At 40.9% G+C, this 72,089-nt stretch overlaps 1 protein-coding gene across 4 annotated transcripts; it reads right to left on the reverse strand.

Moving 5' to 3' along the window:
- Positions 1 to 13,515: 13,515 nt before the first annotated feature.
- Positions 13,516 to 49,720, reverse strand: Pik3cg (phosphatidylinositol-4,5-bisphosphate 3-kinase catalytic subunit gamma). 4 transcript variants are annotated; one of them, XM_048339814.1, is made up of 12 exons: positions 49,669 to 49,720; positions 49,249 to 49,300; positions 45,467 to 47,473; positions 42,337 to 42,402; positions 42,005 to 42,230; positions 40,241 to 40,344; positions 35,581 to 35,727; positions 33,027 to 33,117; positions 31,750 to 31,880; positions 30,442 to 30,553; positions 28,429 to 28,586; positions 13,516 to 14,079 (listed from the first exon to the last, which is right to left on the reverse strand). In XM_048339814.1, exons 3-12 carry the CDS (start codon positions 47,459 to 47,461, stop codon positions 13,801 to 13,803), a joined length of 3,309 nt encoding a protein of 1,102 aa, XP_048195771.1. In that variant the 5' UTR covers positions 47,462 to 47,473; positions 49,249 to 49,300; positions 49,669 to 49,720; the 3' UTR covers positions 13,516 to 13,800. The 4 variants fall into 4 exon arrangements, with proteins under 4 accessions (XP_048195771.1, XP_048195769.1, XP_048195772.1 ...); XM_048339812.1 differs by having other exon boundaries at positions 49,591 to 49,675; XM_048339815.1 differs by lacking the exons at positions 49,249 to 49,300; positions 49,669 to 49,720 and adding an exon at positions 49,591 to 49,668.
- Between the last annotated feature and the right edge of the window lie 22,369 nt (positions 49,721 to 72,089).

Consider the following 72,089-nt stretch of genomic DNA (forward strand, 5'->3'; position numbering starts at 1 on the left):
TGCTCCTTGTTCCTGCTTTGCAAGGACACAGAGAAGGCTGCATCCACACACTGAGAAATGGCTCTTCACCAGACACTGAGTGTGCTGGTACCTTGGATTCCCAACATTTAGAATTATGAGCACTACATTTCTGTGGTTTATATACTATCCTGTTTATGGTATAAGATTAAGACTTTTATGATCTTGGTGATTCACAATATATCACTTTAATTTAAGAAAGTAAGATTCTCAACCTAGGCCCTTGGCACTTTGAGAATTAAGGAATTAAAATAATCTCCTGAATTCTGCAAATCTGATAACTCTTTATCTTTTCATCTCCTCCTTCTCTTTATTTTATCTACTTCCTTCCTTCTTTCTTTCACCTTTTGTCCTTTCCTTCCCCCCTCTCTTCCTTCTTCCTCCCATTGTTTTTCTCCTCCTTCCTTTACCTCCTCTTTCTCCTACCTCTCTCTCTCCTTTCCCTTCTCTTTCTCTCTTTTATCCTTCTTCCCTCCCTTCCTCCTATCTTCCTTCCCTCCCTTCCCACTCCCTCCTTCCTTCCTTCCTTTTTTGGTAATCTTACCCAAGTTTGCAATTGTAAAAGTCCTAGCTGATTATCTATCTATTTATTTATCTACCTATTTATTTATCTATCATCTATCTATGGTCCCTTTCCAAGTACCTTTTATTCTAATCTGTAATGAAGTCTGAACATGGCTGCACTGACAATTCTGATTCAGGTAATTGTAATGATTAGTGAGCTATCTCTTCTGGTTCCCTGAGGAATCCCCACCCACCATTCTGCAATACACAGGACTTTTTCCACTTCTCTTTAGAACTTTCAAGTGCTTCAAAAGATGTCAAAAAGAACTTGAGCACATTTTCCCCCTTCATCAAACCAGCTGGTGAGGAAAGTCTTATATTAAAGAGCCTTAAGCAATGTGTAGGCCCGATCATTGCTTGTGCAGCTATGGTCCAAGAGCCTTGACTTTGGCCCTGTAATGCATGGGCTAAGGTGGGCAGGGAAGGATCCCCAGGCTGCGGCACCTGCTTCCTGAGAAGATGCATGTGCAAGCCTTTTAGAAAGGGTTTCCAGGGAAACCATATAACTATTCTATTCTTTTCTCTAAAATTTATTAAGCACTAAACGTGCCTGCTAGTGCCTGGGGTTCTCATTTGAAATCAGAAGCTGCTGAAGGAAAGTGTTTGCCTGAAACACACCCACATACCCTGAAATCATTTTCATGCTTCCCTCACTAAATGTCAGCTGCATACTCAGCTTGAAATTAAATGGCCTGGGTTCATTTGTGGGGTGAAAGACAGGGAGGATTTAGTCTGGGACTAAATCCAATGGGACTAAGAAAGTTGCTTTTCTTCCTTGCTATCATGGTGGCTACTAATGAATGACACTCATATTCAGATAGAGCAGATGTGTCATCCTAATTTGGTCATATGTATGTTCATCTGTGTGAATATGAGAGACTATCTTCATGTGTTTGTGAATAGACAAGGAACTCTTGAGCAAGAAAATCATAGAAAACTTATCCAAAATATTTCTACACATCTTCACTGATAGTAAAAGACTTTGGTCTGGTACTTTGCCCCTGTTTTACTGTGATTGGGGGTAGACTCTGGAAACCATGTTTATATGAGGTGATAACCTATTCCAGGTCATAACTGATTGACCTTGAGGTTGATTCCTAACCAAGTTGAGACAATGCAATTAGAATTGGAATGCAAAAGTGATTATGGAAATTTAAACAAGCTCATCAAATCATAGGGAAGGTGACAGGCAGCCATGTTTAACCTCCTGCTGTTCAGTCCAAAGAAGGAATGTTCATACACAGGGAGAGAGAGGCTGAAGAACTCAGAGAGAACCAAGGGGGAAGAGAGAGTTTGGGAGTCAGAGTTTGGAAAAACTTTTGATGGATTCTAGGTCCTGTATCTCCACTAGGGAGGCCTGGGTGTATTTTCTGAACCAAGGTTTTGTTAGATAGATTTATGTCCTCAACATAAAGCCCACTTTCTTCTTCAATGAGAGTGGTTTCCTTTTACTCCCAGCGAAAAGGTCCCTTTGTAACACTCAGTTTTTCTACAATCAGCTTTTCTCCCATTTCTTTCTGAATGGTTCTGGTTTGTGGATTGTTGGTGTTTACATGTTTGGTTTAAGCCAGTGTTGAGGTGACTACTGGCACCACAAAGATGTCTTCCTATGCCAGGTTCAGGTTCTTCACACTGGGTGTGGCTGGGTGACCCACATGGGAATGCTGCTCCCTCATCACAGAGTGCTTTCTAATGGAAGCATTGGTGGCATTTTTATAGAACTGATGTAGCACTCTCCTAAATGGGATTGGTGCTCTTTTATAAGAGAAACCGTCAAGAAGATTCAAAGTTTTCCCTAGGAAGGAGACTTTCAGGCTTATGAAGATGTGGGTAGACATAGAAGGAATCTTTGTTCTCATCCTGGCTCTGTCTCTTCTTTAGCTAGAACACAATCTGAAAGACCTGGGAGTCAGACTTGGCTTGCCCAGGGATGAGGCATAATTTCCTACTTCTCAGGTTCTTTTCATTCTGTTCTCATACTTTGTTTATGAAAAAGGAGTTTGGATTTCTAGGTTCTTGCCTACTGGATAGTGGTTGGAATATACAGAATATATATGAGCTCTGGATGTAAAAATTCAGAATATGTGTTTTATAGTCCATTGGTGGATATGGCTGTCTATCCTTGTTATGACTTGAATAAGAAATATCCCCTATAGGCTTCTGTGTTGAGTGACATAGTGGAAACTTTGGGAGGTGTGGCCTAGTTGGAGGTAGGGTCACTTGCATGGGAAATTGGGAAGAAGGAGATGGGAGATGTGTTTTACAAGGTTATACCTGGTCTCTTACTACCCATCTGCCTCCTTTCCACCATGAGGTAATTGTGACCCTCTGCCACGTTTCCACAGCCACAATCCTCTGCCTCACCACAGGCCCAGAAACACTGAACTACATGATGGAAGACTGAGACCTCTAAAACTGTGAGGCAAATAAATCCTTCCTCTGTTAAGCTGTTTGCATCAGGTATTTGTCATAGTGATGCAAAGGTAACACACATGCTAACGTGAGATCATGTGACTGTTGGTTTGCCTTAAAATGTTACCTAGGCCTTTCAGTTACCTGAGGAATGAACCCAGCCTCCTCTGCTCAGGCTTGAGACCTTTTAGATTTGTCATGTCACTCTTAGCTTTCACTCTTTTGCCATTCAGCTGATATTCCTACTGTGGCATTTTACTGTAGTGTGTGTGTTGTGGGGGGTACTAGGGCTTGAACTAGGGGCCACAAGCCCTTGGCTGGCCTTTTCATTCAAGCACTCTATCCATTGAACTATACCTTCATTCCTGGCTTTCTGGAGATAAGAGTCTCTCAGATTTGTCTGTATGGGCTGGTTTTGACTCATGATCCTCAGATCTTAGCCTCCTAAGTAGGACTACAGGCATGAGCCATGAGCACCCAGCTCTTAAATTTGTATTTCTTGGCTCACTTTGCATTTCTGTCCTTTGTTGCCCTTGTCTTTCTACTTTTACCTTTATTCCATCTAGAATTCTTTGACTTGCGTATTTGGATTCTATTTATATCTCAAGATTTAATTCAGATGTCTCTAGGAGACCTTTCCTGGACCGAAAGAACTCTTTAGTCAGAAAGAACTCTTGCCATGTTGGCATTTTTGGCATCTTCACCTGTCTTGTCTTCCTAGTCAAGAGATCCAACTTTATATCCCTGGCCCACTCCCAAGCTAGGACAGAGCAGGCTTCAGAGGATGATGGATGGATGACAGATGAAGGTTTGGTGCAGGCTTTTCTGTTAGTCAGCTGTGAAGGTACCTGATCATACCACCAGGGGGTGCCTGGTTGTGTTTGCTCTCTTAGGCTCACTAGCATATCTGAGCACGGTGTACATATAGTAGATGCCACATAAAGGTTTGCTGAGTGGAGTGCATTTGGTCTCAGGAGCTCTCAGAGTCATTTGTATGCAGGGTCTGGTAGCACTGACCCAGTTCCAAACACTGATTTCAGTGCTCCATCCGTGACTGCACACAGCCTCTTCAGTACTGCCTCATCGCCTTATAGGCTAGTACTTGCCGCCTGAGTGATTTGTGGTGCAACTGGCTAAAATCTAGTTGGCGGCAAAAGGAAAGCAAATAGTTCTCCAGGCATGCAAGGTGTTTGAATGCTGATCATAGTCTTTCTGTCTTACCATTGAAGATGAAGGGCACTGACTGCTGTTAAGAGAGTGGCAGTTCTGAGCCTGGGGCTAGATTCCCTTAAATATTTCTTGATTCCATTCATGTTGATGCTTGTACTGAATTTGTGTCTTTGGAGAAACAAACAAAGAAATCTTGGAAGTAGAAGAGAGCGAGTGAGACAAAAGTGGGATTATCACCTTCAAAAGCATGGTCCGTGGGGGCTCCCCTCTTCACATCATCATTGTCATCATCACCTGAAAGCCTCTGGTACATCATCCAGCTCCAAAACTGTGGACAAAATCATCTTACAAAGTGGGATTCTGTGGTACACTTAGATATCGGTATAGATGTAGATAGATGGATAGATATAGCTACAGATATAGATAGATAGATAATAGAGATATGCAAACATAGGATTGATTATATATCTAAGTGAAACACATATGACATTTTGTTGGGTCTTCATATTTATTGGTACAATCAGGTTTTAAGGTCTGATGGTTTCCTGAGAGGTTGAAACTGGCAGACTTTATACACATGAAGTATTTTCTCAGGCTAGTGGCTACAGCTGCTGTTTGTAGATCTTGGTGGTCAGACTCTGGTGGTTTTGGATTTGACTGACATTTTTAAGCAACTCTCCTGTCCCAAGCACTGTGTTTAGTTTTTTTTCTTCTTCATATTCATTAATGACTGTGCCTTCTTTAATCTTCAGAATGATTCAGAAATGTAGGGGCTATCTATTTATACATACAAATGATGCGCAAATTTAGGGCTTACTACGATCTTTATTTTCTCATTCTTTCTGTGGGGGAGGAACCCCAGCACATGCTCGGGCTGTGGATGGCTCATCAGGCTCCGCTGGGAAGAGGGCTTGTTCTCCCTGCTGTGCGTGTTACTGAGGAGCTGGTGGCTGGCAGGCTCCCTGGGTTCCTGGCTACCTAGACTTCTCTACAGGGCATTCCATGACATGACAGATGGCTCCCTCAAAGCTGAGAAAGTGAGAACGAGAGAACTAGAGATGATCAGTAAGATGAAAAACACCAACTTTGATAACCTAATCTTGGCATCATATCACCTTCTTGATATTTCATTCTTTAGAAATGAACATAGCAAGAAAATCAGGGGGCAGAGATCATGGTGTACTATGCTCCCTCCACCCACAGCATCTGCTTTATGTGTGGTAGAGTCTTGCCATGCCAAGTAGGGTCAGGAAGTAGCAGTCTGGGCCTCCTTTGGAAGCTTTTAGGAAATGCAGACTCTCGGGCCCCAACCTAGACCTACAGAAGCAGAATATGCAAGGCAGGAGAGCCATGAGCATGTTAACATTGAAGCAACCCCGCTCCAGAAGGTGTTCTTTCTGTAGTTCTCTGCTGACTTCAGGTGCTACTGAGCTCTTCTGTTGGCCCTGCTAGTCGTTCGCCTTTCAGCAGTAGTGGAGAATGTTGGGTTCTCTCCCTGCACTATTTCAAAAACAGAGGAAACAAAGCCTCTGAAATAAATGCTTCCTATCACCCCTTATCTTGTATGAATTGCAACAATGGGTTTCTCAGTCATCTAAGATACGGCAGGCATCAATGGCATGGATCATCACAGACACAAGATATTAAAAATGAACATTGACATTTGGCTCCAAAATGAACTACAGTAGAGCCATGCAGAAAACGAGCCTCCCCACATAATATTTTGTTTAGGCAACATAGACGAGCCATGATAAAAATATGCCGGTGGTTCTCTCTTTCTGGAATAATGGAATTGCCCTCCCGCCCTCCCTCCTTCCTTTCCTCCCTTCCTTTGTTCCTTTCTCTTTCTTTGCTGGTACTAGGGCTTGAGCTCAGGGACTCATACTCTAACTTGGCTTTTTTGCTCAGGGCTGACAATCTACCACTTGAGCCACAACTTCACTTCTAGCTCTTTGCTGGTTAATTGGAGATGAGTCTCATGGCCCTTTCTGCCTAGGCTGGCTTTAGACCATGACCCTTGGATCTCAGCCTCCTGCATAGCTAAAGTACAGTGAGATACCAGTGCCTAGCTTGAAATGGCTGTTTGACTATGGTGGTCAATACACAAATTTTACATTTAATAATTACTGACTTTTATGTAAATTAATTTCAAAAAACTGATTTTTAAAAAGTAAATGGGAATTAGTAGTATTATCAATTGATTGTAGTTCTGTCTAATTTTCTTTAGATTCAGAACTGAGGAATAATTTTCACTGATTAGAAAAACTCATCAGCAAACGATGCTATTTCAATTTCTTGGTCTCTGATGTTGGCAGAGAACGGAAATTATTTTTTCCTTTGAAGTTTTATTGAAAAGATACCATGCAATAAAATTAAGATTTCCTTCCTTCCTTCTCCTCCTTCTCTTCCTCCACCCTTCTCTTCCTCCCCATCTTCCTCCCCCCTCTTCTCCTCTTCCTCCTTCTTCTTTGCTTTTTCTATGCTCAAGTCTGACACTCTATCACTCAAGCCACAGTCTCACTTCTGGCTTTTATTTTTTTTTGTCATGGGGATTGAACTCAGTGCCTGGACACTGTCCCTGAGCATTTTTGATCAAGTCTAGTGCTATACCACTTTGAGCCACAGCTCTACTTCCAGTTTCTAGGTGTTTATTTGGAAATAAGAGTCTCATGAACTTTCCTATGCAGGCTGACTTTGATCTTTAATCTGCAGATCTCAGTCTCCTGAGTAGCTAGGATTGTAGATGTGAGCCACCAGTGCCTGACCTCACTTTGGTCTTTTTGATGGTTAACTGGAGATAAGAATCTCATAGACTTACCTGCCCAGATTGGCTTTGAACTGATATCCTCAAATCTCAGCTCCTGAGTAGCTAGGATTATCAGCATGAGCCACCAGCACCCAGCATTTAAACACATTCACAAACTTTGTTTGCCATACTTTTGCAAAACTGCTCTTGCTCCATCTGGTGCAGACTTAAATGGATTGTCCCCAAAGTGCTGACCTGTGTCCACCCCACATACTAGAGACACATCTTGTGAGTCTGACTCCTTTGAGTCTCCACAGAATAAAGGCATCAAGCCCATCTACTTGATGAAGGCTACAGATGGTTCCTGCTATTTTGAGCAATTGGTGCCTGAGGAGTGGCTTTCCAGAACCATGGATTGTGCAGAGCAGAGCCTGGAATCTGCCAGGACTTGTCAGCTGCTTTGTGTCAATGCTCAGGGGCCCCCCTTAGCAGTTAGTTGGCTGTTGTGGTGATTAAAGGAAGGTGCACCATGTGTGGGGAGACACCGGAGGAGGTAGTTTGCTCTCCTTACCCCAAAACCTGGTGATGGAAGGCACTGTTCAGCTTTTTACATGGCTGGGAATTGTGGGTGGATTTCTCTGCCAGACGCTAAGAGAGTCATCTTAATTCTTCAATATAAGTGAGATCATCTGAATTTGGTCCTTAGATAACTGCCCATCGTCTATGACATACAGAGAAGTGCTGCTGAGGTGTTACAAATGGACGGTCATAACTGGGCACTGATAAATCATGCCTGTAATCCTAGCTACCCAGGAACTGAGAATCACAGTTCAAAGCCAGCCCAAATAGAAAAACCTGAGAGGCTTTTATCTCCAATTAACCCACCAAAAGCTGCAAGTAGAATTATTATTGCTCAAGTGGTTGAGTATCTGCTTTAAGCAGATAAAGCTAAAGGACAGGGCCAAACCTTGAGTTTAAGCCCCAGTGCGACCACAAAACAAACAAACAAACAAACACAAGTGGACTAACATGCCTTGGTATGTCCCTGTACCCTCAAACATCCTTCCTGTCACAGTGGCAGGGGCATGATGCCCCCAGAATCACAACCAAGGCCACAGAAGAGAAAACATTTACCAAAGCAGTGGGCAGTGAACTTTAGGCACTCCTACTAATGAGCCAAGTGCTTAGAAAAGAACCTAACATTCAGAAGGGATGAAAACCAGGCTGTTTGCACCTCTTCAGGGACCACAAACATGAGCTAGAGAGCCCAGCATGACCACATGCTTGCAGAGTGGGGAAGATTTGCAAGGCAAGGCTTCCTTACTGACTGCCCCTAGTAGCACCCCTGGGGGGCCCCCCTCCTCCACAGCCTTGCAGTGGTAGGAGAGAAATCACAGCCAGCCTCTGAAGGAACAGATCAAATTAGGTACATTTGGGTAAAGCAGAAATCTTTCACAGGGTCATTTTTATGCTCAAAGGTTCTGATACTGGCTGTGGTATCAGCACTTGATAATTGACTTCGCATGACTTTTGTTTTCCTTGAGAAACAATTTTTCTGAGCTTTTAGTAAGGCATGATATAAACTAAAGTATATGAAAACAGCATTTCTTTTCCCAAATGAAAGTACTTAATTGTTTTCCTTTTTGGCAATACTGAGGCTTGAACCCAGGGCTCCATGCTTGTTAGTCAAGTACTCTATCACTTCAGCCACACCTCTTGCACTAATTCTTTCCCCTTCTTGTTGAGAAACTCAAATAATAAAGGGAATGTCCATTTACTCCAAACCCAAAAGAAAGAATGTAAAGTATAAAAGAATATAAAGGGTAAAAGTCATCATTAACAGCATGTGGTATGTAATTTTCTCTTAACCTGTTAGTATAAACCTACTCTTATCTTGAATCTGATCTTAGTGCTATGTTGTTCTGTGCCCACCTTATTTACTTTTCAATATACTTATCAATAGATCTAAATGGATGCAAATACAATTTGATCTACCTTACCTTTTTCTTGGCTTCACTGTATTTTTCTATAGAGGTGGGATTTAATTAATCAATCCTCTAGGTATAGACTTGTAGGCTGTTTCTGTTAATTACTATTATTATTTCAGAGAATGCTGATAAACATTTTTGACCATAAGTCTTTGCAATAATTTCTGAAGGATAAATTCTTGGATGTGGAATTTCTGGATCAGAGAAGAGTTACCTTCTCAATTTTGACAAATTTTGTTAAATTCTCAAGCATGAATTTACTAACTCACATTACTTTCAGTGTGCAATAGTATCCTCTCTACTCAGTTAGAACTGTTGAGTAGTGCCCGTTTTTGTTGGGCTGAGGGAGAAAATGAACTTAAGTTATCTCTATTTGCATTTGTTTAATTAATAGCAGCTTGTGGTTGGTTGTCTTATGGTTGTTGGACATGTGCATTTCCCTTTTTATAACTTCAATATTTTAGAGGAAGTATGTCTCTTTTACTATTGAGTTATTAGAACTCACATGAAGAATGTTATCATTCTCACATATTTAACATGTAGTGAACTCTGATATAAAAGAAAATATCAAACAGGTTTACAATGAATACAAATTGTGTTCTTATTCCCCCAAGGAAAAACCTTCCAGAAACTGTTAGTTATTGATGCCAACCTGTTCTATACCACAAACTTGGTGGTTTAAACCAATCAAAAGATGCCCTTTCACAGTCCAGGAGGCTAGATGTCTGAATCAGAATGTTGGCACTGCCATGCTCCCTTACAGGTTCCTAAAGGAGCATCCTTCTTTGTCTCCCCCAGCTTCGGTACCTTCAGGTGTCTCCAGGCCTGTAGAAGCATCATCCTAGTCCTTACTTCCAGCATGTGGGGCCTGCCCTGCGTGTCACTTCTCTGCTTATAAACATACCATTCCTAGTAGATAAGGACTCATCGTAATGACCTTATGTCAGGTTTACTGCATGAGTAGGACCTATTTTCACAGACATCAATATATCTTTAACTTCCAAGAAACACCAGTGTATTATATAGACTGTTAAGGTAGGGCTTGAGTTAGTTTTGTTCCATATTCCAGTTCCCAGTTCAGTGTACTGTGTCTGGTAGGTAATGAATTCTCAATAATAATATCTTCCTAGGTACTCAGGAGGCTGAGATCTGAGGATCACAGTTCAAAGCCAGCCTGGGCCAGAGAGTCTGTGAGACTCTTATCTCTAATTAATCACACAAAGAAGCCAGAAGTGGTGCTGTGGCTCAAGTGGTAGAGGTCCAGCCTCGAACAAAAAAGAGCTAGAGACAGTGTCCAAGCCCAGAGTTCAGGCCCTGGATTGGCCAGAGACAAAACAAAACATATTTGAGCTACAGGACTATTTGTACTTTTAAACATTAGAAAAGGGCTGGGAATACGGCCTAGTGGTAAAGTGCTTACCTTGCATACATGATGCCCTGGGATCGATTCCTCAGCACCACATATATAGAAAAAGCCAGAAGTGGTACTGTGGCTCAAGTGGTAGCGTGCTAGCCTTGAGGAAAAAGAAGCCAGGGACAGTGCTCAGGCCCTGAGTTCAAGGCCCAGGACTAGCAAAAAACCAAAACAAACATTAAAAAAATACACTCAATGTCAGATTATGTCTTTTATTTAAATAAAATTATCATTAAAATTGTAATTAAAAAGGGAGGATGTTACACTGTGTAGGAGAGACCATCTCAGTTTTCTGGACAGGTGCTCTAGAGAAGTGGGTGTGCTTTAAGTTTTTCTGCCACCTGTCCTGAAATGAGTCTTGGAGAATATTCAGATAAATACGCAGAGTAGAATTGAATTTATCAAAATTATTGGGTTGAGACCAAGAGTGGTGGTATATGCCTATGATCTTAGCAGATGGAGACTAAAGCAGGAGGATTATGAATTCAAGGCCAGCTTGGGTTAACATAGTGAGACCTTGTCCCAAAAGACAAAAAAAATGTTTTAGGTAGGTTGACTAAAATTCAGAATAAACAAACAGAACCCTTAAGAAATCCCAACTTATTTTATTTTCTTCATATTGTTGAATGTAATTACCAATTTATCACATAATCATAAAAAGCAGAGCCTACCAAACCAAAGATGAGAATTTGCTCCAGAAAGGTACTTTTAAATTGTTGTATTTATTAAAAAATTATTTTTAATGAATTCAGGCTTAACAGATTCCAAATTATGGCACAGATTTACAGCATTAAATATATTTTAAAAATAATGAATCTCCTATAAAAAGTATACTTAGTATAGAATTTTCTGGAGGTCAAAATGTTTTTCCTCTGCTTTCTCCAAAGTACTAAACAGTCCAATATAGTCTTGTGGAGATAGTTCTAAATATGATTGGGTACTTTTAGTCACTATTGTTTCAGTCCAAGAGAAAACCCTTAGGTCCCAGTGTAAAGCTTCAAATAGGAGATATTTAAATTTGAACTGAAACAGTATTTTTGCCCAGATACTCTTATCTAGCCTCATGCAGACATAGTCTATATGTGCAAACAGGCACCAAGGCCATTAATTCAGGTACGTATCACCAGTTGTATCTGTCCTGTGTCATCACCCATGGCCCCATATTCAGAAGGGCACTATGGTTGGTTTAATGCTCTGCTGGTCCATTTCAAGTTTCTTAATTATTTTGGAGCAGTAGTCCCCACATTTTCAATTTGTATCGGATTCTGACACTTTTGTGGCCAATTCTAGATACACGTAACACATGATTTGAGTTTAATTCATCTGACTTGCAGTCTGTCTTCTCATTTCACATTGAAGATGGAGTTATGGGTTGTTCCCTAGTGGAAGCATCACCTAGCTTTGAGAACATTTTCATAGGTATAGAAATTGTTGGTCATGTAATTCAATGGTAACAGTAAAGGAATGAAGCACAAAAACTTGATTTTTATCTGAAAGTCTATAGAGTTAAATACAGTCTTATTGAGTATGGAAGAATAAACCATATTGTGATGTGTGTGTGTATGTGTGTGTGTGTGTGTGTGTGTGTATTTCATCTTGAAGCTCTTCATTTGAAGAGCAAATGTATGTGTGTATATGCCGATACACCAAATATAAATATATTCTCTCCAATTCTATTATCATCAAAATAATTATTTCAGCAATTCAACTGAAGTCTTTGCAAGGTCTGAGCTTGCCTATGCTTTAGGCAAGTGAAATATCTCCTTTCAAATTCTAAAGCACTGTTCTCACTGTGTAGGGAAACAAGGTCTAGAAAATGCCACACAACACCCCAATTTCTATTCAGAGAAATAAAAAATGTCATTATGGGGTATGGTTCTCTGTACAGAAAGACAGAGGGGTGGAGAGTTTAAAGGATAAGTTGCCAAGGGGGAAGAGTTACTTGCTGGTAGCTGTGAGCCAGGGGGTCACCTACCCAGGGGCAGGCCGTGCAGAATGTCCTTTACTGACTGAGCATTAGAGTCACCTGGAAAATGTAGAGAATGATCCCTGGGCCTCATCTCATTCTATTTAAATTATAACGAAGAGTAGGGTACAGGCAAGAGTATCTTAAAAAGGGTCCCTGTTGATTTTTATTTGCAGCCATAGTTAAGCACAGAGGGGAAAAAAGAAAAGAAAGAAGAAGGAGGAGGAAAAAGAGGAGGAGGAGGAGGAGAAGGAGATGAGATGGAAGAAGGGAAAAAGGAAAAGGAGTAAGAGGAGGAGGAGAAAAGAAGGGAAAAGTTTCTTAGCTGTTGGAGGTAGGAAGATGGATGTCTATCTGCATAGAGTTATCTTGTCTCAAAAGAACAGAAAAAGAAAACAAAAACTTGAAATGGACTTCATCTCTGTTTTCCATATTCATAACTCTACAGCAAAACCATCAGAAGAAGGCAAAGGCATGGATCCAGCTATTCCTCCCCACATTGCTTCATCTTAGCTGCACAGGACAGTGCCACAGAAAAGACTAACCTGCTCTCTCTGCTTGTAGCACACCCATAACACCTACAGACGTGAAGCGGGCACATGGAAGCATCATTTCTGGAATGAAACACAGGCTGTAACGATCAGACCTTTTAGAGACAAATTTGAGAGCAAATTCTGATGGAAACAAAGGTCATCGATTATTCTAAAGAACTTCCAAGCCAGGTTGCCTGTGGCTCAGACTTGTGATCTTAGCTATTCCACAGGCTTGGATCTGAGGAGTTCACACATGAGCCACTGGCACCCTCTATTCAAACTAGGACACTTTTGAGAGTGAAAAATGGCACTACACATGATCAAGTTGAGCAACAGTCAAAGAAAACTGAGAGTGTATAATGAAACTTTATAGTATTTAGCTACTTTTATCTAAACTTTTGTTATAGTTTAACATTCAAAAATGCACTAGTCATTTTAAAAGCTCAAATTGAATCTGCAATTTCTATCTTGTCTCTGTACATGTTTATTGTTTTACCATATTTTATTTTTGTCAAATTTCATCATCTGGAGCTCTTTTAAAGCAATAGTTTTAACCGAATATTTCAGTTTTTTGGTTAATAATGCATGTGCATATTTTTCTTACACATAATAATGCACTTCCCATTACAAGATGGATTTAGCTACATGTAAAAATTAAAAAAAATGTTTTCTAAAATAAATAAATAAATAAAGCAGACTCTTACCTCCAACTTGCCAGGAAAATGCCAGAAGTGGAAGTGGAGGTATGGCTAAGTGGTAGAGAGCAAGCCACGAATGAAAAAGCCATGCAAAAGTGTGAAGTCTTGCATTCAAGGGCTAGTACCAGCATAAGAAAAGCAATATATATTCATTTTCCCCCCACCATGTCCTATTGAAATCCAAGTTTGAGGTCTGACATATTGATTTGAAAGCTGGAGAACATTATGGTGTGTGTGTGTGTGTGTGTGTGTGTGCGTGTGTGTGTGTTTAAAAAAAACTAGTCCAAAACATTAGGCTGAGTGTTTCTCTCCTTGTTTGATACCAAGAACAAGATGTAGGAACCAGTTAAACTGCACTGTCCATCCTTTGTCTCTGCAAACTTCAATCTGATCAAGGAAATACTTTTTAGCATCCTCTTCGTTTTTCCCCACGGTCAGGGCACCCCGGATATATTCGATATCCTCTTTGCTGGTTAACTGGGGCATGCCAGTCATCAGCATCATGGAGAACAGGATGATCAGTAAGTTGGTGTGATGGCGAAGGGCTAGGTAAGCCTTGACGCAGACATCCTGCATGGAGGAAAGGAAAACGCTGTCACTAGGGCTCCAGCAAACTGTAGGCTGAAGACTACTGGGCTGCCCTGGAATTAGAATGGTGTTACCAACCACAAGGGAAGCTATCATGAGCCAGGTGGGTCTCTGCCTCAGCTGAAGAACTTGACAAGAACATAAACTCATCTCGGCAACACTTGCACTCAAGGACAACTAGTAGATTCAGGTAAGTTCCATCTTCTCTCCTTCTCTACATTTTTAGTTCAGTCTCTTTCCTAGGTACTTGCAGTAGAAGTATCTGCACAGGACTGGGGTTTTGAACACCATACTGGAATTAATAAACTTGGTGTAAACAAACATAGCTGAGACTGAGTTTTCATCTTTCCATGTGGTTCTCTTTTAAGCAAACAGATGAATTGGCTTTCCACTGATTTCCAAAACAGTTAACTTTGAAATTTTGATATGAACTCTGAATACAGAGTGTGAGAGAAGCTTCGAAAATGTGTGATGGTTGCTGCCTCCCCGTCAAGCCTGGAAGCAAGTGATTCAGGTGAGTGAGTCCTTCTTACTAAACAACAGGTATGATTAGGTCAGGTAAATACTTCCAAGCACAGGGAAAGGTAGAGGGTCCTCAATTTCATAACATGAGACTAGCCCGGCCTCAACAGCATAACTTCTAAACGCATCACGTCAAAGAGGACCAAAGTTAATATAAATACACAAATACAAATTTCAAATGCTTCAAATAAAAGCTGTATAAAATATGGCAAATAAGATCCATGCCAAAAATGCAAGACTTGTTCATCAGGAGAATAATTGTATTAATATCCATCCCTGATTTTTAAAAAAGTACCATGTAAATTAATATGAAACAGTGTGAAGAATTATCTGATCCTGTCAAAATAATTCTACATAATGAAATGCCAGAAGAGAAATGAACTATAAGATCAGCAAAGTGAAGAGAAAATGGTATTTGTAAATGACATAATGGTCTTCCTTGGGCACTGAAAGGAGGAAACAGTCAATGTTATTTGAACTAGCTTTTACTAAAGCCTCTTTTCAAAGCAGAATTTAATAAATATAATGTTGAAAATAGGAGCTACCAGTTGGAGAGTACCATGGAAAAAACAGACTTGGTGATGAATGGTAACCACAAGAACATGACAGGTTTGAGGACTGACATGATGTTATGTAGCTAGAATAACACACATAAAACCATGCAGAACCCATTTTTAAGAAACTCAAACTTTACCATGTCACATAAAAGAGAACTTAACTATATGAAGCCACTTAGCATGCTTCTCAGAGATTAAGATGTTTGTTTGCAAGATGTGAATTATTGTGATTAGTCTAAAAACATAATGACATTTCAACAAAAATCCGTGGTTTAATTTTATCCAGAACAATTGGGGACATTTTGAAATATCATAGTCATGAAAACTAATGCTTGTCATAATTGATACTAAAACATTTTATACAACTATTGTAAGGTCCACCCCTGGGAGTCATGCAGATGCTCCTGTTTAAGACTATGCCCAGTACCTGTGTTACCTAGGTAACTGGCACACCTGGAAGCAGTTACCTCCTCCTTCTCTGAGGTCACATCCAATCCACTTGGCCACACCTCCCACCTTTCTCTATATAATCCGGCTCAACACGAGTCCCTGCACTCATTCCTTTTCTTTCTTACTCTCTCTTGCTCTTTTCTCTCATTTCCTTCTTTTTCTCTTCTTCCTTCCCTTCTGTCTCCCCACACCTCCATTCTGTGAGAGCTGGCAGTTTGTTTTCCTCCCAATAAACTCCTTTCTGCCTGAACCATGTGGCAGGTTTCCTTCCCAGCAAATCTTACAACTATAATGTTAAAGAATAGTGTGAGCTGAGTGTGGTGGCTCATGCCTGTAGTTGGAGGCCAGTCTGGTCATAGAAGTTCTTAAGACTCCATCTCAACTAATATGGTGGTATGTGCCTGTCTTCTCTAGCTACATGGGTACCCATAAGCACAAGTAGGCAGATCACAGCCCGGGGAAGGCTGGACATAAATAATGCCCTTCTTGTATCTCAAATGGTAGGATAAATGCCTTTTAAGTATGAGGTTCTGAGTGCAATCCCCAGTAAGTTTGCCCCCAAAAAAGTGGTAAAATGTATTTATTCTTTTCAAAGATAGAATTTTGTGAGGCAGAACAAAAAGAGTGGAGGCCTAACTAAGAACATAGTAAATATAATATATAATAAAGGTTATTTCTCAAACTGGTGGGGAAAAGATTATGCAATTGAGGCTAGGGCAATCATTCTGGAGAAAGTGTTTACTCCATGATAGACACTAAAATAAATTGTCAATGAATTAAAGAGGTAATTATTTAATTAATCATGCTGTGGGGAGGCATTTAGGGAGAAGACTTCGAAGAGGGAAAGAAGTAGAGATTACAGAAATCTAAAGGCATTGGTGGGAAAAAACTGATCAGCAATCATTAAAAGAAGGTGATGACAAAATAAAAACCTATTTGCATCAAGACAGATCACTCTCCCAGCCCTGCTACATAATTCTTAGAAATCTCTTAAGAGAGAGAGAGAGAGAGAGAGAGAGAGAGAGAGAGATAGAGAAATAGTGGGCTAAAAAATAAAAATAGGCCAATGAAGCACCAGGAAATGAGGGTGTGGGTAGGGCTGAGAGGAGAGGAATAGATGAATGAAGAGAAAGGGTGAGGGGGAGAAGGTAGTCACGAATTTAATGTATATACTGCAAAATGAAGGTAGGTGAGAGAAGGGGTGGGTTGGGAAGGATGGGGAAGAACATTGAAAGGGGTGGTATTGGTCAAGATGTGTTGTATTTATAAACTGCTTTGATGGATGACAACTCCTTTGTGCAACTACTTAACAATAATTAAAAAATTCAAAAAAAAGCACACTACTTAAAAAATAGGCCAATGATATATTTTATTCACACTATAAAACAAAAATAGATATAAACCTATAAAACATGCAACTGTATTAGTAATCAAGGAAGTGAAACATAAATATGGAACTTTTCATCTGCAGAATGGAAAATTTGGAATATCTGTGTTTCAAAGATAATGCCCAACATGACCTATCGTTGGCAGATGGTGATGGGAATAGGTATAACTTGACCAGCACACCATTTCAAAACATGCATCAAAAGCATCATTTATAAGAAAGCCTATAAATAAATGTTATACAACTTAGCTGCAGTGGTAGTTAAATGATGCATTTGCCAAGACACACAGAATTTGTACCTAGAAGAGTACATTTTGTTGTCTGTGAAATATTCTTCAACAAACTTGATTTTTTTTTAATAGCCTTATGCTTTTACCCAACCATTCCCAGATTGATTTGGAAAAGCTCATGCGTTTGCAGCTATGAGAATGATAGTGAAGATGGATGTTGAATAAACATACATACAAGTGTTTGTTTTGAGAAGAACAAAACAACATATATGTTAACATATATGTTATATATTTTTCTGAATTAGCATAAGGTTTCTAGATAGAAAAAAGAATCCAGCTGTGATGGCTCAGGCCTGTAATCCTACCTACTGGGAGGCAGAAATGGGGGATCAGGACACAAAAGTTCACAAAACTCCATCTCAACCAATAGGCTGCTCATGGTGGCATAGAGGAAGCACCATGGCTGGGCGCCCTGGTGTGAGCATGTCATCTCCAGCAGAATGGAGAAGTATGAGTAGAAGGATCATTGCCCAGGCTGACCTGGGCATAAAGTAAGACCCTGAAAAGGAGATGGAGATAGTAGAGCACCGGCTTAGTAAGTGTAAACCCCCCAAGTCTAAGCTTATCTAAGTATACAGGTAATAATGTTAACAGTCATTTTTCTGTTTGCTTTTAGATGTTCTTATCTGTATCATTCCTATGTGGCAGAGCTACTGGAATGACAATGGCAGTCGGTGGTGTCATTCTGTGTCAGGGCTGGACAAGTGAAAAGCCCCATGGACTAATCTATCATCTTCTCAATGAGACAATTTATACCAACTGCCACAGGGAGAAAGCAGGAGTTATCTATGTGTTCTCCCTTTCTTACCCCTTTCTTACAGACAGACTCTGCACCTCTTCCCTGTTTCTCATGAGGCAGGAGTCTCAACACACCCAAAAGTCTGTCTGGGCTGCTCCTGGAGCCCAGGTCTAAGTGTTCCCTGTCTGTGGCCCCAGTGCATTAGTGCTCTTGCATTCTTAATGACTCCATTGATGTCCGGAAATTGTTTTCTTTGCTCACCCATAGGACCCACTGATGCCTCCCCCTTTCTGGGTAATTACAGAGGCTAACAGCAGCCTTCACCTCAGGCTACAGTCTCATTAACTTGCCAACTCTTGCAATTTTCACACTAGTGTGCCGCCGGCTGTCTTTTGATTTTGATTTAGAGTACATTTTGGGTTTTAATTATTTTCTATCTGTCTACACACTGGGGGGCTCCAGGCAAATCCCCTCCTGTGTGATCCTTCTGTATGGTCAATCTCTTTTTAATGGACAAATTTCAAGGAGGGAAATTAACTCGAGGGGAGTTCATTCCCATATAAACCCATATGTGCTCAGTAAATACTTGTCAGATGGTGACATGAAGATTTAAAAGTCCCTGCCTTACCCAAAGGGACAAACTATGGGAAAGGAGTTGTCCTGCTTCTCTGGAAGGTCATCCCACCCATAGGAATGACTATGATTATTGGGAAGGGTTGCTGAGGACAGAGCCCAACCACTTAGCTAGTTCTGAGCTCAAGTAAATTGTTTTTATTGTCTCTAATTGTTTGGCTAGTGCTGATGTTCACACAGAGCCTCTTCTATGAGAAAGAAAATGTCCTCTTCAAGTAAAACGGAATGCTCCATACTATTAGACACAATGGCTACCTCTGACAGGCCAAGGAGCCATGGTCCACAGCAAATTCCCCCCTAGCTGTGTGAACTAAGATCTTTAGTGGCAACTATACCTGTTTCATATGGCGGTGGGGAGATCTAATGAGTTGGCTTTTTGTTTCTCTTCTGATATTTAAAAAACACATTTAAGTAATTGTACAAAGGAGTTGGCATTTAACAAAGCAGTTTGTGATACAATATATCACAGGCTGGCTTTGTTAGTAGACACCATGAAAAGTTGTATTTGAACACATCTCATTGCTAAGGACAACATTTCCCCATCTAGACCATCTATCTAAATAACTCCTTCGACACAGTCTAGACATTGGCGGATAAGGTGGGTTGGAATGGGTGATAAGCCTGATTCTACCTAGTGTTGTAGGGAGGCTGTGTTTGTGCTGGCCCTCTGAGGAGTGGCCAGATGTTGTGCCCACTGGCTACATCTGTGAGTGCCAATCTTGCTGCGGGACAACGGTTGAGCTCCTGCTATCTTCCCTCAAGCATCAGAAGTTTCATTTCTGTCCCTTGCACTCAGCCACAGGGTTTGTAACATTTCCTGACTGTGCTGCTCTGGCCTGTGGTTCAAGGGACAAGAAGGATGTGGTTCCGGAACTTAGGGGAATACCCAGAGCACAGAAGTTACTGGCTCTTGAAAGAGGATTTTCCTTGCTGCCAGGGCTGCCTAACATTGACTTCCAGCATTTTTGTCTCAATTGTCTGAGGCTTTGCCTTATTGAGGAGAAGGGAGTAAGGGTAGTATCTGATTTGGGAGACTTGGTTTAATGAAGAAAGTGCTACATTATTATTAATGTCATTAACTGGAATGACATTAGTAGCTAATAAATAGGTTGAACCTGTGTAGCATGTCTGCTCTTAATTTCATTGTTGATTTAATTACAGAGTCTAAGTACTAAAAGAAAGAATTGTATTTACAAACTACCACCCTCATAAGTCTTGGAAACAAAGGTATTTATTACCACTTTGGAACCCAAACTTTGACTTGATTTGCTAACTTCCTTGACTAAAAACAAGTTATTTCTATACACAATCACCAAATCACTTAAGCACTTATAAGCTGTGTCTGCTTTAGACTGTCCAAGGCTACATGGAATATTTTTTTCTTACAATCAAAACCCTCCATTTTCCTCCAAAAATGAAGTTCAAGTGAGGTATTACTGTACATATTCACAAAAATGAAGGAGTTACAGTAGGACAAACAAAAGCTAAGAAAAGTTCCAGGGAAACAAAGCTCCAGGGAATGAATCTTAGCTGAGGGGAAAGAGAGATGTGAAGTTTACATATACTCATCAATGCAAGGAAAAAATTACCTGTCCCAACTCATTTACTTTTCCTAAATAGTGATGTTGCCTGTCTGCTAGAGAAAGAACCCTGTGGGAGAAAGACATTTTAGTCCAGGGCAAAGGATTTTGTCATTTATTTTCATAAGAACCTACGCATTGACAAGACAATATCTTTAGGGGTTATTATGACAGGCTACAGATGGTGGTTGATTAGCAGAATTAATAATACAGAAGTACTCTCTGGTAAAAGGAAAGGGTGTCTAGCAATTAGCTGTGTACTTACTGAGTTGGAATTAGGGGAACTTGAAAGTTATCCTCAGACTAGCTGTTTGTCAGGGAAAGGCTTGTACTGTTGTCTTCTCAACTACTTAGCTAGATTACAAACCTAAAGGCTATAATTAATCTGTTCTATATGTTGAGGTGTCTCACTCTGTGGATATTTATCTTGTTCCAATGTAAGTTGTAATTGTTGGATATACAAAACTCAAAATAATATAGAAAAAGGAAAGAGAATAACAAAGAAAATAATTATCCACAATAGGCTGGGGAAAGAAACTGATTTAAAACCACACACCACAAATCCTATGCTTGCTATGGGTAGTCTTCAAATATTTCTAGCCACAAGGAAACTCTAATTCATTTCTCCATCCAGTGTTTAGAAGGGTTACACTTTAAAATCATACCTCTATTTCTTTAAGAGAGGCAGTACTCTTATAGCAACTAAGACCCATAAAAATTTCTCAAGAGAATCTTTATGGAGAAAACACTTTGTAACATGACAAATGGTGTCCTTGATAGTATTCTTAAGGCAGACAAAACAATTCTCTCAGAGAAACTAAACACAGAGAGAATGATGTCAGAAGAATAGTTACTCTTGATTAGGTCTAATATCTTAGGCACTGAGTGATAGTGATACTGCTGATAGCCCACAAATCCAGCCCAAGGCCACCTCTCTAGTCTTGGATTCATATCTTCTGCCGAAAGAACAGTGATTAAATCCAATCAATGAAATGAAGTCTTAACAATCTGATGACCCCACAGAGATTTTCATGTGAAGGAGACTTTACACCAACATGTTCAGCCTCCTGCAAATGGCTGATGCTGGACATTCCTTTGCAGCCCTCTTCTTATGGATAACAAAAAGAGATATGAAGTACTTAGTGATCATTCTGGGATGGAGGAGAATGAACCTGACCTAGTTTAGTGGTCCAGAGCACACATTCCAAGAAGGAATGCTTCATCAGCTTGGTGTGTTGTGACAGGTACACTCGTCATGTCCCATCTGACCTATCATAGACCTTAATTAGAGTAATTTCTGGTTAATCCATTGAGCTCCCAAGAACTTCTAAGCTTTGCTCTGCTCTCTACCTGCTCATTCCAGCCCATGCACTGTCTCAATTTAGACCCAGATTTCCTTCCTTGACTCAAATTCTACCACACACCCCATGGATACCTATGCTCCATCCATACTGGGCGGTTGTACATTTTGTTTCTAAATATTGATTATGTGTACTTTTCACACTTAATCTATTTGTTCATGCTGTTCTTTATGCTTGGATATTCCCTCTCATCCCTGCATCTTCCTGACAAAATGAAATTGAATTCAGCCCCAAAGGTCCCATAAGAACATTTCCTTGTCTGAAGGAAACTTTTCTCTCCTCAGGGCAGGATTGACTGCCACCTCTGTAAGCCACTCCTCACTTGCTCTGCATGTTCTTTCTTAGCACCACCTTGTGTGGGTCTCTCTTCTGCTGCCCAGCATCTGGAGCAGCACCTCTGCTTTGTGCTTGGCACAGAGCTCGGCATAGTAGAGACCATCTGCCTGTGTGAGACGGGGGGGAGGGGAACTTCAAGTTCAGTCTTGGGGCAAGGCTCACTGCCTTAAAAATCACAAGGGATTGGAGAAAAATTATATTGGAAGAAAACGAAACTGGAAAGCTCTCTAAATCTTTCCAAGATCAATGTGGACCCTATGTGCTTGGCACAGCACCTGAAATATAGAAGGTATTTAATAAATGCCTGCTGAATCAATATGCTGTTCTTGACAGGACATTGAATGGGTGAACAGGGCCTGATCACTATGACAGGGTGGTACAGGAGAAGGGCCAGGCAGAAAGTTACTGAGAAGGACCAAGCAGCAAATTACAAGTACACACAAGCCTGGAGACTCCCGCACAAAGGAGGAAGTGACAGAGAGTAGTAGTGAGGGATAATAGAAGGTGTGCATCCCTCTGCAGAATGTCAAATGGATGGTCTCTGTGGCCCACAGTGGCTGGAGATGACTCTCCAGTGAGCTGGATGAAAGGGGACCGTGCCCTAGTCCTAGACATAGCTTAACAGACAGTCATAGTTAGAACAACCTGACACTCCAGGATAGAGGTGGACTTAATGTGTGAACGTTTAAGCTTTAAAAAACTTTCTGAGTCAGCACTCTGCAGGGAGACAAGGCACATGCTGAACCTGGAGGCTGAAGGCCTGTGCACCCTGGTGTGGGACAAGATTTCTGGAGACAGGGAAGGGCCTGGGAACACTGGTGAGAAAATTTCCAGCAGCCTAGATTCAAGTAATACAAGGAGCAGATCTGGAAGGCCGAGGAAATGCTTCTTAACAGTGACATCTAGGGGCAAGCGCTTTCTAAGGACATTTTCACACTGCCTGCTTCACATGACTGTGGTTCAGAATGCTACGTGGCTCCCCTGATGACAATGACCTTATATATTTGTTTATGCCCAGTGTGTGCAAAGATCTTAAACATACTTGTCTATAAGAGAAATTGTTCCTGCTCCTTAAAAACTGCCTTGTGTTGAATGTGTCCTATATGTATGTATTTCATGTCACATTCTGTTCAGTTTGGGGAAAAAAGCACAATGTTTATATCAGTAAATATCTCTGGCTGGGTGTCTGTGGCTCATGCCTGTAATCCTAGCTACTCAGGAGGCTGAGATCTGAGGATTGTGATTCAAAGCCAGCCACAAGAATGTCTGTGACATTCTTATCTCCAACTAACCACCAAAAAGCCAGAAGTGGAGCTATGGCTCAAGTGGTAGAATATTAGTCTTTTTTCCTTCCTTCCTTCCTTCCTTCCTTCCTTCCTTCCTTCCTTCCTTCCTTCCTTCCTTCCTTCCTTCCTTCCTTCCTTCCTCCCTCCCTCCCTCCCTCCCTCCCTCCCTCCCTCCCTCCCTCCCTCCCTCCCTCCCTCCCTCCCTCCCTCCCTCCCTCCCTCCCTTTCTTCCTTCCTTTATCTTGGAGTCCTGGGGCTTGGACTCAGGGCCTGAGCACTGTCCCTGGCTTCTTTTTGCTCAAGGCTAGCACTCTACCACTTGAGCCACAGTGGCACTTCTGGGTTTTTCTGTTTATTTGGTGCTGAGGAATTGAACCCAGGACTTTGTGCATGCCAGGCAAGCACTCTACCACTATGCCACATTCCTAGCCCCTAGAGCACTAGTCTTGAGCAGAAAGGCTTAGAGACAGTGCACAGGCCCTGAGTTCAAGCACCAGCACACACACACACACACACACACACACACACACACACACACAAATTATGAGTGGGTTAAGCTCTGATTACATTTCTTTCTTTTAAATAAATTGATTTTTTATTGTCTTTAAATAGTTGTACAAATGGGTTTTGATTCAACATGTCAATTTAAGTGTCCAGTGCATCTTGATCAGTATTACTCTTTCCACCATCTCTCCCAGGGAGATATTTTTCTAAGGAGAATTATTTATGAAAATTGTCATCATTAAGTTATACCTGTTTGGCACTGTCTAGTAAGATGCTGCTCCAGAGATTAGAAGTTGCTCTTAGATTGAAATAGTGGACCTTAGTTCAGTGTCTCTGTGTATTGTTTGATTAGGAACTATTTCCCTGTTCTGAAAGTAGTATATGAATACAAGTCCCAGGCTGCAGGCTGAGAATGTGGCTTAGTGGTGGAATGCTTGACTACCATGCATGAACCCTGGGTTTGATTCCTTAGTACCACATAAACAAAAAGGCCAGAAGTGGCGCTGTGGCTCAAGTGGTAGAGTGCTAGCCAAGAAGCTCAGGAACAGTGCCCAGGCCCTGAGTTCAAGCCCCAAGGTTGGCCAAAAAAAAAAAAAAAAAGAATCCCAGAATAGACTAGCTACTTTGGAAAAGAGAGGTGAGACAGCTTAGCCTTTCACTTTCAGATCTTCATTTCCCTCCCAAGGTCCTGGCCACTCATGTTTTTATTCTTTGTGGTGAAGCTCACCTCACCCTTAGCAGAAAATGGGTCAACTTTTCTCCATCTTTCTTCACAAGTTATTGAAACAAGCACCTTGTAGTAATCAACCTTATCAGGTCAAAATTAGCAATTCATTGGAAATGAGGACATCTTTCATCCAAAATGCAAATGTATACATCAATTTCCCAGCTTGCCCAAACATGACAGCTTGATTATACAGGATTCTGAAGCTCTGCTTGCTCAATAGTGCTTAAACATGCGGTCCCTGAGGTTTAAGAACTTTAATTCCAAAAAGAAGCTTAAGAACAAAGAAACAGAACATATTGGATTCGTAGAATAGAGGAAAAGAAAAAGTTTCCAATCCAAGTTAAATGATGAATATTCTGCTACCCATCTTTGCCAAGCGGCAAGACTTCGGAAATTCTGTACTTTCATAATTTCTGAGTGTGCTATTCAGCTTTCTGTTGTATAAGGAAGACAGGGAAATATGGAAGATGGTGAACAGAAAGTAGGACAGGGGAGGGAAGGCAGAACAGAGAGAGTTGGGACTCCACACACTTTTTAACCAGAACACACTACTTTGTCATGTTTGAAATATTGCCTACGATCTTACTGCAAGAATATTTCCTCAACTTAGAACTTTTTGAAGTTTAGAGAGCCTCCGTGATGGACATATTCACGGTAACTGTGGTTTACTAAATCTCTCTTGGTCTAGATGTTGGCCTAAGTATTCTACATATTTCATTTAAATAATCCCTAGTTCTGCCCCTGGCTGGAGATGGGAGCAGTTTGCTCCTAGATACGCTCCCACATTACCATCTGATGTCAGCAGAGAGCCAGAGTCATCAGGCTGCTCAGGCTTGGCCTGGAGCCTTCAGGACTGTGAACTAAATGAACCTGTTCTCTTTATATAAACACAAGAAGGAAAGGATCCCTAAATAAACCACATGAAGTAAGACTTACCTCATCTTTACCATGAAGAAAGCAAGTCTTTAAAAGGATGAGTAAGTTTCATCATGTACACAGTTTTTAAGCAGTAGGGCTAAGATTCAAAGTTTGTCTGCTCCAAAGGCCAGCCTTTGACCCCCATGTATATGCTCTGTGTTTAAGGCTCAGTGTGAGTATATTCAGACACTTAAAACATACTGCAACACACAAACACACACACACACACACACACACACACACACACACACACACACACACACATACAACAAAATTATGGAGGCATGTTTTGGTAGTGAGCACTGCCTAGATATTGTTTGAGTGATGATTTTTTTTTTTGTTGTTATTACTGCTGCTGTGTTTTGTTCTGTTTTCTGAGACAGGATCTTGTCTAGGTTGTCATTGAACTTGTGATCCTTCTGCTTCAGCAGGAGTACTGAGCAGCTTTCACATCCAGTGTGAAAGAGGTCTAAAAAAGAACAAAAGCTGCTAGGGTGGTCACAAAGGTGGAGAAACACTCTCAGTTCAAGAGGAAGGCCTGTGTGAGGGCTTATTGTAATGTGTTGCTGAGAGTGGAAGTTACCAGTAAGGGCAGTGACCCTCTCCTTGGCCTACCCATACCAAAGAGTGCATAGGTTTAGGGAAACATTGTTAGCCACAGGAGAGGTGGGCTGTTTTAGGTGCGATGTTCATGCTTATAACCCCAGCTATTCAGGAGAGATGAGTAGGAGAACTATAATCTGAGGCTAGCTTGGAGAAAAAGCTAGACACCCTGTCTGAGAAATAAGCTAATTTGCAAAAAGGGCTGGGATGTGTGGCTACCTTGCAAGAGTGAGGTTCTGAATTCAAATCCCATCCACCAAAAAAGGAGGAGAAATATGTGTGTGTATAATATGTAGAATGCTATATATTATATATCATGGACTATATATTGCATATTATGTAATGTATGTTATATATAATAATATATAATACATAATTGCCAGCAAGGACAAATTCCTGTGGTTGTATGATTATTTTAGTGGCATTTGATTGCTGCTAGTCTGATGAACATTTTGAGATGAGTAAAACGGACTGTTTTTCCCCCTTAAAAGGTAGAATTCTCCCATATTCTTTTTTTCTAAACTATTTTTCTCTTCCAGGAAACTTAAAAAATATACATTTTTTAACTTTAAAGCAAAGCAGTACTGAAATGTGCCAAGTCCCTGAATACAGTCTGAAACCTACTTGTGTTTCTACAGAAACGCACACACTGAAACTCTAAGATTATTGAACCACAGAGATCTCTGTTTCTGTGACACCACCGGAAATTATAATTACTAGGTGGGAAATTGGCCTGAAGAACAATCAAGAACACACAGGCTACCAGGAAATACTTCCTACTACATGTTCCTAAGAAGCTCAAGACCCATGGCACCTCCCCAGGGTTACATGGGACTCAGGACTCAGGAGAAGACTTGCTCCTGGGAGGCACAGTGCAAATCAGTATATCTTTACGACACTAGTAGAGGGGGCTACTTAAGAGGGAACTCAGGCAAATGGACATATCAAGGAACTGTTCTCTCTTTTATATTGGTATTGCTATACAATAGATGTCACCACACATTTTGGAACTGTGTTCATGAACATTTATTGAATTTAAAAGTGTAAAATGTTCTTATCGGATACATGAAATTTCTGAGTCAAAACAATATGTCGGGAGCTGGCAGTTCATGCCTGAAATCCTAACTACTCAGGAAGCTGAGATCTGAGGATCATGGTTTGAAGCCAGCCTGGGCAGGAAAGTCAGTGAAATTATTATCGCCAACTAACCACCAAAAACCCAGATGTGAAGCTGTGGCTAAAGTGTCAGAGTGGTAGCCTTAAGCCAAAAAGTTCATGGACAGTGCCTAGGCACTGAGTTCAAGCCCCAGGCTCAGCACCAAAAAAATCCCCCAAACCAAAACACCAACAAACAACAAAATAAAATGGATATACGCGGAATGTTGGTGGCTCATACCTGTACCTGTACCCCTAGCTACTCAGGGGGCTCAGATCTTGAGGTTTGAAGCCCGCCCAGGCAGGAAAGTCTGTGAGATTCATATCTTCAATTACCCGGCAAAAAGACAATGGAGCTGTGGTTCAAGTGGTAGGTGCTGGCCTTGATCAAAAAAGCTAAGGAGTTTTCACAGACATTTCAAAGTTGTTGGTAACAAACAGTACAAGAAATGTATCCAATGCCTAACGTATGAAACTGTAACCTCTCTGTACATCAGTTTTATAATAAAAACTTAAAAAAAAAAAAAAAGCTAAGGAACAGTGTCCAGGCCCTAGTACTGGCACGTGCAAACACACACACACACACACACACACACACACACACACACACACACACACACACACACACACACTGGATAAAGACCAGGCAAGGATGTGAGAGTGTGCAGAATCTGAGCACTCCAGAGCGATGGGAGACTCATGGACATTTGCCAGTGGACATTAAGCAAGTAGGACCAACCTGAGCTCTGAGTAGAAAGTGTGGTCAGGCTGAACAGCTTTCCATGGGGAAAAGAGATGCTCCCTTCCTGCTTCCCAGAGGCACATTAAGCCCAGCATATGCAACAAGGAGATCTCTGTCTTCATCATATGATAAAACACATGGCCACAGAAAGCAAATAGAGCTCATGATGGTTGGAGAGCCCCAAACTCTGCGTCATGTCTGAGTCATGTAGTTGATGCAGTGACTAGATACATATTCAGTCCTAAGCCTTGTTTGCCAGGCTCCCTTCCCCCGCCCCCCGCCCCCCTTCGCCTCCAGCCAAACCCTAGCCCCCCATAGTGTCCAGTGTCACCCCTTAGGGAAAACCTTTGCTTGTTGATCCATCTTAGGTAGGAGGGTTACTGGGACACATCAGTTTCCACTTGGGGAGTAGGAAGAAGTATTGGGGGGGGGTGGCAGAGGGAAGGCTGGGTGCACCCCAAGTGGAAGGCGACTGGAAAGCAGTTTGCTGCCACACCTGGCTGGTTGGTATTCGCAACAGACAATGCAGAAGGAGACATACCTGAAATTTCTGGAAATGTGAGCTTGTCTTCTTTCCGGACATCCCCATCACAAACAGGAAGTCTGGAGTCAGCACAAATGGTACTCTCTCCTTATTAATGCCCAGGAAGCTTTTGTAATTCCCCAGAATATGTCCAAAGTCAATATGGAATAAGTTTCCTTAAGAGAAGAAAATGTCTGACATCATTACAGGGCATGAGTGCCTGTAATACTTTATTTTCTTGAAATAATTTTTGCATTGACTGAAAATGAGCTATCTTGGGGTCAGAGAATTTTTTCCTGTTTTCTTAGCTTATGGTATTTTTAGTCTTAGCAGGTGTGTGCAAGTAGTAGCCACAGAGCATTTTTTGAATGAATGTTTTTAAACTTCTGGTGTGTTTCTGAGGGGAGCCAAATGCCTTTTTTTTTTTTAAAGCCTTGACTGAAAAGTATTCTTAGAAAAAAAAATCAGCACTCTGACTAATATGTCATCATTATATGCCTCATGGGTTTTTCAAGTTACTTAGGGACAGACTGGTGCCTCATGCCTGGGGGAGGGGCATCCACTCACCTACTGCCTCAGCAGAGTGCTAGCACATCTGCCACTCTGAATCCTTCTTCCATCAATTTCTAGCACCATATCATTTCTTCATATTCATCTGTTCCTTTATCATTTTGATAGTCTACAAATGCCTTATTTCTTGTGTTCTGCATATTCTTACAGGGAATAAATAATGTCATACCTTTTCCAGTTTCCTTTCCTTCTTTTGTTTGTTGACATGGATCCTACAGGACATTACTTGACCTCAAATTTCTGATCTTCCTAACTTAACCCCTGAGTGCTAGTATTACAGGTGTGTGCCACCATGTCTGTTAGACTCTAGTCTTTCATTTATTCAAAATTCATATATAAAATATAATATGGTGGCCAGTACTGGCTCCTGTCAGAATGGACAGTGAACCAGACAAGAGGGGAGAGTACAAGAAGACAGAATATTTTGAATTTCAAGCTATCTCAGAGGTTTTCTTGTTGCTTCTCCTTAACATCTAACAGATGATCACTCCCACTCTTATCAGCTTCTGGGAAGTGTCCCATCCTGCCTAGCTTTCTAGCTCTCACTCTGACTTACTCTTCACCTGTTTTAGTTCTGGGCTTGAATCTGGGGCCTTGAACTTGATAGACACCATTCTACCACTTGCTTTAGTTATTTTTGGATAGGGTCTCCTGTTTATATCTGAGGCTGAGCTTGGGCCATGATCCTCCTAACTGTGTTTTCTGGTATCAAGGATCACAAGCACACACATCATGCCTGGTTTGTTTGTTGAGATCGCGTCTAGCTGACTTTTTTGTCTGGGCTGACCAAGAACCATCTTCTTCTCAATCTCCACTTTCAGCATAGCTGGGATTACAGGCAGGAGATCCACATCCAGACTTAACTTTTACTTTTTTTTTTTTTTTTTTTTTTGCTAGTCCTGGAGCTTGAACTCTGGGCCTAGACACACTGTCCCTGAACCTCTTTGTGTTCAAGTCTATTGCTCTACCAGTTGAGCCACAGTGCCATTTTGGCTTTTTTTCTGATTAGTTTATTGGAGATAAGAGTCTCCTGGACTTTCCTGCCCAGGTTGGCTTCAAACTGTGATCCTCAGATCTCAGCCTCCTGAGTAGCTAGGATTACAGGCATGAGCCCCCCCCCCCCATCTCCCCACCCCTAGTTTAACTTTTATTTTGAAAACTCATTTCCTCCTCTTCTTCCCTTACTCATTCCTGGCTCCTCAAAGGGGTGGGATCTATCTAGGACAATAATAGCATGAGGTTCCTGGATGTGTGCTAGGAGGACAGAGGCACCAGGAGGTAGTGTTTCACAAGGACATGTGGGGAAGATGGAATATTCTGGAGAGGGGGTCGTGATGGATGTGCAACAATCAGTTCTATTAAAGCCATTCAACTGAACACTTCCCAATAGTTACGACAAGAAATTTTATGTGACCTGTATTTCACTACAATAAAGGACTATTCTACAACAAACAAACTCACCTGTTTCTGAGATCATAATGTTGTCATTGTGTCTGTCACCTATTCCAAGAACAAAAGTTGCCACACAGTAGCCAGCACAGGAATAAACAAATCTCTCCACGGCTGCCTGAAACTGAAGAACATGCACTGGAATATTAATTGTCTCCTAACTACAAAGAGCAACATGAATCTATTACAAATGGCATTCTAAAAAAAAAAAAAAAAAAAAAAAAAAAAAAAAAAGCACTGTTCTGGGAATTGATTTCAGAGAGCCAGTGAGTTGTGCCTTATTTCATTAGCATTGTATCTAATGAGTGCCAACTTTTGCTTTTCCCTGCTTTATATATTAGGTGACAAGTGGATGAATCAAAGCCAAAGGCAACCATAATTTAATCATAGGGTTCACATCCAATCCAGGAATCACTTGCCCACAACTAGATGGAAGCCACAGCAATTTCTCCCTCACTGGTGAACCTGTGTCTTGCTCATGACTACCATAGTGTCTGTCCCTAATCACAAATCCACATGTAAAACAGATTAGCAAGTGTCACTAATTGTAATTCTTCCTCCAAAAGGCTGCTAAGTATGCAAATTTGGAGTGTTAAACCATAGAGCTTTAAATGCCAGCCAGCCAGTCAACCAGCCGAAGCACCCAGCTTGAGAGGAGTCTGTTCCCTTCAGAAGACTGGCAGCCTGGCATTTTTCAGTGTCCTGACTTACCATTTAGAATAGAGTGCCATGGTAAGTTATACATTGCTTGTTTGGGGGTGTGGTATTTCTCAGGAAAGAATTTACATATAGTTGCTAAAATTTTGGTACTGAACATCAAAAATAGACAGCCACAAAAAGTACTAACAAGGTTTGAAGCCAGCCATGGAAGACAAATCTAAGAATTTCTTATCTCCAATGAACCATCAAAAAAGTGGAAGTGAAGGTGTGGCTCTGGAGGTCGAACACCAGTCTTGACTGAAAAAGCTAAAAGACAGCATTCAGGCCCTAATTTCAAGCCCCAGGGCTGGCACACACACAGACCCCCCCCCCCACATACACACATACACACAGCACTCACAGATTATTTTTCAGAACCAAATTCTATGCAGAGCATAGAATAAAGGAGAAGGAAATATTGGAGACATGTGGAGTATCTCTGTTTCAGATACGCTGTCATCAGGGGAAAGCCCTGAACCTGTTGTGTCATGAGTAAGGTCTTCCTTCACTATCCAGCATATCTAGAGGTGGGATACTGGATGGTCCGTCAGTAGACACTCCATTATGGGACAGATGAGATCTTGGAGGGCTTTGGGTGGAGGAGGGGACACAGGAGCTCACCTTCTCTTCAATAGGGCATTTCTCTTTGAGCCAGTGATTCAGGACTTCATCTTTAAAGGCACCTGTGTTGCCGACTGTGCTTTGTTGAATTTTGGCAATTGTTGTGGCATCTTTGACGATCTCAATCATTCCTACACAAAGATGCAGAGTTTAATGGAGACTAGGGCTCCAAAGAAGGAAGACCCATATCTTGATTGAATGGAGGGACAGGAAGTATTTTGTTGCTTTGGTTTTGTTCGTTTTATTTTGTTTTTGTTTGTCTGGCTTTTTTTTTGCCACAGGGTTAATTTCCAGGTCTGTGTTAATGATTGTTTTAAGAGGAAGAGAGAAGAGGAGGAAGACATAAAAGTTGTATGGGATATTATCTCAATGTCCCTGAAAGTGTTGGCTTTGGATGGTAATAAGGAGAGGCATTTATTTATTTCTATTTCTGTTTCTTATTTTATTTACCTATTAATTTATTCACTATTTTGTGTATGTATATGCTGGTACTGGAGCTTGAACTCAAGGTGTGGGCACTGTCCCTTAGCTCTTAGCATTTTTGCTCAAGGCTGGCCTCCTACCACTTGAGCCACAGCTCCATTCCTGGCATTTTTCTGGTTAATTGGAAATAAGAGTCTCATGGACTTTTCTGCCTGGGATAGCTTCAAACTGTGTTCTACAGATCTCAGCCACCTGAGTAGTTAGAATTACAGGTCTGAGCCACTACTCCCAGCTCTCTCTCTCTCTCTCGCTCTCTCTCTCTCTCTCTCTCTCTCTCTCTCTCTCTCTCTCTCTCTGTTACAGAGTCAAACGTCAATGGTTTTTGTACACTTCTCACATCAGAAACTTGGGCAAAAGAAAGCTAGATTGATATGAAGATGTTAAATGTCTATAAAAATAGGCGAGTACACCATAGCATGTAATAGCTTTGCTAATGTGAATCTTGCCATTTAAAAATAAGTGACATCTTTCTGTCTAATTTTAAATGTTATTTGTGGGAGACAGGTTTAATGTGTAATAAGATGAGTTAAAGCTTTGAGGTGAAGAAGTAAAGGTGGGACCAAGATCTTACTGAAGTAATTTCCATATATAGTCACAAGGATTTGAGTCATGCACTCACGTATTTTCAACGTATGCATATCTTAAATTGAGAATCACATTCATCAGCCTGGGAACCTTTTCTTCTTTTTGTATAGATGATTTCAATCTTTCCTTTATTAAATGCCTGAACTGAAAGCATTGTGCTCTTTTACAACCAGCTGAGTGGTATGTTTCCTCCTGTCATAACTATGTACCTATTTTGTCACCAGTTGAAATACAACCATATGGCAAGAGGCACAGATCCAGAGATTCAGTCTCCCAAATGGACTCCATGATGCGTAGGATCTGGGTATTAAAACAGAAACATTTCTGCTATAAATACATATTTATTCAATATATAGTTTTCTCTTAAAAACAGCAATCTGATCTGGTAACATAAAATATATTATGAAGTATAGAATATATACTTTCTTTAATTTGTTATATTTTAAATTTTGTTATATTTTAAACATTGTTATTATTGTTTCTTGGTGGTATTACAGTTTGAACTTACAGCCTTTTCCTTGCTAGGCAGGCATTCTACTGCTGAGTCACACCTGTACCCCTTTTTTGCATTAGCTATTTTTTTTTTTTTTTTTTTTTGGCCAGTCCTGGGCCTTGGACTCAGGGCCTGAGCACTGTCCCTGGCTTCTTCCCGCTCAAGGCTAGCACTCTGCCACTTGAGCCACAGCGCCACTTCTGGCTGTTTTCTGTATATGTGGTGCTGGGGAATCGAACCTAGGGCCTCGTGTATCCGAGGCAGGCACTCTTGCCACTAGGCGATATCCCCAGCCCAGCTATTTTTTTTTTAATCAGTCACAGGACTTGAACTCAGGGTTCTCTCCCTGAACTCTTTTGCTCAAGGCTGGCACTCTACCACTTTGAACCATGGTTCACTTCTGGTTTTCTGGCAGTGAATTGGAGATAAGAGTCTCACAGACTTTTCTACCCTGGCTGGCTTTGAACCATGATCCTCAGATCTCAGCCTCCTGAGTAGCTAGGATATAGGCATGATTACAGCCACCAGTGTCTAGGCTGCAGAAGCTATTTTTTGGGGGGAGGGGGCATAGCTCTCACTTTTTGCCCAGGCCTGGTCCTGGCCTTCTTCAGGCTTCCTGTTGTCAGGTATACACCACCACACTCACCCAGCTTCTTCCTTGGAGATACAGTCTTGCAGACTTTGCTGTCTTGGCTAATCTGGAATGGAGACCCTCCCCTGAAGCTGGGGTGTTAAATGTGTAGCACTGCCCCAAGCTATTGGTTGAGAAGGAGTCTCCCTTGTATGCTTGGACTAGCACTGAACTGTGACCCTCCTGATTTCAGCAGCTAGGATTTCAAAAATAAACCAAGCCACTAGTATCTAGTTCTTTATTTTATTAATTACCTCTGCTTTCATTGATCAACTTGCTACCCTAGAGAATCTCATTATTTTAAGGCTCATAAATTTAGTCCCTGAAATGTACTTTGGAGAAAAGGATGAGAAATACTTCTTCTTGGGTGTATTTTAGCCAGGGTTCATTATATATCTATTCAGAATGTTCTACCTTGTTATGAATATTTTCCCACAAGTGTAATATTCTTGTACATATTTCTACTCTAGCATCTGTAGGACATGTTCAAGCTACAATCACAGCAACGATGATAATAGTCATCGATTACCAAGCACTGCTTACTGGGCATACCTTGCAGTGATCTCCCAGTGGGAATGAGATCCTTCTTCCTATTCTTTGGGTGAAGGAACAATGACTTAGAGAGTTTAGTTAACTTGGTCCAAGCTGCCTAATGATGGAGCTCAACAGCAAAACCAAGTACATGAATGACAAATGTAGCCTTTCCTTCAAAATGAGAGGAACAGAGAGATTTTTGTGCTTTCAAAGTGTTCATATTTGAACAACTCAAAAGATTCTACAGATTCACTTAGAACTGAGTTTTAAGGAAAGGACTGAAAGGTTTTCTTTTTAAAAATATGTCTTGGACAATGCTCATAAAAATCATTGGAAAGAAAACCATGGACACTACAATTTCCATATTAGAAATAAATAAAATCAAGAATCTTAAAGAGAATGACATACATTGTCAGTGTTTAGACTATCCAAAAGTCAATATAGTTGTCTATTTTAAATAAACCATATTGTTTTAGAAACTGTCACAACTATAATGTTGAACAGTCAGAATCTGGAGAGTATCTGTACAGATCTGCGAAGCTGAAATATACACAAGGACATTGGAAAATATAGACATGGTCAGACTTGAGACATTCACCTCCTGCCCTAATAATGTGTTCACTCTTATCAGCCACCTGACTAATCTCTTCTGTCACCTACATGTTCCTCATCTCTCATTTCTACTAAATCATGCACCTGAGTTTGTGTGTGTACATCAAAGGAGACCGACCTGAGGAGGGTGGCCATCAGCATGGAGCTGTGTCTGTGAACAGGAATGGACTGAGTGCTGAGGTAAATCTGGTGATATGTTGCACTATCAAGTTCAGAATGGGATGCATAAAAGTAGTGAGGTAGGAAGCATGTCTGGCTACTGGGGAATGTTGGCTATACATCTTTGAAGGGAGAAGCAGTCTATGATGCACATTATATCCTATCTGTCTATCGAATAGTCACAGCTCTTTTCACCAAGTGAAATATGACCTATGGCTGCCGTTTATCACACAAAAGGAGAGAATGAAATTAGGATCCATAGAAGGCATGATTTAGATCTAATACAGAATTATTTTCTCAGATAACTGAAGAAGATTCCTAAACATGAATGTACCTGTAAAATGAGCATGTCTTGACGCAGATCATCACCATGTTTAAAGATAATCCCAATTGTCTCATTTGACAAGGCTGTAGGGTCGGCGCACTTGAACTCCAGCCACAGGGGCTTCTTCTTGGAGGCCATCACTTTGCATTTTTCAATCTGTAAGGAAGCGTTCACACATTTCTTATGTGCAATAAACACACATTGTAGAGACACAAATCCTACTGTAAACTACCAGGGCAGAGTCCTAGTTACAAAATAACTTTCGATATCTGGGTAAACATAAGGGAAGTAATGTCATGGAATCTCTGATTTTATGTGAGAGCCAATTCACAATACTTGAGGCAATGGTTCAACTGTGCTCTTAGGAGCCCTAGGTCTTTATGGAGATGCCAGGGGTGTCCCTCCCCCAGGCTCACAATTTCTGCATGCCCACGTCCCCTTTAGTTCAGAGAAACTCCTCATGATCTGCCCATGTGTTTGTCTTAGTCCTAAGACTTAATATGAAAAGAATTTTGATGCTATCATAGTGTCTAAAACACTATTATCAGAGAATTATATCCTACAGGCCAAATTTTAACAAGTTGAAATTTAACAGAACTAAAGGCAAAACCTGGGCAAAAACTCATGTACACTTCTTACCCTCCTCTCCCTCCCAGTCCAAACAAATTTAAAGCAAAGAAAATGTGGTTTCGTATTCACTCAAAAATATAAACTTTGGGCTGGGCATGATGGTGAGTGCATGTAATCACAGCTAGATGGGTGTTGGAGAATGGGAAGATTGTCACTTTTGGATAGCCTAGGCAAAAAGTTAGCAAGACTGTAGCTCAACACAACAGATAAACTCAGTGTAGTGGCACATGTGAGGAGAAAGACCCTATCTCAGAAAATCAGATGGTAAAAACAACATGGCATATACATAGTGGAATATCTTCCAGTATGAGTAAGAATGAAATTACTCCATTTGCTATAAAATGGATGGATCTGGAGATCATCATGTTAAGTGAAAAAAGACAAATTCAGGAAGACAAATGCTACACATACTTTCTCTCCTATGCAGAATCTAGGTATATGAATATAAACAAATGAGAAGTCATGAGCCTAAATGGAAGACAATTGGGAGGGAGTTAGAGTAAGGGGAAGGAGACAGAGAAGGTGGTGGAGGTGGATAAGATCAAAGTATATTATAAGCTGATGTGGACATATCATGATGTAGCCTGTACAATTTTAAAAAGCTGGCACCTATAGTCCCAGTGAAACAGGAGACTGAAAGATTGTGGTTTGAGGCAGGCCCTGGAAAAAATTTGAGACCTTATATAAACAATAACAAAAGCAAACGAAGGCAGAAAGTGCTCAAGTGGTAAGAAACTTATCTAGCAAATGTAAGGAAGTTACACTTTGCTTGTCTAGCAAGTTCAAACAACAGTAACATGGTAAAATCAAGTTATAAGGCCAATACTGAGATAAATAAAGCACAATTAACAAGTGTACTTGAGGTATGTGAGCAACAACCTTCAGTGGTTTTTGCTATTTTTCTCCATTATAAACTTGAAAATGAGCATGACTCTGAACACTTAAACACTGATTCACAATTGCATTTGAGCCATCAGATCAGAATCTAGACAAATAAAAAAAATAATATAAGGTAGGTGGTATTAGAAGAAAGTTCTATTCCATAGTCACAGAGAAATATAGTCACGGAATTAGAGGGAATCATAGGGAAGAGGAGAGAGAGAGATTGGGGGAAATGCTTCATTTGAAATTCTATCTTGTGTGTGTGGTAGAGATCAAGTGAACTTGATCAAAATGGCCCAATATTTCTACATCAACCTCACATATGTTGATTAGATCAGGAACCAAAGTATCTGATTTAAACAACTGAAGCCTAGATTTTAGTACAGTGAAACCACATTTTTGATACTATAAGAGACATTAATATCCCAAGGAAAGGAAGAAGAGGGAAACGGAAAATCCACACATAGTGTAGAAACATCTGACTCACCATTTCACAGTGTCCACATTTGTGGTGTGCAGATATAAAGAACATGAAAGAACAATTAAGTTCATATGTAGCACACACTAGGCTTAGTGTGTCACCATGAATCTGCTTTCTCCATGAGCCTCTACTGATGCTGTGATTTGTGTTTTACAGAAACTTATACAAACATGACTGGAATCTTAGTTCACGATTTCTCTGAATCCTGTCTCTTAATATAAATGAATGACAAATTTATAATCTTTTGAAATGGAAAAGACTATAGATGAAAGTTGTTGTTGTTTCTTTAACAAGAAAACCCTAAAGTTATTTCCCAATAAGTTCAGAGGAAACCTGATGAATAAAACAATTGCACAAGCTGGATTAATTATTTTGGAGGCTGTAAAATGGAACTTAGAATGCCATGCATCTACCCTTAAAATAAAGAGTTAAAGGCATTTGAGTTAATTAGAAAGCTGAAAAAAATACAGTAGGGGAAAAAAATCACAGAGCTTGGTATTACATACTTGCAATCCCAGTTCAGGGCCAGCTCAGGCAAAAAGCACAACCCATATCAACAAGTAAGGTGGGTGTGCCTGCAGTTCAAGCTATACAGGAGGCATAAGTAGGAGAATAACAGGCCAAGGCCAAGGCTTCCATGGTAGAGCAGCTGCCTCACAAGCACTACAAGGCCATCAGTTCAAACCTCAGTACTAAGAAAAAAATAAGCAATGTGGTCTTTAAAACCCCCACAATTTCAAATCGGTGTTAATATACCATGAATCCTATTCCTTTGTATATGAAGGGAAGCGTTCACTTTTGCTACAGAAAAAAATTCACAACACTTTAACCCATGATTCTCAAACTGTGCTCCAAAGAACCCTAAAGCTATACAGGGACCTTTATAATATACAAATACCTATAATTAATAGTAATTACATATAACATTAAACACTAAAGGGAGGAGCTTGCCTTCCTTCCCACAAGGTTAAGTCCTAAGGGAATTGCTGTCCTCCCATAAACAAGCAGAAGATGAGGGAAAATATTTGAAATAATTCTTTCAGGTATTGGACAACAGGCAGAGAAAGTCTATGGCTCTGGAGAAAAAGAAGATAAAGAAAAATAACCCTGAGACTGCTTCCGTTTCCTGCTGGAGGTCATCTCCAGGCTAGAGCACCTAGAAAGAGGACCAGGCTAGCCCACGTTCCAGCAGTCCAGAATAAACTCACTGCACTCAGAAGCAAAGAGAAAAAAGGAGTCATGAAAAAAAAAAACACTGGTTGAAAAGGTTCCAAATTCAAGACTATAAACCCACCCACCTAAGAAATGCAACACAAAAATCTTTCAAGGTACATCTTACTTAATTTGCTGAGAAATGTATTGTGGTTGTTTTTTTTTTTTTTCAGAAAGTCTCAGAGGGAAAAAATACATTTTGTAGAGAGAATCAATATGAACACAACAGACTTCCTATCAGAAAATATGTAAATCAGAAGAACATGTTGTTAAAAGAAAAACATAAAGCAGTCTAGAATTCTGTATTGTTTTGTATTTTTTATGGCAGGACAGCAATTCCCGTAGGACTTAATTCTGTTTTCTCTTTTCTTGGCACTGGGGCTGTACTCAGGGCCTTATCTGTTCACTCAGCTTGCTTACGTGGTACTCTACCACTTGAGCTATACTTCCCACCCAGCTTTTTTGCTGGTTATTTTGGAGCTAGAGTCTCCTGGACTTTTCTGCTTGAGCTGGCTTTGAACTATGATCCTCTAGATCTCAGCCTCCTAAATAGCTAGGAGAGGTATAAGCCACTAGTACCCAGTTCATATTCTTAATATTTTTTGAAAATTAACATATATTAAAATCTTTCAGATAAATGCTGAAATAATTTGTTGCTAGCAGAACTTTTAGTACAAAATGTACAAGGTCAGAGGCAAATCATGCTAAATGGGAATCTATTGCATTGTACCAAGTGTAGAAAATATGAGAGTGAAAACTTAAAAATAGTTTATTCTCTATCTCAAGTGGTAGAGTGCTTGTCTAGCAAGTGCAAGACCTTTGCTTCAAACTTCAGGGTCACCAAAAGAAAAAAAATAGAAAAAAGTAAAATTATAGTTTAATCTCTTTAGGCTATTAAATCTATTTTTGTTTAAGCAGAAATAAAAACAACCTACTGTGGGGCTTATGGCATGCAGAAGTTAAAAGCACAACAAAATATAGCCAATGGGATGAGGGTTGTTTGATGGAAGTATGATACTGTAAAATTGGTACTCATCCATCAAGTGGCAGATATTTAAGTGTAATCAGGAGTGTGCAGTGTTGGTGTCAGCACAGTAATTTAGATGAGAACAGAACAGAGAGCTTAGATAGAGACAACCCATGATATGGTCATGTGACACTTTACTTGAAAGAATGTTATATATAACCTTTTAAAAAATGTTCTGCCCTTCGTAGGCTGGTAGGGATATGGTACCATGTAGCTGTCAAAACTCATTGACTTGTATACTTTAGAAGGATATGTAGATTTCTTGATGGCAAAGGATACCTCAACAGTTTATTTTAAACAACATGGAATGGAGATGACCTCATACTAGGGATTAACCAAAATTCATCCAGGGCTGTATATAAGGACCAGACCTTAGAATGCATGCCAGACATGTGCAAGACAAAGAAACTATGGGGAGACTTCCCAGTGATACCTACCACCAGGGCACCAGCTTTCAGTCCAGGATCATAGGGCACTCGAAAGCTTTGTGGGAGACTGGAATTCTGCAGGATTTCAAGCTTTTGCTTAAGCTGTGAAATAACTGGAATTGTAACAAGCACATAAGAATTAGGTGAGTCCAAGCAATTACCAACATTATCTGGATATTCCCAAGGTCGTATGCATTTCCAGCATTGTATACACGTGGTTGGAGGTGAAGTAGGAGAAAGGAGCAAGTCCTGTGCCATTGAGGAGGCAACACAGTGCCAACATGGATGACCTGGGATGGTGTGGGGATGACACATCCTGGAGTCACACCGAAAGGGGGCTTAAGGGCCTTGCTAAGGAATTCATACTGCCTTACTCTTCCCAGTGTCTGAAACTTTGAACAACCATCGGATTCGAGAACAGATATGTGAAGACAACATTAAATGGATTTTGGTTAGGGTTCTGTCAGTTCTCTTCAAAGGAAGAAGTTAGGATGTGGCAGAGATGTGACAGTCTCAAAATTTTCAATCCTAACTCCAAAAAAAAATCACTCTCAGACTAATAGAACAGAGGCCAATGTGAATGTGAGATGATTATTATGACCATTCTCATTTTTAAGAAGCAGCATTAGTAGTGCACTGGAAAAGAATGAAAAGGAAACAGAAACTTGCCACTGGCTAGGGATATTAGTAAATATGTTTGCATCACAATGTTAAGTTTGGATGTAAGAATAAAAAAAGGAATGAGTTATTTCCTTGCTTTAAAGTTTACATATCTTTTCAGGTCAGAAAAATATATTAGTGACTACGATTTAATGTGGTATCAATCTGAACTTCTGGGACTACTGAGAAGGAGTGATTCATTTTCCTGGGGCAAGGGACAGGATTTCTTAGGATAGGAAGTAAAATGATATTGAAATTACTTCAGAGTGGAGCTGAAAGGTACGGTGTGTGTGTGTGTGTGTGTGTAAAGGTGATGTATATTTTATATTTCTATATTATTCGGAGACATAGATATAGATATGGAAAAATGCAAAAAAATAGTCTCTTGATTATCATTTACTTTGTAAGAATGAAAATTTAAAAATGATATGTACATGGGGAGAAAGAAGTAATGATTTGGAAATAATCTGTTCTTAAAAATCACATTTTACATCTAACAATGGTTTTTCTTTTTTTCAGTTTCATACTTATTACCATGACTTCATTATTAAGAATATTTAAAGCTGGACACTAGTGGCTTATGCTTATAGAATTGTAGCTACTCAGGAGCCTGAGAGCTGATGATAACAGTTCAAAGCCAGAGAGGACAGTAAAGTCCATGAGACTCTTATCCCCAATTAACCAGCAAAAAGGCAGATGTGGAGCTATGGCTCAAGTGGTAGAATACCAGCTTTGAATGGAAAAAACTGAGCAGAAGTATGAAGCCCAAAGTTCAGGCTTCAGTACCAGCACACATACATACAATATACATATTTACATATACACATGACATACACACATATATACTACATATTCTATTTAAGACTATATGTTATATAATATGAATTATGTACAGTATATAATATATCATGTATAATTCATATATGTTATATATCATGAATATATAGCTTCAAAAATAACTAAGTTGCCAAGGAAGAACTTATTTAATCTATGCAGACATTTGTTTACCCTTACCTGTTTTAGGGCAGATAGATAGAGCTTGGCTTCCAGAAAGAGTCCTAATGACATTTGGAGGGAAAGGAATTTGGAAAGAGAAACAAGAAAGGATGGTACCTTGTGAGCTGACATCATACTTGTCAGCAGAGAGAGACTTGATATCAATGGTGACTTTCTGTAACATCTCGATCACTTGGACCTGTTGGGTGAAGTCATGGAGCATGGCAGTGCCGCAGCCCCGCAGGTAGGCCTCCAGGATCACAGCAAACCGCTGCTGATAGTGTCTGGACTGGGCTATCTCACTTCTTAAGAACCAAAACAAGAAGTGACCAATTCTTTTGTTCTGAGGCAGGAAGAAGAGTGAGATGGTCATGACGAATGCTCCATGTTTACCTGGCAATTCCTAGTGGCTTGAAATGTAATGCTATTATCAAAGTGGAAGTACTTACTCTTAAGCCACGCTTTAGCAGAAATCGAGCAAGGGCACTGTCATGATAGGGTTCAAACTTCACCGCCTAGAGGAAAAACAGGTTGGCATTGAAGGACTGGCATCTCAGCTGAGCAATCAGAAGAAGAAAAAGGAAAAACATGGTCATTCTGTTTGAATGGGTCTTTCTGGCTAGTGTGGTGAAACTCTTACCAGTCATCCAAATTCAATCTTTTAGAAGACACTGTGGACCCAGCTGAACCATTGCTTAGGACCCCAGAGGAGCTGATGACAGAACTGAGATTAGAGATCAGAACTCTGACTCCTAGTCCTGGGTTTTTCTCCCTGCCGAGACGAAGAGATGATGGCATTTGCTCCAAATAGTAGCTGGCTTAATTTATTGGAAGGGGAAAGATGGAGATGGCCTTAACAAATCTTTAAAATATATCACAGGAGAGGTTATTACAATGACAAATGGACAGTGTAAATAGAGTTCAAGTCATGTGAAGATGTATTAGGTGTGACTATCTGACAACCCTACCCTTTGGACATCTCATTACAAGAAAGAAGTGGTCTCACAGCTTCTAACTGCAAGTCCACAACAGGCCTGTATCAATTCATACAGAGCCATCATCACTTGCTACTCTCATGCTATGGAAATTACAGAGCTCTTCATCAGAACACCCCAAATTCTAGTGCTTCTCATGAAAACTTGACTTTCATTTGTAGTGTTTAGTATTGAGGGCATCAGTGTCTGATGTTGTGAATACTGATTTTATTAGCAAAGAAACAAAACAATAAAGTGCAAAAAACAATTAAATATTGATTAATGAATGTGTATTTCTTGCATTATTCTCTATTTTTAGTAACTTTGAAATAATTCATAATGCTAAAAACAGCACAACTAAGAAATATTGTTTAGACTATAAGTACACATATAAAATTAGAGGATAGATGCATTCAAACTTGAAAAGCCTAAAATTATTAGAGTATTCCCAAAGTAACAGAAGAAATTTCCATTCTAGTTTCTGTCTTAGGACCTGCAGTCTTCATGGAATTTTAGAAATGATTGATACTAACTTCATGATGTTTCAATTATACCTATGTTTTCAAAATGGCTTTTCATGGATATGTCCAGTAGGTGCTGGGATGGGGTTATTTAAGGCCTTCCTTCATTCTGGAAATTAGTTATGTAGCCAACTGGATTCACTTTAAATGTGTTCTGAGTTTCTAACCTGAATGTCTTTCTGAAATTCATGTTTCACACTTCTGCAAAGACAATGTAGATCTCAACATGGAGATGGTTTTGAACAGAAATGAGTCATATAGCCATATCTGAAAATGTCTCAAATAGTTTTACAAATGACTGCTACCCTTCAAATTCAAAACCACAAGCTCAATGGTAATATTACTTCCTGGTCTCTTTCACTAAAACATTTAAGAAGATCTTCCAATGCTGCAAACTTTACTGGGAAAATGGAAATGAAAACTCATTCATAGTTCTCTTGGAATTTGAAGGAGTTTAGGCAAATTTGCCACATTGGTTTTGTTATAGAGGAACTAGAAAACTTTAGTTATTCTATAATTCTTCAGAGTTAGGCCATGCTCTGAACTAATGAGCAGAAAAAACTGACTATATTAAATGGATGAAGGCAAAGGCTAGTATAATGTTTCAAGTGTTTTGACTAATGAGAAAGTAAAGACTAAAAGTTAAGAATACACAAAATGCTAATCAGAAAATGTCAGGAACTTTCTATAAATACAGATACTGATTAGACAGTTTGATATTTAAAGTTTCACTTGACTGTTCCTACAGATGTCAAGTCAAACAGTACCTACTCACAAATGTCCCTGGATCCCTTAATTGAAATGAAATATCTTCTGGTCCCTTGTTTGCTCACAATACTCTGACTTTCCCTAGAGTACTTGTCATAAAGTGTTAGGACACCTGTTAATGTATGCAGTTACTTGATGCCAGTCTTCTCAGTACATGTTGTTGAATTCATAAATGAACTCATTTGAGCTCTAAAACAGCACTTTCCTTCTAATAGCTTTACTTGCTTTTCCTTGTCAAGCATCATAGTATGGTTTGAGAACTGCTGTGATGAGCAGAAAGGCTGCCCCTTGGTTTCTTAACTTCTGACCTTAGGTACATAATGGCCTCTCAGGATCCCAGGGAACATAGTGGGAACCAGAGTAGAAATCCAGTTCTGAGCCAGAGTAGAAAGCCAGTTCTGTTTGCAATATTCTACCTACAATGCTGACAAATGGGGAGCAGGACGTCTCTCCTGACACCCCCAGATAATGCAGTGAAAATGGTAGGGCCTGGAGTCAGACTACCCAAGTATAAACACTGCTCTGCTTTCCAAGTATGTGATCTTGGTCTCTTTGTGTCTAATTTCTTACATATAAAATGTAGTTGCTCAGCTAGGGTGTGGCTCAAGTAATAGAGTGCTGGTAAGGCCCTGAATTCAAGTCTTAGCTTTAGGGGAACAAAACATGAATGTTAATTTGATCTCCATCAGTCCATCAGTCATGAGTAAAGTCATATGACATAACACACACACACACACACACACACACACACACACACACACACACACACACCCCAGTAAATCACTTGCAACTTTGAAATAAGCTAGCCTTCAATAAGTTGTATCTAGGGCTGGGGATATAGCCTAGTGGCAAGAGTGCCTGCCTCGGATACACGAGGCCCTAGGTTCGATTCCCCAGCACCACATATACAGAAAACGGCCAGAAGCGGCGCTGTGGCTCAAGTGGCAGAGTGCTAGCCTTGAGCGGGAAGAAGCCAGGGACAGTGCTCAGGCCCTGAGTCCAAGGCCCAGGACTGGCCAAAAAATAAAAAAATAAAAAAAATAAGTTGTATCTATCATTAAAATAAGGAATGAGAACAAAGCATTCCCACAAGACCAATAATTCTAAAAAAGTGAAATAAGGCACTAATATCTTTAAAAATGCTCCTCAGCAAACCCATCAAGACAAAAAATAAAAGGGTTTCCTCCTTTTTGAGATAGCTTCCTCAGATCTACTTTGACTAACCATGAAACTCTGAACAAGGAAGATCTGTGGACAACTGAAAGGGTGCCTGTGTACATGCAAGTTAATCCTGCCACTAATCGATCACCTCATACCTGTACCAGCTGTAGAAGGTAATGCAAAACATCGTCATCCTCCAGGGTCTCCAGTTTCTGGACTGCAATGGCTCTCACATTTTCATCCGAAAAGTTGCAGTCCAGGAGTTGCATTGTTAACCCCACGTCCAAAGCACTTTGTTCCCAGATCTCTCTTCTGGCTAACAGTTGGTAGGTTTTGGCCACCATTTCTTGCTGTCCCCATTTCACGGAGCTAAATAACTTAGGATATGCTTTTGGATGCTTCAGGCTTTCGTATCTAAAATGCCAGAGCAACTCTTTGTCTTCTGCCGTGAGGGGGTTCAGTGGATCCGTGGCTATGATGGCCTCCAGTTGCTTGCGAAGCTGGTTGGGCATTTCAGCTCGAACCCGGTCCCCTTCAGGGTCAGGAGTGGGGTGATGCTTGGGCAGAGCTATGGGGTGGCAGTAATTATCCAGAAGAATGGAGATGGACATGGAGTTCTCTTTGTCTGGGTTGGTTGCTGATGTGAGCTTGTCGGCATTGAAGCTCCCCTGGTCTTCGGCCTTCCCGGAGATCTGCCACATGTGGAGCACATACTCCCCGTGGCGCAGGAGGAAGCGGTGGTCTATCAGCAGCAGATTCACGTAGTAGAGGAGTTGGGCTTTGCCCTTGGATTCCGCACTGGTAGACTCCACCGACGCCTTGGCGGAGAGGGCGGGAGCTTTGCCACAGTAGATCTGGAGATTCAGTAGGGCTCCTTTGGGCAAGTCTTTGATTTTGATGCTGAACTCGAGCCAGGCATTCCAGAGCACCTCCTCTGTGAAGGGCTTGGAGCTGGTTCTCTGTTGGCACAGGACTTGCTGCCCGTGCTGAATGTTGGCTTCCACGAAGACTGTGAGGTCAGTGTTCCGGGGCAGGACAGGGATATCGATGCCTCTGATCTTGACCCTGAACTTCCGGTCACAGTCCCACAGGGACACGGTAAACACGCTCTCGTGGTCCTTGCCGTGGATGGTCAGCTGCTCGTGGTAGCCGGTGACTCCCGTGCAGTCATCCACCAGGGGCCATTCCTCTTCCCTCACTCGGTCCAGGGCTGGATCTGGAGGCGTGTCAAGGACCAGGTGGATCTCTTCTCCATTCTTTAGGCAGTGTCTTACCCACTGGAAGTTTTTGATGGGTGTTTCACCCACCAGATACTCATCCCGGCCGCAGACGCGCAGGACAAAATCCTGCTCGTTTTGGCTTTCGGGGATATCCATCAGCGATTTCTTCTTGGCCATCTTCGTGAAGAAGCTCTGGAGGATGCAACCAGGGGTGTCATCGGCCGACACCTTGATGGTCTGGCTGGTGGTGCTGCGGTGGATGACGATGAAGATGCAGTTGTTGGTGATCTTCTTCCACAGGTACACAGGGAGGGGCTTGGAGGTCACCCAGGGGTGCATGGCATAGAGTCTGGCATCACGGCCCGCCACCTCGGCCATGCGCGGTGTGGCCAGGCGCCGGCGCGTGAACTCCAGCTCGTCATCGTGCACGTTGGTGACATCGGTGACATCGTAGCCGATGAGGGCGGTGAGCTGGCGCTGGAAGGCCAGCGTCTCCTCCGAGGGCGAGTGCCGCTGCACCACGTGGATCTGCCCGGGGCTCCGACGCAGAAGCTTCCAGTAGCGCAGGCAGTCCAGGGTCTGCACCACCTGGCACTTGTCATAGATCTCGTACCACTGGCCCTTCTTCTGGTAGAGCAGGAGGAAGCGATCCGGGCCCAGCCGGTGGTAGAAGTCCGCAGCCACGCTGGTCTCCAGGGCGCGCAGCCATAGCTGGGCCTTCATCTGCGCCACGGTGCCGTGGCCGGCCACGTGCAGCAGCGCCATCTCGGGGGTCTTGCTGTGGCGCTGGCTGGTGGGCAGCACGAACTCGATGGGGATGAGCTCCATGGAGGACAGGCTGGCCGCCGCGCTGCGGGGCTTCATCCTCCGGCGCCGGCGGTGATTTTCCTCTCTCAGGACCACAGGCTCCTCATGGTGCTCCCGCTCCATAACCTATGCGACCTGGGGACTAGTCGGGAAACACAGGGTGTGGTTACAGAAAGGCTTTCCCTGGGCAGTTCCTTCCAAGATGCAGGGAAAGGGGCCTGGACTTGCACTCTAGGTCCCAGATGGACTAAGTAAGCTACTTTTTTTTTTCTTTCTGGAGGCGGGTACTGGTATTGGGCCTTCAACTCAGGGTCTAGGTGGTATCCCTGAGGTTTTTGTTTGTTTCTTTGTTTTGGCTTTTCTTTTTATTTTTGCTAAAGGCTAGGGCTTGAGCCACACCTCCACTTCCAGCTTTTTGGTACTTAATTGGAGAGAAGAATCTCTCTGGGCTGGCTTGGAACTGCAATCCTCAGAATCCCAAGTATCTAGGATTACAGGGTGAGCCACCAGTGCTTGGCTCTTGATACTTTCATGTTGGAAAGTGTTTATGGAAAAAAATGTCTAAAAGACTCATCTGGTACAATATCTGACATATACTAGCACAAAACACAGCTGTTCTTAAGTATACTGGAGGGTACAGGTAGGTAAAACAGCACAGTTAGGAGTCAGGTGCTAGTCTAGAAGGTGCTGGTGAGGTGCCCAGGCTTTGTAAATAAGCCTTTGACTTATTTCCTTTGCTTGGTCTTTCACTTCTTCTCTCACCCAGACTCTGCCCCCAACATGGCTCATGTTCTCTATTTTCAAACACTCTGGGCCCAGATCTACTCCTAAACTTCCTTTCTTTCCTTTTCTTTTTTTCCTTTTCATTTTAAGCTTTCTCATTAAGAAAAATAGTTGTTTCATTTGTAAAATTCAAAAATTACTAGAATTGATGAAATTACAAGCAGAACCATTTGAAGATACAGTAAATGATGAATCATGAAATGTGTGCACTACCCAGTTGTCACTGCTACATCTGGCCAGTGTTTAAGGGGAATCACTCAAGGCTATATTTGCCTAACAGGAAATGCTAGGTAATTTTAACTTTGTACCAATCTCTGCTTTAGATATAATAGGAGATTGAATTTCTGTGCTCCAGTGACCCAGTACTATTTAGGCCCCAAATGATTCTTCATTGTTTTGCTCTAATAGTTCTAACATTACCAAGAATTCACAAATTGATTTCCACTAAATTATCCACTCTTTATGAAAATATTTAACAGTATCTCCCGTCTGTAAAACATTTTAAGTGTAAATATGAAACACTGCAAAAAGAAACCTATCAAATGATTATTGTAATGCTAAGAGTATTAAAATTAAAACATGAAATTAATATTTAATATCACTACATGGTAGTGCCTATTATCCTAAATAAGCATCGACTACTGAAAGAAAAGTTAATATTTCTGAAAACATTCTCCTAAATCACTGAGGTTAAAGACGTTCATAATTACTTATTCTCTTAAGCCCAGTAGAACATTTGATATTTACCCCAAAGAACAGTTTGATGCGAAGCTAAGAAAAGCAAGTCGTGCTAGATCTAAATTTATGTTTAAATCTTGCCTTAACTTATTTTTAAAGTCAATAGTCATTCTCTTAAAATATAATGAAGTTATACTTAGTAAATGAAACCAACTGTCCCAAACAACTGTCCCTTACAGCTTAAAACATTCACTTTGATTTTTTGCTACATAAAAGATTAATTAAAAAATTAAAAACCATAAGATACATGTAAATAAATGCAACATTGAAATAAAACATGTACAGATTCAGGCATACAGCAACAAAACATACAAACATACATCCATTTTTGTCTTGGTAATGTCAAATAGTCTGAGACAATAGAAGATTCAGAAAAAGCATACACTGACCAAATACTCACTGGATGCCTTCATGGTTGAGGCTCTGAAGCTTTCTTCTTTTCTGAAATGGTGTTAGACTCACTGTAAGTACAGTGTTTTCTAAGCATGCACTTGTAAGAATATGAAGCCTGGCTGGTATAGCCCTGGCCCTCCCTCTTCCTCCCAAACAAAAACAGAAAAGAGCCAGTGCACCTGTAAATGATTGCAAGAACCTGTGGATAGTCACAGTCAAGGCTAGACCAGGCAACAAGACATGAAATCCTGATAAAAATATTCTAGCCAAGGAGGAAGTGTGTCACTATTCCAAGACAGATTAAAAAAGGGCAAAAAAAAAATTGAAGGAAGCAATACCTGGTAGAGCGGAGGAGGTAATGATGCAGATGGTTCATTTGTTTAATTTTTCTGAAAACAAAACAAATTCAAACCTACCCAGTGTACCTCTCAACTCTTCCGCTTTTCTTGGGCTCCCTTCATATCCAGATGCAGAGGAAGTGTTGCAGTTACCAGGAAGGAAGTTTTAACCAAGTTGATTATACATGTGATTGCTCATTTTAAAAGTGTCAGAAATGCATTTCCTGTTAAAGCACAGAGAGCAAGAAAAAGAGAGAGAGCAGTGTTTACCTTTTGTTTTTGCTCTTTGAATGAATGTTTCAAAAGCCATGAGAGACTGAGAAACATTAACATTAGGGATTCAAACAAAAATATGCATGAAACATAAATGAAGTATGGGTGTAGCCAGTTATAAGAAGAAACAGCCTCATAACCATACTATTGTATCCCTTGCTAGGAAGAGTTCAAGAGCTAAATAAAACCTATTTCCTTCATGGGAATTCAAATAAACTATGGTTCATACACTGTCACTGAGGGGCAGGGAAAGGAAAACTATTGATCTTGAACACTGAGTTAAAGAGCTAGGTATTTTCAAAGAGAAAATCTAGAAGCTAATTTCCTTAGCTCAATAAGATCTACACCTGCCCTATCTTCAGAGCATTTAGGGCCCAAAATGTTACTAGCTCACTAGCTTATTTAGTATGTGTGTGTGTGTGTGTGTGTGTGTGTGTGTGTGTGTGCAAGCACGCGTGCATGCATGTGTGCTGTGTTGAGAGTGGAAACTTACTGTAAGTAATGGTTATTTGAAGACAAAATAGAAGGAGGGTGCTTATTATCCTGAGAAATTTGGGGAGCTACACTGCTACAGCATCAGGTAGATGTCCCTCACGGAATTAGCAAACACAGAAAAGTCATCCTGAATTATTCTTAAAGCAGAACTATATATTTTAGGCCACCTCAATTTCTTCTAGAATCCCCAGGCATGGTCAGATGCCAAACTACTGCCCTCTCTTCTTCATTCTGGGATCCCAACACCAGAGTTTGCCCTCCATCCTGGGCTCCCATGAACTGCTGCTGAGCTCCAGGTACAACTAGAAGGATGAAGTTGGCCTCACAAATCTCTTGGAAGTATGTAATTATAAGTCTTAGAAGTATGTAATTATAATTCCCTCTGAGCTACTCTGATATCAAGATAATGATTCTTTGATCTGTTCTATCTCCTTTTGTACAATCCCCTCAGGTTTTAATTTTTATGACTGTGCTCTAATAGCTGACATCCCTAAGCCAAGGCTACCTTCCAAATATTCAGAGGAGACTGCAAGGGCTGCAGAATGGAGACCGCCACTTGGTTCAGAGAGAAAAGAGTTTACTGTGAGAGCACTCTTAGAGCTGGAACTCATGGCTGAGAGAGATTATATAGGGAAGAGTGCAAATGAGGCGTGACCATAGCCTGACTGAGCCTGGGGGACCTCGCACTGCCCCCAGGTGTGCAGTGACCAGTTCTACCTGGTGGTTACAGCTGCTGGGCAGGGACTTCTAGGGAGGGCCACGTGCTGTTTTGCACTGGAAGAGAACAAAGGCGAAGGGGTCTACGTGCAATTTTCATGGAAAGAAAACAAAGGGAAGGGGCCATTATTCCTGGGCAGACCTAACAGGAACTTACTTATCTTCCCAAAGCATATTCCCATATAAGAATACTTCTGCTGGACACTGGTGGTTCACACCTGTAATCCCAGCCTCTAAGGAGGCTAAAGTCTGAGGCTCAAGGTTTAAAGCCAGACTGGAAAGAAAAATCCATGAGACCTTTGCCTCCAATTAAGCACAAAAAAGCTGAAAGTGAAGCTATGTGTCTAGCTGTAGAGTGCTGGCCTTGAACATACAAGCTCAGAGACTGCACACAGGCCCTGAGTTCAGGCCCCCAAATGGGTGTAAACAAAACAAAACACGTCCCTGAAGAGGCTAGCAGTGTTAGAAATGTCAAGATTGGCCAGGTCACCACACTACTGCCATCAAATCATAATGTCATAGTTATCAAGCTATAACGGTGACCCTTGGAGGTAAGAATGAGTTTTCAGATGGGAGGGTTAATCTCAGAAGGACCATGAATATGGCTAGTTCTATTTCCAGACCATTTAACAGTAAGTGCTAGACTAAGGGTCTTGGGACCTTTTGCATCTGAAGTACTGTTGAAGTATTCAAATAATCTCTGCGTTATGACTAAGCTTGCAAATTCTTCAGGCTTTATTATTGGTTTGAAATTGACAGTGCAGTGGTCTTCCTTAAATCCTAATATAGCCAAATTTCAGAAATTTGACTACATATGATGAACGTTTCCAAGCAGCAGTAATGGCAAATACCCCTTCCTCTGGTGTGAAACTCTTTGCATGTCAAGGCTGTCTTTCCTAATGAGATTATTTGGTTAGTAGAAATAAACATCATCATTTTCTGTTTATTTACATATTGCTTCATTTTCCCCTGTATGAATCTGCATGGAGCTAGAACTTGGTCTTAAATATTCTGGGCATGAAAATCATTTTGGTTGAAAACAAATGCAAAAGGCGTGGCCTGCTATATCGCATCCAATTATCATAGGAATGCCAAGATGTAATGGATTTGAAAACAAAAGGTAGGAAGTTATTGATGAGGAAACACGAAGTACTAGAATTACTTTTTGATATCAATTTGAGGAAGGCTCTTTGCAATGGACTTCAGAGAGATTTATGGTGTAGCTGGGGAGACAGAATACCATGCAGATGAACACATACATGCAGTGTGATGGCATGTGGTCATACTGGCCTAACAGCATTGTGGTGTTGAGGAATCTAGGGTTCCATGACTCCTGCTCCCTTTGCTATTCTCACACAGGCTGTTTCATCTCTCTTGGCTTTTGAATCTACCAAAAGGATAACAACCATCCTATTAATCTGTCTCCTAGGAAGTTGCTAGATATCATCAACTCTTAACAGAATAAAATCATTTTAAGTACACTCTAATGTTTTAGCTGCTCTAGCAGATATGAAACCTAAGGCATCTCACCAACACATGACATACAGAGGAGGAAGAGGCCTTGTCATCTTGTGTGCTTCTTTTTTAGAGAGGAAAACCTCCCCAGAGGCTTCCTTCATTCTTGTGTCTGTGACCAGAATTATGTTAAGTGCCCATCCATATCCAGCCAATCAATGGCAAGAGGGATAGAGTTATGTGAGTAATCTGAGCTAATCAGGATGTGCTCCAACATCATAGCTGGGCAGAGAATGGTGTATGCAAGAACAAAGCATCCATGTTCTGACACTAAGAGCAAAGAAGGAGTGTCGAATAGTACAGGAGAGGATACCACAGCCTTAAGCAACTAAGGAGGCAGGATAATCCTCCCCCTCCCCCTCCCCCTCCCCCTCCCCCTCCTCCATTTGTTTTTCTTCAATGGTACTGGAGTTTGAACTCAAGGTCCCTTGATTGCTAGGCACCCTACTACTGAAGCCATGCCTCCAATCCTTATTGCTCTGGTTGTTTTTGAAATAGGGTCCTGTTTTTCCTGACCTGCTTCCCCCAAGTCTTCCTGAACAGTGAGCTTCCTATTTATTTTACTTTTGACTGCTAGAATGATGTATAATTACTACCATACCAGCGTGTGTGTGTGTGCGCGCACTGGTACTAGAGCTTAAACTCAGGGACTCTTGCTTGGATCTTTTGCTCACATCTGGTGCTCTTATCACTTGAGCTACAGCTCTAGCTCCAGAATTTTGCTGGCTAATTGAAGTTAAGAATTGCTTGTTAGGCTAGGGATATGGCCTAGTGGCAAGAATACATGTGGCACCACATATACAGAAAATGGCCAGAAGTGGCGCTGTGGCTCAAGTGGCAGAATGCTAGCCTTGAGCAAAAAGAAGCCAGGGACAGTGCTCAGGCCCTGAGTACAAGGCCCAGGACTGGCAAAAAAAAAAAAAAAAAGAATTGCTTGTATTTTTCTGATCTGGCTACAAGCCTCAATCCTTAAATCTCAACCTCCTAAGTAGCTAGATTATGGTGCCTGGCCACACCCAGCTTTTTATGGGTTAGGATGAGGGTCTCATGAGCTTTTTAACCTGGGCTGGCCTTGAACAACAATCCCTCTCAATCTCAGTCTCTTTTGTAGCTAGGATAATAAATGTGAGTCACTGTGCTCAGCTCACTCTCCTTGTTATTAACAGAAATAGGCAATCAAGTGCCTATTTCTCAATTAAACTGCACAGTTTAAGTTTGCACGTTTAAAAAGTACCTCACACATTTCTAGAAACAATTTTTTTTAGTAAGTAGCTTTTTAAAAATCCCAGTTACTTAGCATGGTATTACATTATGCACAGTACCTTTCATGATCTTTCCTTAACAATCTGCCTCAACTTGCAAATCACCTGTACAATTGAATGAGAGTGGTCTCTGTTCCCATACTTACTGGGTCCTTCCACATTTGTGCCTCTGAGTGCCATTCCCTGTATCACTTTCAATATTCTGTCCTCTCCTGTCCAGTCTTCCCTCATTCTCTGGGTCATTTAACCCATACTTGCTTTGCCACTACTCAGGTTGAGTAATCTTCCTCTTGGAGGGCTACATTGGTAGCTACCTCAGTAACAACATACAACAACAGTCAATTGTTGTTGCTCTATCTATGTGTCCTAATGATTCTAAGCACTTGAGCATGTCCATTCATTCCAAAGAGAGGGCACTACTGTCATCTTTATGTGTAGATGATACAAACAGGCACAGAGAGGTCAAGTGGCTGCTTCAGGCTTCACAGCTGGCCGGCAGCAGCTCTAGCATTATGCTTCTCTCAGGGGAGGACAGCTGTTACGTGGCTGCCTTTTCTACCAGATGTTTGAGTTCTTTAAGATGAGTGCCAGCTATGTTCATTGCTCTGATCCCCAGGGCTTACAACACATGAAGCAACACATGTTTGTGGAATGGATAGTTTTATTCATTGTCTTTCTCTCTTTCATTCTCTGTCACTCATCATTGGAATCCTTTGTATTTACAGACACAGTGCCAGAAAGCTTTCCAGACCAATTAAATTCTGGACAGTGACTCTTTTACACTGAACCACTTGACCTAAAACACTGCAATTTGACTCCTATTCAAACACACTGGAACATGGAGGGAAATGCACTGTGAACTTAAGGACACCAGTTTGACTAACATAAGGAGACACAATGCTTTAGAAATATGTCCTCTAGAGCCATTCTGCAGATCCAATCTATTGGTTTTCTTTGCTGCATTGGCTGACTTATATAAAGACTCCTTGTGAGTCAGAAATTCTCCCAGGAAAGTAGCTTATAGGACACACCCCTGGGACTCTGCCTTCAGGATGATCAGAGATTGTCAAGGATTTTTACTGACTTGCTTACATATAGAATTGGCTGCCTACCTATGCACCCTTTTCCACACATACCTGATCCTAACTTATTTCCAAGCTAGCTGTGATTCCTTCATTCATCATTCATGGTAATTTATTTTTCTGATCAAGGACATCGCCTGGAAGAGAGGAAGATGTGGTAGATCTGCTGGCTGGGAGGGAGTCTGTTCTCAAAGACCTGATCACAAGGCTACAGTGACATGGCAGCAGAAGCTCCTTCTCAAGCCTCCCAAAGCCAGCTTGGCCTGCCTTTTCTGGAAATACCCTTTATTTGAAATGCTTCATCACATGAGAGGGTCCTGCAGATCTGGAAAGGCCCTTTGGGATGTGAGAGCTCCAGTTGCCCTGGGGTGTGGCCCCAGTCTCTGTGTCTCCTTTCTGGAACAGATATCGGAATGATCACCCTTTTGCTTTTCTTCCTTCTTTCTTGTCTCCCTTCATTCTCTTTAAAAATCAGTATTCACTGATTTGAAGGAGAGGGGCTTCTAAATTGAAGGGTTTTCTTAATAGGTTGCACGCTTTGTGTGAGATCAGTTTGTAAAATTCATCAGGTTGCCCAAGCAATGGACACTTTTCTGTATGTTATGTGCCAATAGAGGTAAAGAAAAAACAGTCTTATTTCAGGTGTTTACTAAAACAAAAAACAAAACAAAACCTAAAAGCTTAACTTTCCATGCTTTCTTCAACATTAGAATGTCATCCTATCTCCCCCTTCCCCCTCCCCTCAATTTTTGAACTTTCCAGTTTAAGGTGGACGTCAGTTCTAAGCTATTGTATTTGCCTCTCACAAGCTCTAATTTCTGCCTAGTCACCCCATTTGTTTTTGTTAGTTTGGAGGGCTAGGGAACTAGGTAGAATATCAGAAAGAAAACTCAGTCACTTTTGGACTTATTTGGAGGGCATGGGTCTCTCATCTGAGTGAATATTTAGGAATTCCACTCCCTCATTCACTAATTGCTACATTCATTCCTTCTTGTTCATACATTCCTTTAGCTCATTACTGAATATGTTTTATGTGCCGACACAGGGAGTTCCTACCTGAAGGACACTTGCAACTCTTGCAGGGTAGAAATATTCCCTTCTTGTCAACTTTATGAAGCTGTGCGCTAGGGTGATAACATTTCACCACTTCCTTTATTTCTCTTCACGGGCCAAACCGGTTTGGAAGGGAAGGAAGCACTCATTCAGGACTTAGCTTCTTTCCATTAGTGGTTCTGCTGTCCTCCCCCCAGCCTCCAATGAGTCTGAGAATGGTTTATGTTTCTTGTGCACACTTCCCATTGGCCAGACTCTGTCACATGACACACTGAATAATAATAGGGGTAGCTGAACACACAGCCAATCCATCTGACCAGAAAGGCAAGAAAATAAAGTTGGCAAACTTTTAACATTATGTTTATTGCAGTGCGTTATAGTTAAAAAAAACTTTAATGAGTATGATAAAAATCTAAGCACTATCATACATCTAATTTCATGCATCATGAAACACAGTGTAGCCCCCTGGCCTTAGGTGGCCATTGATAGGATGACTGCATCTTGTCTCTATATTGAGTGGTAATGATAAGTAAAGGCTTTTACAAAACTAGAAATCAGCGCCCTGTCCTGTTTCCTTTTCCAAATTCCTCTACAACAATGCAGTTGTTTCTTTTTTGCTGTGAAATTCTGTACTAATCAGGCAGTGCAGTAACCTAGAGACTATGGAAGAAATGAAGAGATTTGTAGATAGCTATGGTATTATGTTGGTTGACCTTTTATTTCCATTTATTTATTACTATCTCTAACTAGTTGTACTCAGATTGTTGCCATTCAACAAAGCATTTAGTTGACCTTTTTATTGCCAAGGCCAATCCTAGTTTTTAAACAAATCATAGTTTTGAAGTGACTTTAAAGTTGTCTCAGGCATGAGAGACTCAGCCTAGGGAGTGGAGGATGGTGTTGGAGATTGTATAAGCCGGGTGTGAAAGTGGCAAACAGCACTTCCATCTATGTTTCAGTGTCTAGAACCTATTCTGTAACCACATCTGTTGTCAGGATTGTAACTGGAAAAATACATCCTTTGATGTATCAGTAATGGCTCTACCTTATAAGATGGTGATGAAGGAGGGTTGTGATTCTTTCGTGACTAGCATTCATGTGTGTCCTAGCTGTGCTGCTAACTTAAAAGTCATTCCAGGACCCTGATTGCTCCCAAGTTAGATGTTCTAGAAACACTGATTTTGAGAAAATAAAAGGGTACCTTGCTTTAATATAACAATTCTAAAATCATTAAATGCTTTATGGTTGTTGGTCTGATAACATACATTTGTTGGATTGAAAGAAGTTCCAGATCTGTGCCATGGTCCAAAGGAAATAGAAGGCCAAGGTAAGTGAGGTTGTCAGTGGGGATGGTAGGAAATACTCCAGTTCTCCTAAAAGGCAAGTGTTATGACTACATTCTGGGCCCTCTTTGAAGGTAGAAGTGATCATGTGACTTGGCTTGATTAATGGGATCTGAGCGAAATTTGTCTCTGATTTCCTTGTTTCCTTCTTTCTGCTGGTAGAGACCCTAAAAGCATATTCTGAATTGGAACTTTGTCAATCTGGCTACTAGGGGGACTGGAATCAACATAATTCCCATGTTGGGCTTGTCTATGAGCAAGAAATACACTTGGCTGGTTCCAGATGAAGGGAAGGTTTAAGGTTCTTCTTGAAAAAAAAATAGACTGACACAATATTTTGGATCAAATTTTATAAGGATGATTTTTACTCAATGAGATTTAAAGCCTTTTTTATGGCAATTTTTGTTGAAATCACCTTTAAGTGATAAATTATTTTCTCAAATATATTTAATTTTAAAGTGTTTCCAAAGTAACACTGGACACTCCTTTAAAATTTAAATTGTTATTATAAGGGTGATGTACAGAGGGATTACAATTACATTAGTCAAGTAAATAGTGCATTTCTGTTTATACAATATCACCTCTCACCTTGATATACTTCTTATCTGGTATTTACATCACAGAAACTACAAGCATTTGTGTAATATTGGACACTTTTAATTAGCAAATTTCTGTCACCAGCAGCTTTCAAGTGAGCTATATATTTTTTCAGTGTTAGCTATAGCTAAATTCTCTTTGTCTTTATGAAATGGTTCCTCCTTGCCCACAGGGATTTGTGTGGCTTTTCTTGGAAACTCCTCCTTCTTAACCATATTGAAATAATCAGAGTTAACACCAGAGGAGCCCTTTTCTCCTTTTGTCTCTTCAGTTCTGCTTTGAAAGTACTATGCTTAGTCTATCTAAATTATAGTATCAGAAGTGGAGCAAGATGGTGGCTGAGTTTTATTCTCCTGTGATCTTTCCCCACAGGTGAGCCAAGTTGAATGACCTCCACAAGAGCTAAAGAAATCAGGAGAGGGACTATAGTGCCTGCTTTTAACATAAGGAAATGAAAAGACACATTGACGGAGGCAGGAAGGAAGGCGTTGCCCACATCCCTCTTGGCCCGGCTCCTAGCAGCCCAGTATGGAAATATCTTCCAGTTAGAGAGAGATTTTAATCCAGGCCTTAAGCCTCAGAGGTAGGCCCACTATTACCTAACTAGTAAGTAGCCACAAACTGAGCTGCTGGTATTGCAGAAGATAGTCACTGAGGCCTCTGCTATCCCTCCACCAACCTTGATGGCAGAGCAAGAAGGAAGACTCCACCTGCTGCCCACCCAGTAGAGCAGGAAAGCTAGTACAGGGCTTTTGTTTCAAAGCCAAGTGTCAGGTTCAGTGAAGCACACACCTGGTAGAAACTGAAAGCCACAGATACAGGCCAGAGCTCACAGACAAAGCCTTTACAGTGGACCCACCAACAGGCAGCCACCTGTGTGCCAGCTGGACAGACTTGAGTTTGGGCCTGTATAATATCCAGCCTTGGAGTAGACCTGGACACAGTCATTGTGCTCCTGAGATGTGCAGTCCCATATAACTGTGAGGCTGAGGTACAACCCAATTTAGGTCCAGTCTTGGTGGCCAAGGGACTGTTCCCACCACTCATCCCTTAAACTCAGTCAGCAAACCCTTTGCCAGGTATACTCACAAATGGTCTTCTAGAACATTCCCATTAGAAGGTAAAGTCCTAGGCAGAGACCTGTGCCCTCTAATGGGACTGAAACAGGACGACTCCTATTTCAGCCTCACCACTGCCAGCTACAGGGAGGGCCTTAATGCATCCTCAGGAGTGTATAGGTCCTTGTAGAAGACACAGCTGTGACCCAGCCTAGTATCAGCCTTGGTGGCCAAAGGACTTTCTTTCCTAACAGAAAAGCAACACAATAAGGTCATTTCATACTCCAGGATGAGAGTGGGTGAGGGGAGGCCTTCGAACTGAGTGCTGGACTGTTGAATTCTAACATGAAGTAGAGCCTAATATCTCTCATTGTCAGGCCTGCCTGCAGACCAAGCCTCTGGAACAAAGCCAGTGGCCGCTACTTGGAAGAATCACAGTTTGAGGCTAACCCAAGTCCAAACAAAAAGGCTAGTTGGACTCTATCTTAAAAGACAAGCTGGACTGGTTTGCACAATCCTAGTTATATGGGAGATGGAATGGAAGGAATGGGGTCTGAGTCTAGCTTGGGAAAAAGCATGAAACCCTATCTAAAATATAGATATAAGCAATATAAATAAATAAATATAAGCAAAAAAGGATAGAAGTGTAACCCAAGTGATAGAACACCTACCTTGTAAGTATAAGACCCCAGGTTCAAAAGCCTAGTTCCCTCCCACAGTAAAACCCCATATGTGGGGGAAAAGATTGTCTTTAATAAGTGATACTGGGAAAATTAGTTATCTATGTGTAGAATAATGAAATTAGACCCCTATCTCTAATCAGTCAGTCCTACAGGGATTAAAGGATAAACTATAATACCTGAAACTATTAAAAGAAGAAGAAGAAAAAAAATAGGAGGAGGGGGAGGAGAGGGAGGAGGAGGGGTAGGGGGAGGAGGGGGAGGAGGAAGGGGAGGGGGAAGAGGAAGGGGGGAGGAGGAGGAGGGGAAGGAGGAGGAAATGAGGGGAGGGGGAGGAGGAGGAAGAGGAGAAGAAGGAGAAGAGGAGGAGGAGGAGGAGGAAGAGGAGGAGGAGGAAGAGGAGGAGGAGGAGGAGGAGGAGAAGGAGAAGAAGGAGGAGAAGGAGAAGAAGAAGAAGAAGAAGAAGAAGAAGAAGAAGAAGAAGAAGAAGAAGAAGAAGAAGAAGAAGAAGAAGAAGAAGAAGAAGCAGAAGCGGCAGAAGCAGAAGCAGAAGCAGAAGAAGGAGACAACTACTAGAAGAAAGTATAGGGAAAATGCTTCAAGATATTTTAATAGGCAAGTAGTCTGGGGGAAAAAGATTTCAAAGCACAGAAAACAAATGAGATTTCAACTATTATGGTTTGAATATAAAATACCTCTCACAGGCTCATGTTGAATATGTGGTCTGCGGCTGGTGGCGCTACTTTGGGAAATTCTGGGAACTGTAGAATGGGGGAAGCTTGGCTAGAGGACAGAGAAACTGAGGACATGTCCTTGAGGACCACATTTTATCCTGAGCTCCCTTTCTGCCTCTATCTGTGTGCTTCTTTTCTGCCATTAAGTGAACAGTCTCCTCCACCCACTTCTACCACCATAAAGGACCCAGAATCACTGCAGGCATGAACTATGATGTTTGTGTTAGATAACTGATCTCAGCAGTGATACAAATAACCCAAAATCAAACTCAAAAGCTTCTGTCCAGCAAACAAAATGATCATCAGTGTAGGGACAATGAACAGAACTGGAAAAAATACTTGCCAACTCTGCATCTGACAAGAATTTGATGTCCAAAATATATAAAGAATTAGGAAAATTCAATACCTGAGAGACAAAAATAAATCATCTGATTGTTAAAAACAGTAATAGAGCAAAACACACATTTCTCAAAAGAAGATATACAAAAGACCAAAAACTAAATAGGCAAACATTCAGGATGACGAACCACCAGAGAAATGCAAATCAAACCACAAGGACAGATTGTCATAGCCTATTCAGAAAGGATATTATCAGAAAGACTGAGGACATCAAATATTGGCAAGGATGTAGAGAAAAAGGAACCCTTGTGCTCTGTTAGTAAAAATGTAAATTAGTACAACCCTTATGGAAAACAGTATGCAGGTTCCTCAGAGTAAAAACAGAACCACTGTGTGAATGAACAATATCACATCTCCAAAGGAAGTAAATTGTCAGATATATCTGCTCTCCCATGTTCACTGGTGCACTACTTACAATAGTCAAGATATGAAATCAGCCTAAATGTCTATGGACATTTGGATGCAGAAAACCTGGTGCATGTATGAAGTGGAATACCATTTAACCATAAGCAAGAAGGAAATCCTGTCATTTGTGATAATGTGGGTGGAACTGGAGAAAATTATGTTAACTAAAATAAACCAAGCACAGAAAGACAAGCACATGATCTTACTCATATATAGGATCTCTAAAAGTTCATCATGGGAATATAGACTAGGATGGTGGTTGCCAGAGACTGGAGAGAGCCCTAACGGGCAGGGAATGAGATGAAGAAAGGTAAATAGGGACCACATTACAGTTAGATAACAGCAAGAAATCTCAAGTCACTGTTTTACAGTGGTTGGGTGAGTATGTACTAGATCTTTCCAAATGCAAAAATAATTTTGAGTGTTGCTATCTTAAAGAAATGATACATTTCTGAGGAGATAAATATGTTTAACTACATTTAAACATTATCCACTGTACATATACATAGAAACATTGATGACCCCATTGAAATGTATGACATTTATGTTTTTATGTATTAGTTAAAAAAAATAATTACAGTTTCATATTTGTCACTAGTACCAAGACTGTCCCAAAATACCTTGTATCCTTTACTCCAAGGGGCCTCAAAATGAATGTAGATGACAACTGAGTTATGTGCACACATTATAGAAAGCAGTAGGATTAGGTAATAGGATAGGGGCTATGCTAGTATTTTCTAATGTCAGTCTTTGTGTTCTGACTACACTAGAATCCACTGAGGTATTTGTTTAAAACACAGATTCTTAGCTTTCACTCCATTCTCCTCAAATCAAAACATCTGAGGGATCATGGGAATCTGATCTCTGTAGATCATTCTGGTGGATAATTGGTCCATCTCAGCCAGAGTTTTGTATTTGTTCTGTGTTGCCATAATGAAATAGCTGAGGCTGAGTAACTTTACAGAGAAAAGAGGTTTATTTAATCTTATATGGCCCCTGAACTGGAACATGGCTCTTATGAGAACTTTATGTGGGTTATGTGTGAGAGTGAGAGATTGCAGGATAAGACAGGAAGCCAGAGCATGATTCAGGGAAAGACTCAGGCTTTATAGGAACTTACCATTCTGAAAACAAACTCAGTGGTCCTACAATGAATAATCTCTTGTAAGGTCAACTCATTCAGGGACCTAATGATCTTCCACTAGGCTCTACATGTTTTTAAGTTTTGTTTTAATTTTGACAGTACTGGGGTTGAAACTCATGGCCTTGCACTTGTGCTCTGCCATTTGAATGACACTTCCAACCTCACTCCTTTTTAAATATTTTTCACCTTTTTCCTAGATATGGTCTTGTTCTTTTTGTCTGGACTGGCCTCTAACTGAATCTTCTAGCTCTGCCTCCCAAGTGTCTGGAATAACAGGTGTGCATCCATTTGTTCTGGCTAAGGGTCCACCTCAATATTGCCAAGCTAGGGCCAAAGCTCTGACACATGAACCTGGGGCTCGGTGAGTGGTCATTGTTTTTCCCAGTTCTTCATCTACCCTGAGGATATGATCATTTTTCTCCTTTCAGAGGACATTTCAGATGTTAGTTATGAGGCCCCTTAAGAGTTTAGAGAAAGCTCTCAGGGAGTTTAAATTTGAGTTAGTTTGTTGGTAAATAGATTGTTACAAAATTGTAAGACTGAGGTACTTTTGGTTAGTGGGTTTGATTTTTTCCCCCTTTGGGTAGCAATAACATCACACAAACAAAATGAGATTAGTGATTAAAAGTAGACATATTTTTGTCTACACAAAAATTATGGTATGTGTAGGACAGTTGTTTAATCTTTATGTAACCTAGTGGTTCCACAATTTGTTTGACATTAAGATGGTTTTGTAGAAGAAAGCCTTATTAAAATTCCATGGAAACTGCTCTTCCCTAGAGTTTATTTATTTATTTATTTATTTATTTATTTATTTATTTATTTATTTATTTATTTTGCCAGTTCTGGGCCTTGAACTCAGGGCCTGAGCACTGTCCCTGGCCTCTTTTAGCTCAAGGCTAGTACTCTGCCACTTGAGTCACAGCGCCCCTTCTGGGCGTTTTCTATATATGTGGTGCTTGGGAATCGAACCCAGGGCTTCATGTATACAAGGCAAGCACTCTCGCCACTAGGCCATATTCCCAGCCCCCTAGAGTTTATTTTGGGCAATGTTTTTGCTTTTGCGTGCATCTGTGTTCATGTATACAGTAGTTTGACGTGTGTGTCTGTGCTCATGTATAAAGTAGTCCCAGTTATGTGTGGGTTTTGCTTTCTGTGTTTTCCATGGTGAATCATGGTCTGAAAAGACTGATAAAAAAGTCAACAAGTTTTAAAATTTAAATTGCACACCATACTAGATTGTGTGATGAAATGAAGTCTCTTATCTGGTTCCTTTCTGTCTGGGACATGAACCATCCCTTTACTCAGCACAGCCATGTCATGAATGCTACCTGCCCTGTGGTGATTGAAGGGGAGGGAGAGAGAAAGGAATATGGAGGGGAAGGGAGGAGAGGTAAGAGGAGGGAGTAAAGGGGAGCTAGGGAGGAATAAAAAGGAGAGAGAGAGAGAGGCATTAGAAACTAATTCTAGAGACATCTGTTAATATTGCCTTACAGGAGACAAGTGGTGTTTGTCAAAATCTGAGATATAAATCATTTAAATTAAGTATAAGATGAAGGGTAGACAGGATGACAGTTAATGGTGAAGTCAAAGTTTGTGATAGAACCTATTACCAATGACCTGAGAAAATGTTCTCAGTCACATCTAGTCTGGCATGGCTAAGCAATCTGACAAGCCATCATAGTAATGAAACAGAAATCAAATGAAAATTAGCTTATTTGTTTGACAAACACTTATTAAATATTTATTTTCATAATGAACGTAATGAAGGTGGTCCTAAAAGTGGAGGCAGAATTTTAGAGCTTGCAAAACTATTTTAAGATAAAAGCCTCAAAACCTAGGTTGCAATAAACAGCCTTTGAGTACCCTTGAAAAGAGGAATAGCATAATCACAAGAAAATTCATCTAAGTTGGATACCAGTGACTCACACCTACAATCCTTGCTGTTTAGGAGGCTGAGATCTGAGGGTTGCAGTTCAAAGCCAACCTAGGCAGGAAAACCACGAGACTCTTATCTTCAATTAAACATCCAAAGCTAGAAGTGGAGCTGTGCCTCAAGTGGTAGAGCACTAGCCTTGAGCACAAAAGCAAGTACAGTGTCCAGGCCCTAAATTCAAGCTCCAGGACCATCATGCATGCATGCATGCAGGCATGCACGCACACACGCACACACACACACACACACGCACACACAATCATACACATACACACACAAATTTATCTGATGAATAATGTATTGGAAATAGTGGCACTAGGACTGGAGAATTAGTACAGAAACCATGGAACTACCCATTGTTTTAGCTTTCCACCACTGTAACAAAATACTTGAGATAGGAAAGTTAAAAACAGGAAAGGTTTGGTTTTGGCTTATAGTTTTAAAGGTTTGAATGCATAGTTGGTTTCCTTGTTTGCTTTGGGGCCTGTGGTGAGGCAGTATATTATTGTGGGGAGCAAACTGCTCATGTAATGGCAGCCAGGAAATAAAAAGACAGGAAGAAGATCTGTGGGATCAGAGTTCCACAATCTGCCTTTGTGGACATTCCCCCAAAGTTCCAACTTCCACTAGGCCTTACCTTTTAAAGGTTCCACCACTACTGGATAGCATCAAGATAGGGACAGAGCCTTTAACACATAGGCCTTTGGTAAACACTTAACCAATCCATACTATTCATGTTTCAGAATTCATAGCCTAGATCATATATAGTTGTTGTGAAAATGAGGCAATATAAATGGTTATTACATATGGCTGGCTAGCAGTAAGAAAGAGTTAGCAGAAGTAAAGCCACCTTTAATGTGTAGAGCAGGGAAATAATAGCACTTTAGGCAGAAATGGAAAAGAAGTCCCACTGAAGGGCTAATGTCTTTAATATTTCTATTGAATCTGGGTTTCAAGGTGTTTTTTTATGTTTATTTATTGTAGTGTTTTTAGCTATACTTTATCCACCCATCATTCTTTTAACTTGATGTTGAACTTTGAGTCTAAGGATATCAATAGGTGCAGCTTAGCATCTGACATAAATGACTAAAGATTTGGTTATCACATAAATGGGTGATTTCTATTTATACTTCAGGTTCTAAAAGATTTATGTAATGACATTTGAGATCTCAACCTTTTAGACTAAAGATTTGCTCCAAACATGTGGCAAACCAAGTATGTATCATATTAAATAAATAAAATATTTATTAAGAATATGTGAAATAGAGAGTGAACTTGTGGGAGGGGGAGTTGGAGGAAAAAACTGGCAGAAAATGAGGAAAGAGGTGACTCGGTTTAAAAAGAATGTGTAAAATAGTGAACTTTCAACCCTTGTGATAAATTCTCCAGAGAGTGTTAATTGGTTTCAATATGTCTGCCCTTTAAACTGTTTGTAACTTACCCTTAGCATGCATCCTAAGGCTGGCCATTAATTCTAATATAGTTTTACTTCTACATTGATATTTTCTTAATTGAACTTGTTTAGACATGTTCTCAGTCTGAATTAAACTATGCAAATCTCATCCTTAGATATTTATCAGATATTCCCTCTCAAAATCATTTGGTTTGGGGAATCCTAAAGGATTATAGCTTCTTTAACTCTAATGTAAAAGAATCTTCCAGACTGAATTTAAAGGGCTACATCCTTAACTGTGCATTGTATATAAAATTTTGTATAGAACTCTGTATATGAATTTCTATATAACAATACCCAAAAGGGGTATCAGATGTTACATCAAATTTTAAAACAGAGAAATAGGGGATGAGAATACATATAGGAGAAAAACTGAAGAATCAAGTTTGAATTTAGAAGACAGTTATTGGTTAGACAGCTGTTTTCTGCCTGTGTCCTCACAAGGCTAAAGGCCACCAATCTGATTCACCAGGGCTCCAGTTTATGACTTAATAGCTTCCCAAAGACCTAATAGCTTAATGGTTCAACAGAAGAATTTAGTAATAGGGCTAGTGCTGGGTTTAGGGGCACAAGCATTCAAACTAAGGCAGCAGTATCAGAGAAACTAAAGAGTTTTCTAAGAGAGGATGAAGTTTGATGGTGATCAACAAGGACAGATGATCAGATGAGACTGCTCAGACAGGAAGTGTTGGTCCTAGTGTGCAAAGATCCATTTGATCAAGGGATAGATACACTGTCAAGATGGGAGTGAGGGGAGGGAAGAAAGGAGAGGGAACAAAGAAGGTTGCAATTCAGATAATAATTTTGTTATCATTTTCAACCAAGAACTCATAACTGACTTCCTCAACATGCCTCATTTACTTCAATTAATGATGAGCAAATTGTTGGTGTCTGTAAATCATACTCAAAACAATGACTTCATATTGTTCCCATTCATTACCCCACAGGAGCTCATTATCCAGTGAGTACACATTAATGAGCAGCCCACATCATTACAGTCATGATGTTATTAAAATAACTTAGATTAATATCCCCTCCTCATGGATTTATCTACTCATAAAAACAACAGAGGTTGACCACTACTGAAATAGAATTTTGGTCTCCAGATCAGGTTCACAGAAAAACAACTAAAAAGGAAACAAATTGCAGAGATCATTGTGCACCATGCTAACCAATAAAAGTTCCTGTGGAAGTATTATGAAGTGTACCCACGGTAGCTTTCTGCTGCATCTGAAATGCTTGACCATTCTCACAGTTGGAAATATACTTCCTCGTTTTCCCTGGTATCAGTTTTTCTGTGGTTTCCTTCTTCTCTGTAGGTCCTCACTAAGTCCCTTAGGTTCCTTTTCCTCTGCCAGGGTACCAAGGTCATCACAGCGTTCCCCCTCCCCCACCACAGCTTTCTTCCTACCCCACACCTCTTAGAAAAATCACAAGGCTTTCACCAATAATCTCAACTCACGTGATAACTACATGTGAAGTTCCTTTTTACTTAATTTCACATCCATATTTCCAATTGCCCACTGAAGAGCTCCCCTGGGAGGGTTTTGCAGGCAACCTGAATTGAGTAAGTCCAAACCCAAACTTGCTATCTCCCTGCCTCCCTTCTCACCATCATTTGCATCCCTCTCATGGTTGATGACATTAATATTGACCTACCTAACTGACCTAGAAACCCTGCAATGAATCACAGGACTTTCCCCTTACCATCTCCCACACCCAATGTGTCTCTGAATTGTGGACATTCTGTTCTTTATCCTCTCTCTCTCTCTCTCTCTCTTCCTCCCTCCCTCCCTCCCCCCTTCTCTGTCTCTCTCTGTCTCTCTCTCTCTCCTCTATTGTTCTATTATATATCATGGAGGCCTATTTATTATCCACTACTTATCCCGCTAATTTTTCTAATCTATTAATTCAATAAATGAATTTGTTATGTGCCAGACACTAGGATACTGACAATAGACAAAACAGATAAAGTTGATGGTCATGACTTTCAACTAGTTGACAGAGATAGGCAATGGACCAAACGGCAGCTATATGGAATACTAAGAAGAAAAGCAAAGCAGAATAAGAGGATAAAATGATTTTTAAGGGGGAGGAACTGTCATTTTATGTAGATTGATTGGAGACTTTTCTGAGGAGGTCACAAATGGATAACACTGAAGGCATCTAGATTTAATTCCATTTCTATAGTGTGTGTGTGTGTGTGTGTGTGTGTGTGTGTGTGCGTACGCATGTGTGTGTGTGTGGGGGGTGTGTGTGGGGGTATCTGTGTGTACACATGCTGGTACCAGGGCTTAAAGTTAGTGCTTTACACTTCTTAGCTTTTTATCTCACATGTGGCCTCTAGCCCTGCATTTTTTCTGGTTAATTGGAGAGAAGAGTTTCTCAGACTTTTCTGCTTAGATTGGCTTTGTCCCAGCATCTTCAAGTCTCAGCCCTGTGAGAAGTTATTATTACAGGTGTTAGCCATCAGTGCTTGGCTTGTACTTCTGTATTCTTACTGTCCATGCCTAGATCCAGTCTTACCAATGCCACTAGTAGCTTTCAGCATCCATGCTTCAAGCTTCAAGCTAGTGGTGTGGCTCAGGTGATAGAGCACTTGCCTAGCAAGTCTAAGATCCTGAGCTCAAATCTTAGTATTGCCAATAGCAACAATGTTTCAAGCTTCATACTTCCTATTCTTATACAACCATACATTCATACCCTGTCTTGGAACATAACACCATATCACCCAATACAATAAACCCTTTATAATTTTCAGAAAACCCATCCTTTTCTATTTCCTTAGATGTGTGTGTGTGTGATGTTCCTTTTTCTTGCAATGCCCCTTTATCAACACCTCTGCTGGGACAACCCTCAAGACAGTCCTCTACATCCTAAAGGGTCATCCATTTTCTCTCAAAATATTTCTCCCAGAGTAATTAGGTTTTGTTTCTGATTAGTAATACATTTGTGTACCTGGCAACAATTTGATTTGAGCCTTCTATTGTAATATTCATTTGAAAGTTAGTTTGTAGAGGTGACAATCTAACTTTTAATGTGAACTTACTGACCAAATTAGGTAGAGTGCTGGGGTAGAAATACCGAATTCCCTGCCCTATTAAAGCATAAACATAGTTTTTTACAGGTTGCACTGGTTTTGATTTTGGGGGAAACGTGATTATCTGAGGATGTGACAGGTTGTAAACTGCATGAAGTTTATTAATTGGCATGAAGCCACATCTTTCTTCTGATCTTCCTTATAAGGTTACCCAGGTATAACCTACCTAGAGTTTAGGAATATGGGTTGGGAAGACAGGCTGGTTAATTCACAATGACAAGGAAAAATTTTTATAAGATTCATGAATATCAAAATGAATCCATGAGTTCTGATATCACTTAGCATGAAATAATCACTTCTATACCCTTGAATGCCATTTCATTTCACTCTGCATGTTATTGAAGGACAAATTTTAATTTGCCAATGATCATGGGTACGGAATTGACATTTCTCTCTCTAGAGGCTCTTATTTGTTGGAGAGCAGTGTAGGTCGAGTGAGGTAGTATGCTGATGACCGACAACCACTCCATGGGAGATGGAGGCCTTCACTCTCATGTCCTTAATTGTAATCCACCATCCGATCTTTTTTTAAAGAGGCCTCTTTGGATGCTGAAAATAAAAGGCCACACAGTTTGTCACTTCTCACACAGCTGGCCGCTTCCTCTTCTGATTCTCAGCAGTGTCTTGGAAATCTGTTGAAAAAATCCCATAGGCCTCTCAAAACCAATGGTCCAGGGCTGAGCACATCATTCCTTGCATTCCCACCCTCTTTTCTTCCTTTGCTTCCTATTTCAGTCAATGACACCACCATCTGCCCAGATGCACATGCCAGAAACCTGGGGTGTTCTTCAACCATCCCTGCTTCTCATAAACTCCATCCCACCGTCCTCAAGTTCTATTGATTTTAACTCCAAAATATCTTTTGCTGTATGACTTGTCCACCTCAGTTCTCCATAGCTAAAGCCTCAGCACAGGTTGCTGTTGTTTTTACACCTAGATAGCCTAATAACATCTGATCATGCACCTTCTTGTATATTTCTATTCAAGCGTATCTATAGCAAATACGTATCATAAAGAATGGGTTGGGCTGGGAATGTGGCTTAGTGGTAGAATGCTTGCCTAGCATGCATGAAGCCCTGGGTTCGATTCCTCAGTATCACGAAAACAGAAAAAGCTAGAAGTGGCGCTGTGGTTCAAGTGGCAGAGTGCTAGCCTTGAGTAAAAAAAGCTCTGGGACAGTGCTCAGGCCTTGAGTCCAAGCCCTAGGACTGCCAAAAAAAAAAAAAAAAAGAAAAGAAAAGAAAAGAAAAGAATGGGAAAAGCAGAGTCTAAAGAATTTCAAAACTTAAGCTGTGGAGTTATTTCCTAGCACATGAAATGGGTGGTAGGGTCAGGGGAGGTTAAGTCTGTGGAGTTCTGCTAGCCAGCAGTCCTCTAGGGCTGGGCACGCATTCTGGTGGTAGTGGCTTTTTATAGCTCAGAATTTATGGAGAATGTTCTGTGTCTTGTGCTTGACTGAAACTTTCTGGAGTATGAGAGTAATGGCAGATTTCCAGGCTTGTTGGTAGAAATGTATCACTCATCTCTCCGCCCTCTGACTTAGGGTTGTCTGTTAGCCATCCATTCAGCTTAGTTTTCCTCGCACATTATGTTTACCCTACCTCTGTTTGGCCATATCGACATGGAGTTCATAATCATCATGTAATGATTAAAGTATATCACAGAGCACATTTCCATGGGTTTTTATTTTGTGCTCATTGCTTCAAGGGAAAGATGATGAGGTAAGAGAACAGAAAATTTTTTATTTGGTTCTCACATCTTTATCAGAAGATTATGACATGGATAATGGAAGAGATACTTTTCTAAGTCAGAAATAATAGCAAATGAGACTTTACTCCATACCAAAAATACAATCTCCCATCCCTTTTTAAAAAAAATTCAAGATACTGGTGGAAATTGATAAAGTGAGAGAGGGATATGAATGGAATACAATGGCCTATTCTCAGCTCCTGGAAGCTACCAGAGAGACAACAGGGCTGCAGCAACAATGTTGCAGATTATGTCCAGGGAGAAGGTACCTGAAGAAGACACCTAAGCCACAAGTGATCTTGACAAAAGGTTGATGAGCATAAATGCACTAGTGATAGAAAACCCACAGAGAGATTTTCATTATGCTGCTAGGGAAATCAATGTGTCTTCATAGAATTGTGGGAGAGGAGGGGCAACTCTAGGGGTTTCCCTGACTGTCCCAAGTCCACTAATTCAGCCCATGCTGTCAGCCTGTAGGTGCCATGGATGCAGCCACACACTACGGGCATTGCCTTAAAGCCCAGCTTTTCCAAGTCCCTCTCCTCTGATGTGTAATCCCCAGGGAGGTGTGGATTCTTCAGTTAAAAATGACTGCTGAAATGAGTCACTATTACTCGTGGGAAGGTGTGAATTTCTCCTGTGTGTCAGAAAAAACAAGTATGCAGCTGTTACTATTATGTTTGTAAAGAAATGAGAATAATCTGATTAAATTTTGCAACCATTTGAGCATCAACATAGCTCTTTAGTGGGGCTGAGCTATATTGACTTTTCTGTGAGAGGACCTGAGTGTTTATTTTCAGTTAGTGTGTGTCAAATCATGAAAATAATGAATAAAAACAAAACTCAAGTCATTCAATGCTTTGTACCTTAAATAGTTTACTGATCATGCCCTCAACAACTCTTATGCATCTGACTTACTGCATTCTGAAACCACTATGGGTTACTGCCGGGCTAGATTTATCTCCCCTGGTGCGGGGATGCTAAGCTTACTCCCTTATCAGTGCTCCCCTTTCCACCCTCTCCCCTGGGCACCCGACCAGCAGGTGGCCAAGGTGGAGCGAGGGACATAGGCTAGCCTAAGGTGCACATTGCCAAACGAGATCCCCTTTTCCTCCCTCCTTACCCACCAAGGAAGCCAGGCACAGACAGATCTCAGAGACGCTTCGGAGAGCAATCCGGTTTATTCGGGAGGGGCTCACAGTAATATAGTAGTGATGACGAGGATTGAGCATGAGCTGCAATAGGCTGGCGAGCTTGTCCGTCCAAGAGCAGCTCCCAAGGACCTCCCTCATGGGTTAACGTCACTTCCCATAGTACCACCCTGTGTGCTCTCTGGTGCAAGGTGGGGGATGGTCTCAAAGCTACCCCTTCTGGTTCTGGACCCAGAAGGAGATAGATGTGGCTCACTTCCACACTGCCCCAGGGCTGGGGGAAGGGAGGCATCTCGGGAGCGCTCTCCTCGCCCTTCCCCCCCTTAAGGCCAAGATGAATCCCCAACAGGTTA

This window comes from Perognathus longimembris, chromosome 2 (assembly GCF_023159225.1).
Source record: "Perognathus longimembris pacificus isolate PPM17 chromosome 2, ASM2315922v1, whole genome shotgun sequence".
Lineage (NCBI taxonomy): Eukaryota > Metazoa > Chordata > Mammalia > Rodentia > Heteromyidae > Perognathus > Perognathus longimembris.

What these genes read in the sequence shown, in the direction of transcription:
- Pik3cg (XM_048339814.1), bottom strand. Translation starts at nt 47,461, where the DNA reads ATGGAGCGGGAGCACCATGAGGAGCCTGTGGTCCTGAGAGAGGAAAAT. An exon ending in TGCTAAAGCGTGGCTTAAGA is followed by an intron (nt 42,231 to 42,336) that starts GTAAGTACTTCC and finishes TTCCTGCCTCAG; the next exon opens with AACAAAAGAATTGGTCACTT. An exon ending in AATGCCCTATTGAAGAGAAG is followed by an intron (nt 30,554 to 31,749) that starts GTGAGCTCCTGT and finishes CATGTTCTTCAG; the next exon opens with TTTCAGGCAGCCGTGGAGAG.